At 41.3% G+C, this 60,468-nt stretch overlaps 1 protein-coding gene across 3 annotated transcripts; it reads right to left on the reverse strand.

Moving 5' to 3' along the window:
* Positions 1–15,375: 15,375 nt before the first annotated feature.
* On the reverse strand, positions 15,376–47,114 carry LOC119725931 (tenascin-N-like). Of its 3 annotated transcripts, none has more exons than XM_038197547.1 (7): positions 46,875–47,114; positions 45,022–45,288; positions 43,389–43,664; positions 23,127–23,351; positions 19,636–19,923; positions 17,661–17,909; positions 15,376–17,060 (listed from the first exon to the last, which is right to left on the reverse strand). In XM_038197547.1, the coding sequence occupies exons 1-7, from the start codon at positions 46,987–46,989 to the stop codon at positions 16,777–16,779; spliced, it is 1,704 nt and encodes a 567-aa protein (XP_038053475.1). In that variant the 5' UTR covers positions 46,990–47,114; the 3' UTR covers positions 15,376–16,776. The 3 variants fall into 3 exon arrangements, with proteins under 3 accessions (XP_038053475.1, XP_038053474.1, XP_038053476.1); XM_038197546.1 differs by having other exon boundaries at positions 23,085–23,351; XM_038197548.1 differs by lacking the exon at positions 23,127–23,351.
* Between the last annotated feature and the right edge of the window lie 13,354 nt (positions 47,115–60,468).

Consider the following 60,468-nt stretch of genomic DNA (forward strand, 5'->3'; position numbering starts at 1 on the left):
CCTTGGGTTCAAGGTCTTTGTAATAGTGTTCAAACATTTTGTTGGACATTCACAAGCTTTCTCCATAATATAATCACTGAGCAGCCGACCATCGGGTCCTGATTCGAGATCAGTCCGCCTTCCCTCTCATCAAAAGTTGTGCTAAATTAATAACACGAGTCAGCACGAGCCCCATGACTTTGTTTCTCGGAGACGGCCGGCAAAATCTTTAATTTCCGCTCCATCATTCCTGGGTCCCCCTAAAAAACCCCACGATCTTTTATCAATCCTGCACCACAAATTAATTACCCCTGTCCCATATTTTCTCCTATGCCTCTCCTTCCTGCAACGCTTGGTGCAAACACAGCATCGCGACATCTCCACGCTGTGTCCTGTCGACACTGGTCTACAGTAGACATCATCCTGTTGCTTGGTTGTTACATGCCGTGACTAATTTCGGCATTAAATGGAATGAAATTTGTAAAGCACACAACAAGAGTTCACCAGTTGGTTTTTACGCAAAGCGGTAGAACGCGTGCATAAGCTCAACATGCGGGTTGGGGGATGAGGCCTCCCGAGTGCATATAAATGTCAACGGCTGTAACCATTTACATCGTAGTTTCTATTTTCTATTCCGCATCCATGCTACAAACGAACATGTCTACCCGCAATGTCCAATTTACAACGCGTTATTTTTAGCAACATAATTTGCATATTCATGGTAACTCTATGAATAATTCAGGATGGATGGTAGAGATTTTGCATGACCTAAAGCGATTCAACACTTGAGAACCATGCTCAGAGGACGTGGAATTTATATTGGTGAGGTACGAACGTGTTTCGCACCGTTGGACTGGACTGAGCTTCTACATGTTAAACTATAGTTCATAAATGTCTCCTAAAAAACTTACATGTGTATAAATTAATGTAACGTATATCGATTGCAATACGACAGGAATCAAAACCACAATCTTGTCATTCTTTCCAGAAATTGCCATATGTTTCGCCCAAAGCAGAACTGCTCATACCAACTGCCTATACATATCTGCAGCTTTAGAACAGCAGATTACAAACAGTTGCCATGTACTCTCTGAAAACACTCTAGTTCAATTTGACAAGAAATCAGTTCAACTTGCACCCAGCTGCTTACATGTAATCTAACTAGGTGTATTTACAATGCACATAATAAATATATTTGGAATGAAAAACTACCCAGTAAAGGCCTAGTACTCAAACCACAATATATTGAGATTTAACGTTTTACTTAGTTACTTTACATGTTAACTAGTTCAACACGAGACATTTTTAGAAACGGGAAATCTGGTGCCATACATTAACAAACTTGGTTCGTTTTTGGGTAATAATAATTTGCACTCCAAGCCATAGTTGCAATCTATTGATAGCTGTTTGTGTAATGATATGGAGTGCGCCATGAATGTTTCACTTGCCTTAAACCAGCGCTTATACGTATTAGGTATTCAGTTATTATTACTGTTTTCAAACTAATCTTGATTTTTTGTTTATCACAACTGAAATGGTGATTCGACATTTCAAAAGCAATCCTTACTTTTTCTGTTTTAAATTCCCTTTAGAAATGCTTCTTATTGCTGTCAGTTACGAGACAAGAGTACCTTTAATCCGACTTTCAAAGGCTCAGCCCGACAGAGGTGCTGAAAGCAACGTTTTGGCTGAAGTGTTTTGCTTTCCTTTCTATCCATGTTCCCGTGCGTTCGGCGGCTGGGGGCAAGCGAAGTGAAAGCTCCCTTTTCGAGTGCGCCTATTTGCGGCGGCTCATTTGTCATCCCAGCTACATTTTTGCCGGCTGACTTCTGGGATATTATGGCCTAAATACGCCAGTTGTGATGGCTTTTCCATTAAGTATTCTGATTTATATAAACTTCTTTGTCCATTCGTCTTTTTTCAGTCTGACCGGTTTTTTTTTTTTTTTTTTTAGAGTGCTGCGAGAAGGTATCATAAAAAAACTATGTAGGAAAGGTAATCGAAAACGATTGGGTATGTACCCTTTACGCTATGATATTGAACTCCGTCAGTAAGTTTGCATAGTAAAGGATAGCTTATCACATTCCCAAAATACCTGAAAGGTATCGTTGCACTCCCTGGATATAGGCTTGTTTCAAAAAGAAAAGCTACAAACCTTGGACATGTTGGGTTGAGTCAGTTACGGGATTAGCTATATAATGCACCGTCTGGACTGTGTTGAAAGGGAGGGATTCCGATGCATTCTAAATCATTTTGCAAAGTATCTTTGTTATAATTGACTTATTGATTAACAACATTATGTTTTACATTAATTTTGGCTTTTGGGCTTACATTTTGAATGAAATTATGGCTCTCAATTACGTGTTAATCCTCACCGCATCACTTTCGATTAGGCGGGTGCATTGTCTGCAGGTTTTTAGACCAACAAAATTGTCGCTTAGTAAAGCTGATGGTGCACACTATGCATTGTTGGTACAATAGAGAGGGTGAACTGACAAGTCTCCGATTCTTGATCAGATTCCAATTCGCTCAGCAACCTTCTGCAAATGAAACCTTGCTTTTTGTCATACTGCACAAACAACGTACCCAGATTTATCGAACAGTTTCTTTAATTGTTTTTTTTTAATTAACGAATAAACCTGGTTCGTTGATAACCGATGGAATAAGCTACTAGGAATTCAGAGCACCTGGTTGCACGCTAGGAAGTTGACCTTATCAAAATGCACACGGTACATTGCGCATCAGGTGCAGTATTCCGCGTGCATGACAATTACAGGTTCATGCATAATCACCCCGTGGCTTCGCTCGTAAACCAACACGCTAAACAATATCAAGATACCAAACGCCATACCATTAACTCAACTTGTTTTTAAACTGACATGATAGTGTAAGCTAGTTTGTGCAGGAATAAGAAATAAATATTTACAAACATTTTCCAAAATTATTTGTGGTAAAACCATCAACACAAAAATCCAATCGAAATGTAAACAAGCAGATTCTAAATGTAGGATTATATCAGGTTCCCCCCAGTTATTAGGCGGATTTGCCTCGCATTATTATAGGACAGACGGCCTACTCTTGTATTTTTTATATTAAGCCAGGGAGGAAGTGAATCAATCGACTCCGCATATAGAATCAATCCTCGACGTTCAATTGCCTGCCAATTACCAAGTCATTCCTGGGCCCAGCCATTGTTGGCAGGTGGCGAACAAGATCCAAGGCGTTAAAGTACCGATTTGCATGCAGGGAAAGAACGCGTACGTCCAACGCACAATGTAAATGAGATGCAATCGGTGAAATAGTTTAGTCAACGACACCCAAGTCGCGTTTGGGTCTCTTGAACTAGATCACGATGCAAACAAAAGCGAAAACAAAAGTCAAAGAATTTAATTAAACAAAAAAGATTAAATGCGTGTTATACAATAACGGTTGAAGGTACAACGTAAAACGCCCTATTCAAAGGATTCATCTCTGCATGTCACCGTTATCCAAATTTTGTTATAAAACTCCGTTAAGGAATATACGGCGCAAGTGCAATTTAAGGTGTTAATTCAATTTGGTTAGTTTCAGGCGATGTAATTAAAATCCTTAAACAAAACCCAATTGTACCTGCACTGTTCAGAATGGACACATTATATTTGGCATTGTGGTTAGACGGCCTACAACATGCGGTGACCCACTTCGAATCCTGCTAACGGTAAGATATCGATTGGGCTTGCGGTCTTTAGCTGCGTCTGTTTCCCCAACTTTAGATTGCGACTCTAAATAGTTTCCTGTAATGAAACTGAATTGACAGAATACATTAAAATTTGTAAAATTTGAAAACCCCTCTTGAACTTTGCTCACAGCTGCCATCAGACCAATGAACCTACAATAACAGCTTGATGATCCCTTTGTTTCAGGAAGAAATCATATAAAACTTAACAAATAAATTACGGACGGAGTGTTTTATGTATGCTGACAGTGCTTTATGTATGCTGACTATAGCAATAAAAGGAAGTACTCAACAGAGATATCCTACCTTCTCTAAACCACTACTGTACGGGTTTACATAAACAGAAAAACTACAATTGCTTCGACTTTCATCCGGGTCGACCCTAAACAAAAGCGAAACAAAAATATTTGCATACATTTGCCATGATTATGTAAATCCTGTTATCAACAAGTGCAAAGTCACGAACTGCATTATTTCCGTTCTTGATAACCATCTCGCAGGCGGTGTGGTTATTACATACATGTAGATTGTGATATGGGACCGCGTATTGGATGCATGCCGTAGAATCTAGCTAATTATCTCCAGTTGGTTGACTAGCTACAATGCTATTTTTATTTAATTAATTATTCCCACCCGGGCTGGACTCTGAAATAGCTGACCGAAGCAGATTTTAGTGGTTAGTTGGCAGTTTTGTTATTATTATCATGGGTAACGGGACTTTATGTGTTACCTGATATTTTGGAGATTGGACAAAAAAATAATGAAAACCATTTTTCCTAGTGATAGTTCGTTTGACGAGCAAAGACATCGATTAGTACATTTCTTTATAATGCCGTCATTTGTCTGACGACATAATGATATCTTGTTCGCTTTAATGCACATCAATAAAATAATGCTCTTCGTTTGATCAGTGAGATTTAAGGCTATGATTGGTTGCAGTTTTAAAAGTTATGATGCTTAATATGATACACTGTATGTATCAAATGCTCAAAGAATTAATAGTCGGTATTGATGCACTGGGATATTGGCGAAAAAGATGTGTTGAGTTAACAAAAAAACCATGCAACATGCGCTAACGCCTATAATCACCAAATGTTTCCAGCAAAGGGCATATGCAGAAAACTGCCTCTATTTTAATGGAAATTTACACAAGTTGTTCTAAAATTATGATTGATATGTGTGACAAATTTGAAATTCGTACGATTGATAATACATACGGGAGAACATTGGATTTTTCTATCACGCGTGGAAGAACATTGGATCCTTTCAATACAATTTTCTAATAAAATGAACTTTGTGACAGAGCGCTCATATGCCCTTCTGCCACTGACACCCGTTTCCAAGAACATTTGTACGAAAGGTTTTAAGCGTGGTAATATTACTGGAAGAAACTTTTCTTACACTGTGAAACCCATAGTGTCCAATTTATAAACGCTTCCTTGTAACAGTTTAAGGGACGGGAGTTTATTTTCTGAAATTTTAGACCGATTCAAAATATATTATAAACGTTCTGTTTACATTGTGAGCTCGTGTATATAGTGCTGTTAAAAAAAACAACTAAACACCTTGTTTAACTTGTAAACACACGAGGTATTTATTGCTTTTGAACACCAACATTCACGAAGTGTTTACAAATGTCAACGGGTTGCTTGTATATTTTTTTCTGAAAGTCAGACTTCAAATCCAAGCAACTTTGAAATTAAAAACATTTTTGAGGCTTTGTTTGTGGTTAACGCAATTACTGATTACTGATGGTTAAACTTTTAATCTGGGTATTTTAAGAACATTAACATTCTTCCCCTTAAACATGTTAAAATGTTTTCAAACTGTGTCAAGAAAGTGCGTATAAATTGGTTTACAGTGTAATGCCATTGACACTAAAAATACATCAGACCCAAGACTCTTACGACGCAGACAATTCTATGTTATGCGATAAAGAGTGCTTAAACTATATGCACCTCACCAACATCCACAGTACTCAACTCGATTGGCACGATTACTTTGTTTGTTTGTTTGTTTGTGTTTACTTTCAACTTTACCAAAACGTGGTAGACTTGTCAATCAATACATTTAAGCAACAATATAAATTAACAGACAGGGCACAACGCAATGATGTAAGCCTTCTTAGCCTTGTCTAGTTACCATCATGTCAGGAATGGTGTTATCTTTAGAGAATTTGATTCCAATTTTGTAGTAACTGGAATGAGATAAACACCAATCTACTGACTGCTCACTTCAAGCATCCGAATGGTCTGCAAGACTGCAAGATGACTCCCAAAGCACAGGGTACTTACCTCCGTGTCGATGTCGATGGTCTTTAGCTCGTAGCCCCTCAAGATAGTGTCGCTGTCACGCACATGTTGGAGAGCCAGTTCCACAGCAGGCAAGACTCCACGGCCGATATCGCCTTCTTGCACGCCCTTGGACAAGGGGAACAAGCCCGTCACGTGTATGTACTCCACGTCCTCCCTTCTGGTCTCCTCATCATTGCATTGGACCGCCACACACAGGCAGAGCAACAGAAGGAACTTCAGTAGTTTGTGGACCTCCATTCTTTGACGAGGGCCAATCCACATTTACAATGTATCGGCGACTGGATTTGTTTAGTCACCTTACATCAAAACTAAGCAGAAGTATTACTACACAGTGTACATCCAAGACGTGCGATCTGTTTCCGATGTTGCAGCTGTGATCTAGTGGTAAGCAGCTTCTGTGATAGTTCCAGAGTTATCAACGTTACTACGCCAGGCAAGTGCGCGTGTCACCGCCCAACAAAATTGACTTCGCGTAACTACGACTAGCTATTAAATATTAATGCAAACGTTCCCTACACCTGCTATGTTATGCTAATTGTGCCGGTTCATCACGTGGAGTTTGACAACATTTCGTTTAATGATAGTTCTGTTTCCAGGTCTGAAACTTTCGTAACACAGTTACAGTTAGATGGCTTCAATCCAAAACGTCACAGTCTGGACGTCGACAGACTCTTAGCTCTCCCGTTTTGACCCACGTAGTCTTAGTGTTTTTGCTCAACACATGCGCTGTATCTCTGGTTATGTATTTTTCCCTCGCTAACTCGTTGACCTGACGTGCCCCTCAGCTAAATCACAGGGAAATGTTTGTCTTCGTCGTGGAAAGCGCTGCTGAAATTCCGCTGTTGACGCGAAAATAGCGACAAGAGTGCCCACTGCTGATAGTCAGTAATGCAGCCTGGCTGATGATGGCTATGTAGGAATGGCAGCCCAACTGTTCTCGTACGCGTATAATAACAGAACCTGACCGCTGCACGGCTTCACGCACACGGCTTGTACCACCAGTTGTTGTATTGCACGACTGAACTTTGGTATAAGTGCTCTCTGTAAATAAACTCGCTGGCAGTTTGTTTCACAATTCCGTGCCCAATGATAAAAATCAAACAAAGTCTACTTTGCTATTCAAAATACCACTTGTGTTCGGTATTATGTATTTTTCGATGTCCGCCCGCGCAGGCTGCTGCTAAGCAAATAAGCGCTGCCGTCATTTAACTGGAGATGCTTTTGTTAGCTCGATGGGCTTCATATTTTATTTGTCGAATCGATTCCCAGGTTGGTAATAAACTACTCCAGCATCGATGAATTCCAATTGATTCAGGAAATGACCCTGGGCTTTTCGGAGGGCTGGAATCAGCGGAACCTGGCGCACTCGTTCACGACGAAATATAGCAAGTTTTCTGCTCGCAAAATAGTTGCAGTCTCATAAAATATATAGGAATTAATCAGCACAAAGGTGCTACAGAGATGTCAATCAACTCTAACGAATGCTCTGACTAGCATTTCCAGGCAGAAGGTAAAATATTCGGGGAAAATTATTAAGGTACTTGCCGAGACAAGTATTCAAATCATGGATGAGAAACGAGAATTTCTGACTTCTAAAAAAGGCCGCCCTTTGCTGTGTAGCATCCACGAGACTGTTCTGACATCAAGTGTGCTTTAGCTACGGCAACCAAGTCGTGTGTTTCGGCTATTCAGCGCATGCGCACACACACAGAAACTCCTCAGCCAATCCTGCCAAGCCATGACATCACGGCTAAAGCCTCGTAGCTGACCGCAAAACATGGTACAGTCAAACCATCCACACCCCCTCACTGCGTAAACACCGCGTGAGCGTCCAGTGGAACAGCGCCCGCCGCGAGAATTCTTCTTATTTAATTCACGTCAGTTAAGATGACAGTCGACATCGATTTAGTCGGCGGAGCGTAGTGAAGCGTGCAGTTTTAGCGGCGGCCCAGGGCAACACAGTCCGGCCGCGTAGTGTTGCCGTAATCAACAGCAGCAAGGCCGACGGTCCATCGATAACAGGAGCTGACCTGCGACTGTTACCGTACCTTCAAGATCAGCAAACAGCGCCGCCAGTTGACAGAAATGGACTTCGCAAATCTATACGTTGTCAAGAAAGAAGTTTTGAACATTTGAACATTTGAACATTCGAACCTTTTAAATTCATGTTGGTAAAGATAAATTTACTCAGACAACAATAATGTCATAATAGTTGAGTACATTATACAATTATTTTATGAAATTTCTTGATTAATCTGCTAGCTATACCGACATGTAGGGATAAAGGTAAAGCAAAAGCTTTTAAACTTCTCCCTATTTAACAGGCAAAGCACAACATCAAACCTAACAAGCACAAGTACACGTACATTTACTCTGATTCCAGATCAGATTCAAGACATAAACAGTAACATTCTACAGAAATGTGTGTGTCCCTAGAGAGACAATACCCCATCCTGCGTTAGAGACTACAATCCACGTAATGGAGATCCTTAAATACAGTTCTATTCTTAAAAAACAGAGTCTTTTGATCTAGACTGCATTTATAGCAGCAGAGGCATCCTTCGGACTAAAGCGGGAACATCATGGCACAGCTGAGAGAATGCATCTGGTCTTTAATGGCCGGGGATAGCAATGATTGGTCGTGATTCAGAATTCCTCCTGCGGGCAATAAGGATGTCTTAGGGCACTTGAAACAAAGGCAAATAGCTTTTTATAGTTCATATCTGACAGCTAGGCGAAATAAATTCACCCCATTGCGCCCCTTACAGGACGGAAACCTTGTTTGAAGTTGACTTTTACAGCGCTTCAGAATATCAATTATCCATTTTATGAGCACACCGTGACATGCAACAAGATATGTACGTCAAATCGAAAGCACTATAAAATGGCAAGTTGAAATATAGCGGTAATTCTGCATCTTTCCTTTTTAAAATGTTACCTCGTAGCGAGGTACATTTAAATGTTTTACAATAACTAAAGAAAGATTGGAACCGTAGAGTATTAACCGTACAAGTGATTATGAAGTAAATCATGAGAAATAGTAGCCAGCGTGTCCTTACATGAACAGTTTGCTTCAAAATATAGTGCCTGCATTATGCTTTCACATTCCGGGAAATCCATGGAATCGGCTAATTAATTTTTGGTCTAAGCCTATTTTTGTCGACGAAAACATTCACTCTCGGGGACAATTTTTTTCAAATAAATTGTCCTGCCGACAGGCGTGGTTGTAGGGGGGGGGGGGGGGGGGGCTATAGCCCCACCAAGTTTTGTCAAGCCCCCCCCAAAAAAATCCATACACAAAATAGCAGTCGCGAATGTTAGTAGGTGACGTCACATGCGAACGGTCTCCCCCCCCCCCAAATTTTTCCTGAGAAGGGGACATTTCTTCACTATTAGGTAATATAGTGTACCTGACTGTAGGATTTCATGATTTCATCAGCGCTCCCCATTTTGTCTACTAAAGTACCAATGCCAATGTTAAATAATGCTTCTCATTGGCCCAAAATGTGTACACAGAACTGATGATTCACTCTCTATCTTCAACCTGTCATGAATCTTAACAGCAAAGAAAAAAAAAATAAACATAATTAATCCATTTGTAGATAAAGTGTTGGGAAAAAATGGGGGGGGGGGGGTGTGCCCCCCATGTTTCCCAGTACCGCCACTGTCAACATGTCCATATTTATTGTATTATTAAACCTCTAGGTGCAATTAAATGTGACGATAAAAGCGGCAGCCAAAAAGTAATCTCTCTCAATTTGCACATCAACTTTGGAAATTCAAATTATTATTTAGATGCTTTTACTATAAGTGACGTAACGTACGGCAACATAAGGCACACTTTCCAGTCAAAGCCCTGCATTCATCAAAGATACATCGCACAATTTATTAACAGGCAACAACAAGTACTCGCAAGTCTTTTCTTTAGTCCCCCCCCCCGAAAGATATCGTACCCGGTAAGGAGCCAGAGTAAACACGTTCTAGCCCCGTTCTTTTAATCAGCCCCTTCTCAATGCAGATATGGTTTCAATGATTCATCGGCCCAATCTACCGTCTGTCTTTGGAGACCGCCACCCGTTCCTCGTGCATCATCAATTTTACAGCACGCGATGTGCTACTACCGACCACCTCCTGCCGAGGTCTACCGAGTGCCGACAATGTATTCGAGGCTTGGTGTTCCAACATACCATCCCCAGTTGAACATAAAACATTCATCAAGACGTAAATCTTTCTCAGCGGCCTCCATTCAACATCAAGTATAGGGTCTGGAAAATGTTATGAAATATTAAGACAAAGTTGGCTATGAAATCCTCTTTTCTATAACCCGAACACAAATGAATGCAATACTGTGTAGTTGTAATTTGACTTGATCCGAAAAACATGAGATTTGACTGAGATTTCGATTTTGATTTCGGAAAGCAGCAATTAAGCTCTCGATACAGTACCTTATGATTGGTAAAGTTAAAGGTCGAAGTAAGCAAAATGTGCATGAGTTTATGTAAAATTTAGAAATAATTGTAACGCTGCCGTTATTTAAAACAAAAATGTGTATAATAAGATGTTACGCTAACATAGGCCTATGTTTTTGTATAATGTATATTACATAATGAATTTAGTTATGTTTAAGTACTTTATATTTTATGGATCACACCATTCCCCTCGGAGTACCATCTGTTGTTCAACGGAGCCCGATCCGTATTCAACGTCTGCTATAGGTGAGCATGCAAATGCCGATCTGAGTCGACTTTAGAAATTGTGACGTCATTACGATCAGAACTGTGGACTTGGCTGTTGATTTGACTGCCTAGTTTTTTTGTGATACAACAACGGGTCACCAAAAACCCGATAGAAGGCGTCCGCTGAATGGTCAGAATCTGGAGACCAAGACGCAGTATTGTTTTGCACATTTATCGCCGTATCTGCGCTTGTGTACAAGCGACTCTTCCACGGACTAGGTATCGTTTGCGTTAGAAGTGAAGCTGCCGAGTTTGAAATATTTTTAAACATTACGAGGGAAATATATTACAGTTTATTTGCTGGACTATATCCATTAAAAGAAAACTCATTTTGTTTTGTTTAGGACTCTACTCCTATTCTTTGAGAGCAGGTCACAAATTACAAGAGACAATTTGTTTTTCAATTTGCTTTTTTTTGGCTGTAAAAACCACAATCACCGCATCTGACCAGCGGGCTGCACGACAGGCGCGTGCCGGCACGCGTTGATACGAGCCGGCGGGGCCATGTCAATGTCCGCAGGTTGAAGTACGACCGCGGCTGACCTGTAGCGCCCAGTTGGGTGCAAAGAATCCCGCAGCCTAAGACCGTGGAATAGTCTTGTGTTCTTGAATTACAGTTCACAGCCGGACAATAATTACTCAAGAAATTCGAAATATTTGAGATAAGGGAATCTGCTTTGCGGCATTTACCGGAAGGGAACCATGAGTGTCTGTATGGAAGTCATTTTTCATGTTTCTAATAATTTGGACAACGGCGAATTAGCTTTAACAATCTTATTTTTTTTAATATATATTTTTCTCTTGCTAGTACATTTTTTTCCACATGAGTTCGTTCCGGCTTCAGCTGATTTTATTCTTTATTTATTTCAATTCTATTTAGTGATCGTCCTTCATTTCATCCATTTTATTCGTCATTTAACTCGATTAACATTCTATCAGATAATGTCAACTCAAATAGATTCAAGATTTTAAAACATTTTCCCGTCAATTAGACAAAAGCATGGTAAATAGAAAAATGCTACTGATCCGTACCTAGCTTCACGGAAACATTAGTACAAGTGCTAAATGAAAACAAATGAATATAGAGCACATTTTCTTTCAACTTAAGTTATTTTTAGGCATGTTATTTTCATTCAATTTGTAAAGTACTTATATTTTTGTAATTAAAGGTCATTGATTACAGTTGTGTATGAAGGCTGGAAAAAAGACGGACACTTCGTGATCCAAAACTGGAGTACAGCGCCCTCATTCGGTCAATACCAAAATGATATCGGAATAATAGATAACCAATCGCAACTATAAAAACGGTATGTATATATTGCGCCCTCTACAAACGCTATGCACTCTTTGAAAATTGGTCCGAAAAATGTGACAACGCCCTTCCAACTCAGTGGGAAAAGGTTAGAATTTTTAATAGAATAGTGAATTATGATTTCTTCCTGACAAATTATCCTGCAATGAGTTCGAGATTAATCCCTTTCATCCGTTGTTTTGGCACTTGAAGGTAGATTTGCAAACACAAGGTAGCGCCCTCTGTTGACTTCATCGTAAAGATGTAAATACATAGTACTCAGGGTCTGAGCCACATACTCGCAACCATAGAGCTTTTTAAAGCCCCAGTGGTCGGGGGGGGGGGGGGGGGGGGGTTAGCCAAAAATAAATGGAATGTTTCTGTAAATGAAATATCTTCAAGTTGCCTTACAGTGCAAGAGAAAGCGTAATGGTTTAAAACATGTCCCCAAGGTCTACTGTTGGTGTATCAGTGCAAAGACTGATAGCAAACCTGTTTCTTCGTGAAAAGAAAAGCCTTGGATAGGCCAAAAAAAAAAAGTCTCCGGTTTCTGGTATGGAGCTTGCCCCAAAAGTGGTGCGGCGACGCGGCTTTTTTTTTTTTTTTACCTGTTTTTTTTTTGGGGGGGGGGGCTTCAAATGTCGGCTGATGATTGCAAATGGTGCCCGACTAAACTTAGTGCAAATATATGGGAGTCCAGAGAGGCCACATAAAGCTTATTCTAGATCATAACCCCATCTAAAAACACGTTAAAATTGTGCAGCAGCAGGATTCCAGTCAAACCAGTGAGTTTGGCGGTTTTGAGACATCATCTTGTATTGAAAAAAAAAAACCTTTTTCATTTTGCCGACGCGCATGGCTACGGCGACGCGCGCGCATACCAGAAACCGGAGACTTTTTTTTTGGGCCATAGGCTTCTTTTCGGATCGAGTGATTAGCGACCGGAAATGTATCGGTAGCCAGGCATATGTATAGAAGCTTGATGCTTGCTTGATGTGTAGACTCCTAAAAAGCACATTGCTTGTCCAATAGGAGAAGTCGAGGTGACCCAACATTTTTGCAGATACAAGTGCAAGTAAAAACATCCTCACTTCTTAGAGTTGCTGGTGGGTGGTGATGGGACGCATGTCTCTCACCGCCGGAAGGGCCACTGCCTGAAAAGCTGCAACTGATGGTGATATTACTGCTTCCAGCGGGAGCCTGTTCCATATTGGTATGGTGCGGACGAAGATTGAGAATTATTATGAGAGTGTATTAATGCCTGGACTGGTTGGTAGTGAAGATGATGTTGAAATCTGCCTAATGATTAGTGAAGTTGGATACAAGATGGAAAACTGACATTGACGAAATTGTAGTGAATTTTGTAGAACATGGTGCACTGGTGTAGATGTCTTCTGATAGCTAGCTGATCCAGCTTGAGTTGTTGTAGTAGTGGAGAGATGCTAGTTGTCCGGTCATAGACCCCACAGATGTAACGGACTGCCTGGCGTTGGGCTGATTCCAGTGAATAGATGTGTTTAGCTGTGTGAGGACTCCATGCAGCTGTCGCGTACACCAGTCGGTTCCACGACAGGTCGCTGGTGATGGTCACACCTAGGTACTTGTGGCTGGATGTCCTGTCTATGACTTGCTGATATTTCATTGGCTTCACTTTGACAGTACAGCGTGCTACAATCTATAATTTCATCAGCTTCCGCCTGTGGGCAGTACGTGATAAAAGGACACGCTCACGCAATATGATCGTGAATCCAATTACAACATGTCATGATAACCAATTATTTGAATGCAAATGACTAGCGGCTTATCGCGTGATCAATCGCTTCGAGCACGCCATGTAATAATATTTTAACAAGACGAGGAAAGCATATTAAAGCTGATCCTGGAGCGCTCACAATTCCATTCAGTAATTTCAGAATGGCCTTTCACTGGAGATTTTTTGTAATGCAAGTTGTTTACAAAATTGATAGATGGCTGAAAATATGTTATTGATATTACACCTATTACATGGCCAAGGTGAGGCATAAGCAAGTCCAGATCACATGTGAAAGTCAGTCAATCGGGGGAATCGGTCGGTCGGTCAGTCGATCTGTTGGTCTGTCGGTCGAGTCAGTCAGTCTGTAGGCTAGCCCCTTTTGGACCAGCAAATACGACAAACCATCACCACGCACGTTTACATGCATGGTAGCCTATTAAAGCCAGAGTCCATCATTTGCAGCTATCCAAAAAGTAACTGGTGTAATTATTGTTGAAAAACATACTTGGTTGAAAGATAGTAAGGGGACTAAACTCCCTATGAAATTATTCTTTCTGGCAAGCTGTACTTTTGAAGAAATCCACCAAAGAAGGCCTTTCCAACGGTGCGTCTTAAGAAGCACCGTTGGAAATTTCCGTTTAATAGTAGTTCGTTTTTTTAATTCGGCGAAGTGCGCGCATGCGTTGACACGACGCACACGCGCGCGTCGTTGCATTGGGCGTTTTCGAATCCCTGTTCTTGACAACACGCGTGTAACACGAGAACGTGTTCTCGAGCTGGTTGTTACGAACGCGCGAGTGCGTGTCGCATCGATATCCGGTTCGTTAGTGTGACGTCACCTCCAGCACTCTCTACACGATTGGAACCGGAAGTTAACGCAACTCGAGCGTTTGTAGCCAATGTGCGCTAGTCACCAATGGTGGGCGCGCGTGTATGACGTTTTTACTAACGAACCGGATAAAGCAATGCAAAATGGCCGACAATCGTCTGAATTTGTACTTAGGCCTATTCCAAATGAACGAGGACGACTGTTGCAAAACTGGACATGCGGGGATGAAATTGCAGACCTGCACTATAATGGTATTCTTATTCCAATCATAAGGGTATTAGCCAAAAAACAAAAAAACAAAAACAAATTACGAATCTGCACAGTCCGCCATTTTGTTCAAGCTGCACCTCGCCGAACCCTCCATCAACTGGGGAGTGAAAAAATCGATCCGCGAACGCCCTCTCGGGTCTGTTCGTCACGTTCGAGACCGCTGTTCTCGTGTCGGGTTAACCCGAGTGTTGTCAAGAACAGGGATTCGAAAACGCCCTATAATTCGTCGGATCGGTGCGCGACATCGCGTAGCTGCAATCGGCTCAGTGAGAACGTGTCACGGACGCTGAATTCAGGCCCGTTTTAAAACATGATTCGGCAACTTTTGATTTGAAATCGAGATCCTAGAATGTTGTTTTTCTCGAAATATACAGCTGAAGCTCAGCTGAAACTTCATCAGGTTAGTTGTTCAGCACCCTTCTTTAGATTTTGAGCACTTTTGTTGCTTCAAACGAACAAAATACACAAATAACAAATGATGGACTATATCTTTAAGAACGTCTGCCACAAATTCAGAAAGTGGACTTACTACCTTTATTTGATCAAAGCCTCACATTTGAAAATAAGTGATTATAACAACGAGTCATTGAAGTATCAAAAGACCTAACTTTAGCTAAGGAATAAACAACCTTTTTTAAAAAGTAAAGAAAATCAAATTACAAAATACGTGCTTAGGAACAGGGAAAAGATTATTGGATTCCGCGAAATAACGACATAACGCAACGTGTACCTTAACACCAGGAACCATTGTTGAATATCGGTCTGTTTTAAACATTCCTCTCTTTATCGTGTTCATTCATTTGGCAAACACCTGGATATTTGAATTTTTGCTCACACATTTTGTTGCTGATTAATCATTTGAACTTTATCAGTTATAACATTCAACGAGAAACCCGAATACAAACAGTTCAGTTTGAGTATTAAACGCAAATGCATCCCATCTCAGCTTCAGTTTAAGAAAAGTACTTTTTTTTAGTGACACATTTTTTTGGGTGCTCTGCGAGATTAGTTGTCCCACAAGATCACTAACAAATCAATGATACTCGTAACATGGGCGTACATCCAAAGAAAGGGGAAGGATAACCCACCCCACACTTTTTGACGGGGGATGGGGCATTTTGTATCATCCCTCCCTTATTTTCAGGGTGGCGAGAAACAAAACAAAAATGACGATTTGGATATTGTCTAGTAACTTGCCTAGAGCTCAAATATATAAGATAGCTTTGAAAAACTGACAACAAAGAGTACAAATCGTTTCATGTGCCTAAGCGCACACATTTGCATAAGATGCACATTTGCACCATGAACCGTGCCCCTCATGTAATGTGGTGTCGAGCCTCCCGCCCCCACCCCGACCCCTGCCAGGAAACTTTGAGGATTTTGGTCAATCCCCTCACCACCCCAACTTACCGACGCAGATTTACTTACTGACTGGTAAACCTGCGTCATTGTCCTAATACATAACTATTGACTTTCTGCAATGACTAACTATCTTAAAATAACATCACATTTGTTTAGCCACAATCACAATCGTTTTAGTAGAATGGGCTTCCTAAAATACCACGATTTGAGAGCAAGATCAAAGTCATTGCGGTCAAAGGAAATAGGAATAAAGCATATTCTAAACATAATAACGCACTTTTTTTATAATTTTCATTTGAAGTCCGACAAGCAAGTTTTTGCTATTCTTTACTAAGGACGATTGTTGCACTTCTTGGAAAATTCCTTTAAAAAACAAAAATTGTTTGAATTTCTCTAAGTTAGGTTACCTCAGCTGAGTACTAGACGCGACACATCGTAATCCCAAACTGGCGTCATATACAGCGCCCTCTTACGGTCAATAACATACAGCAACCCTTTTGGGATATAAACAAAAAATGAGTGCAAACTAAAAATCGAGGATGCTCTGACAAGGACCTGCCGGATCAGGTTGGCTTACTCGGCCTGCACTTATCGTAGACAGACAGATATTCGTGCCAGAGTATCCCACAGGAAGATCGAGGCGTGTGCGGCCTACGGGAAGATCCTTCACGGTCATCGTCCCGTCTATCTCAACGAAACCAATCCGGTAACCATTGTAGATGTTGCTGGGTATGTGGGGTGGAGGTCCCCACGCGATGAGAGTGTACGATCCACAAGACCGAATCTTGACATCGGTTGGCGGCAAGGGTCCTGTGGAAGAGAGAAAGAAATAAGCCCATTCGGAAATGGCCAGAGATTCCATGGGAAACTAAACACTGGGATGTCAGTTCCTTATGGTATTTCCTTTAATAATTATAAGTTCACTTTAAAACCTCCTTAAATGGCAGACGTTTGAGACGTTCATTGACAGCAAACACACCGATCCTATTCTATTGCTGCTTCACGTTTAGGGTAATGTGCTCATTTCCAAATGACGCTAACAATTTAAAAGGACTGGTGTGTTTGCTGTTACCAAGCGTCTCAAACGTCTGCCATTGACATCGATACCTAGATTGCAACTGAAAGTTTAAAGCGCTGATGACGTACTTCAAGCGTCAACATTTGGAGTTCGCACTCATTCAAAATATTTTCTAAATCTATGCTACCCAAGTGCGTGAGTTGTAAAATTACATGTATATGGCTCGCTCTTTGAGTAAAATTTAGTGCCTCTTCTTCCAACAGAAGATGAGCCACTGTGCGCCTCCGCAAAATGGATTTCTAGGACCCATACCGCGCCGCTGTATACATGCAGGCTCCTACTTTCATCAAGTCCTAAATTCCAATTTGCACCGTCATACAGAGCCAACTTACTTGTGGTGGCATTGATCGAATCACTAAGCATGTCCAAGTCATTGAGATGGATATTCAGCATAATATTGTATGGCTGACCAGCAACCAGTTCTTGGAAGGTGTATGTGGTCGCCTGGCTGGGCAACACGATTTGTCGAGTGTTGCCATTGCCTAAGTTGGTGATATGGAGGGAATAGGTCGCACCGTCATAAGCTTCCCACATCACTTGGATCATATCAGTCCCAACAGCAGCGACGGAAACTGATATTTCTGTGCAGTGAGGATGAAACAAAAGGAAATGTCATTCCTGGTGGCTGCATCTTACCGATCGTTCAGTCTGCTGCCAAATAAGCAACCGCACCTCGAATGACTTTTTTGAGGTATAGCTTTTCCTCAACTTATAGTGTTTATATACGGTATTGGTGAGAAAAAAAATCAAACCTAAATAGCGCCACGTCCTTCGTAAAGAAGTTCTAAATGTAGCGCTTCTGTAGATATACGATGTAAAAGCCCAATCAATAAACTTTCTTGTAGTACAAGAATCAGTCGAATCACTCATGTTCGTTTCGAGTTATGGAATATTGAACACAAACACAATTAACAAATTTTGTACACGGATCACGTTTTAAGGTAGGCTATATTTTAGTAAAATGAGAAAAATATATTTTTATTAAATAAAGCTTATAAATTGGGCTTTCACATCCTAGATATGGAATGCGCTACATTCATATGCAGAACTTCCTGGTTTGGAGGACTATTTTCGAGGGGAAATAAAATCTGAGAATCTGACTTACAAGTCTAAAGTGCTTGGACATGGCGAATATTTTATGTGGAATGAAAAAAATCGCGTCAAGCCATCCTGCCGCTTTGCGAATGTTTAGGCTCCCTCAATTAGCCTGTTTGAGACATGGTCGACATAATAGGAGGGTGCTATTTGGTTTGAGTAAATACAAAAGACTTTACCCAAATCAATCAGAGCCCTGCTATTGTGTCTGCCATACCTCAAATAGGCTAATGACAATCCTAGAATTGTCACTAAAGATCATACGGCATTACGTAACTTGTTGGTCTTGGCTCCCAGAAGTGCATTAAGATACGCACTGTTATTAATAGCCAGCGACGCAAACAACCATAGTAGTATCAAGAACTCGACAAAACTAGACCGACTGGCTTGAATTATTAAGAGAAGTATTCAGAGCAATAATTAACAGCCTTTGCTCCATAGTGTTAAGGCTTAGAATTTTGAAATTGCCGTTGGCTGAATAAGAGCGAACCAAGCAGAAGCCATTCACAAGATGTTGTCTCAGATAAACAAGTATTTGTAGATAAGTTCCAAAAAGTTACTTCCATTACATTTTGTATCTACCATAACTATGGACTGGAGAGGCCACCGCAATCGCAAATGAGTTAAACCACCATCGTATAGGGGCAGGCACGTTTACCACCCGCAAATCCATGATATAATGTATTATATACACCACTTAAGTGCAAACTTCAATAAGTTCAATGTCTTTTCCAAATTTGGAAAAATAGCGGCGTCAATACTCAGAAAAAGAACCTTGAAATTCGGTTGTTTTTGAGTACAAACAAAGATATTATCAGTTTAACCTACTAGAAATAGATATTTCTAGGGTTGCCTATGATTCCAAGTTTGAAAAATAGTATTCAATGCCTGTAAAGTTTAACCGATTTGTTGAGCTCGATTTTTCATTCAAAGGTACATTGCTCTTACAGTGCTTCAAAACAGCTATTGAGAAACACATCTTTTTCCTGAATTTAAAGAGAAATGACAGTGTACATTTCATCTTTGACGTTATTTCGCCAATATTAACTTGATGATTTAGAGCTTTATCACCTACATAGTTCCTAGATACTACGTGAAATCCAACGGGGGGGGGGGGGGGGGGGCGGTTGTGCTTCGTTGGGCTTCCCACAATCCTTGGGCCAAGGAAAACTTCCAGCGTTTTCCCATTTAAGCACGGTTTTCATGACCTACCCATGGGTTGGCCGTCAGTGCTGATCGGATCTGCCAGCGCACCCAACGCGACTCTCTGGCCGTCGATCACTGCGTCCACACCGACTTCATAGATCTTTGCCTTCGGGAGCATTAAGATGTACGGATCGCCAGACGACGCTACATCGACAGGGACAAGCCTCGTGTATGATCCATCTTTGCTGATGACGCTAATCAGGTATCCCTCAGCGGCTCCAAAGAGGCTGGTGTCCCAGGACACAGTCACTGTTCGGTCAGTCACTCCGTGACTCACAACGTTCCGTGGAAGCACTTTTCAGGTAGATTTGAAGAACAGAAAAATAAACCCGTTAATTCATAACATGGAGTTTGCATCTGGTTGATGTAAATCAATTTAAGGATTTGCCCTTCACCGACGTATATACACTCTATACTCAGGGCGATACATCCAGAGTGAAAGTTGGAAAAAATCACTCTGGTGGGACTCGACCCCACGACCTCCTGCTTTCTAGTGCAGATGTCTTACCACCTGGCCAACGACCTTTCGGGGTCGAATGGTTATTTGTACATAAACAAAAATCAATGTTAAAACATTTTCGATTAATGGCTTGTTCCCCCACGTGAGGGAACCCCCCCCCCTAAAAAAACACACACCAAACCCCCCCCCCAAAAAAAAACCCCAAAAAACCCCCAAACCCCCCCCCCCCCAAAAAAAAAACCCCTACACCCCAACAAACAAACCAACAGATCCGGATCGGAGTTAGCGTGATACTTACTCAGGGTGTAAATGACCCAATAATTATATATTTGTCCGTTTTGACCTTTGAAAATGTATTTAATGAGTGGTAGGACTAATGTCATTTTGGATGTGAGAAAAGTCACCAAAAAGTCGTGTTTTGTCATTCAGCACCTCTATTTCCTATTAGTGTGACGATGATCATGCTAATAACATGTACTGTCTTCGTCGTGTCTAGCGCCTTTTAAGGCGTGCATTCTTAACATTTAATCTTAAATCAGACATCTCCATTAGAAAAAGAGATATGATTATTATTATTTTATCTCAAGTAGAATAGAGGTATATCTATTATGAGAGTAAACACTGATATTTCAATTGCTAATAGAGATACCTATATTCATAATAGGGTCATTCCATGTCAGACCAACGCACTTTTTTACCTCATGTCTTCCGATTTTGACAAAAATTGCTGTGCTTGTAGGTCCTAATGAGCAATGAATACACACCAATTTTTAGCCCGATCCGACCTATTATCTGGTCAGGGCAGAAGCCACAAAAATTGGCATTTTTAGAGTAAAATACCACCCTTTTGGTATAAATGTCAAAACTATGGCAATTTTCATCGAATATATGTGAATTTGTTATTAAAATAATGAGGATTGCATGCTCAAAGCACTTCTTTTGTCAAAATTAAATTTTGTGAAAAGTAGGTCACATGACCTTTAATATGCTATCGTGACCTTTGACCCATTTTTGGTAATAATGTATCATTCCGAATATCAACGAAATGAAAATAACTTGCTAGAGCATGTCTTTCTCTATCAGAATCTACTAAAAATCAGTTGGGGTCTTCAAAATTTACAACTTTATGACTATTTTTGTACAGTTGGTACGTTACAAATGAGTCAATTTATAGACTTTACATAAGAAATACACCAACACAACTTACTATTCTGTTTCTAAAGTTACTAAAATATATCTTGGTTTGTGAATTTCTCATTCTGAGGGCTGATGAGGTCTAACCAGACTCATAGTGTAAATTATCAGCAGTGGCGCACCCAGGATTTGGCTTTTGGTGGGGGGGGGGGGGGGGGGGGGGGGTCATAAATGGTTTTTTGTTCAAATTTCTGTAAAAGATTGGACCAACAAAAGCTAGCCTAAAATCAAACAAACAAATTGACAATGTTGGGGGTGGGTTCAAGCCCCCCCCCCCCCTCCTGGGTGCCACTGATAATTAGATGTAGTTATCCCACGAACTCGCTTGGAGTATGAAATAATGCAATGCTGCTGTGACCCATATGCCACTCGATGCACTACATCATTCCGTGTTCCACGAGCGCAAGTGGGATTTATAACCAATTTATCTTCAAGCAAACTTGATATCAAATGCGTACACGCGGTGAAGATGTACATGTACGTGCATACATGTAGTGTATTGGTCCGTTCTGCAGGAAATAACACAACATATGTACACGTACATTTTTAATATCTGAGGTGCAATATAGCTGTGCAATATTATATAAAATCACACAGTTGTTGCTATAGAAAGACTAATCAGGATCTAGGATTCAAGTTTGCTTGAAGATAATACTTAATATTACAATCAAAGTTACCTTTACTCATTCATCACTGTGCTTCTTGAACTTTAATGACTCTCACAGACTTGGCATTTTGTTCCTTTGAGATGAATTTTACCTGGACGTGAGTCCGCTGTACTGGGTGAAGGCCTGGTTACTGTTAGTGGTTAGCACACTTCTGAGACCAGATATTCTGATTAGACAGTTTCTTTGGAATCAGAAGGTAGAATTTTGTTTTTCCTGGCTTTGTACTTTATACATAAAAATCTAGATTACTTTGAGTAACTTAAGAAACAGAATAGTAAGTTGTGTTGGTGTATTTCTTATGTAAAGTCTATAAATTGACTCATTTGTAACCTACCAACTGTACAAAAGTAGTCATAAAGTTGTAAATTTTGAAGACCCCAACTGATTTTTATTATTACAAAAATTGGGTCAAAGGTCACGATTGCATATTAAAGGTCATGTGACCTACTTTTCACAAAATTTAATTTTGACAAAAGAAGTGCTTTGAGCATGCAATCCTCATTATTTTAATAATAAATTCACATATATTCGATGAAAATTGCCATAGTTTTGACATATTTATACCAAAAGAATGGTATTTTACTCTAAAAATGCCATTTTTTTGTGGCTTCTGCTCTGACCACATGGTAGGTCGGATCGGGCCAAAAATTGGTGTGTATTCATTGCTCATTAGGACCTACAAGCACAGCAATTTTTATTAAAATCGGAAGACATGAGGTAAAAAAGTGCGTTGGTCTGACATGGAATGACCCACTATAGATATCCCTCCCTGTATTAGAGATATCTCTATTATTAATTGAGATATCTCTATTTTATCGATTAATAGAGATATCTCTATTATTAATATCTCTCTTAAAAGAATTAAATGTTAACTGTGTACGTCCAAAACAGAGATATCTCCATTCTTAATTCATCTGCAGATATCTCTTTTCTGAATTAAATATCAAGAATACACGCCATACCTGATTGCAATGGCCAAACACAAAGTCAAGAACACGTTCATGATTGAGGTCGAGGATGACCAAACCGTCCCCGCATGTAAGTTCCAAACCGAACACTACACGTAGAGGCGTTTTCTAGACTAATGTCGTCCGGATTACGTTTTACGAGTAGTGTAGATCAATTGAACTTACTCGTGGTTACCTCGACAGATCCGGCAAACGTGTTGACCTCACCTACCACTTCGTCGAAGGTAGCCTGGTACTCCAAACCCGCAGTCAAGCCAAGAAGAGTTAAAGACGTAGTACTTGCTCCAAACGGACCAAACCTAACGGTTTTGCCCGTGCTATCAAGCAAAGTGATCCGGTAGCCCCCGAGAGAGGATGCTGTGCTCGGTGTCCATGTTAGGTGTATACCGTGTTTGGTAATCGCGCCCACTCTGGGGATGAGGGATGGTGCAGCTAAACAATCAGAAAAATGTGATGAAGGCTTTTAGCAGGCGTTACGCAGCTCAGAATTACAGAGGTTTATTTGGAAATTGGTATTAAGAAAAAGCGGAATCTTCTCCGAGTGATCCCCATTTGATAGTTCCCAGGTTTGCAGCATTACCAGTGTAGCTAACATCGTGAATTTAGGTTTGATTCATGCCTAATTGGCAAAATATGTCTTATATCTAGCACCTTTTGTGAAACAAAAACACACTGACAAAGTCGGAGCCGCCATCACAGGACCAGATAGAGCGGCTGGGTTAGCACAGGAATTCAATTCAATTCATCTCAACATTTATTTTTATAATTGCAAACATTCAGGTATTAACTATATAGAAAGTCAATATATGTTTGAAAAAAATACAAGATTCATAATTATGTAAGAGACAAATGAAAAAAAGGGGCAATAATGGAGTCATATTCAAAAGACAAACGTCTTGTATAGAAATGCCTTTTTTAGACCAAAAATTTACAAACAGAACTTAAAACAGATCGTTCAGAAAAGACAGAAGGCGGAATAGGTGTATAGGTGGATGACTGGATGTATTGAAAACCTAGAAAATGAAATACTTGAAACTCTCCAAAGAGAAAGAGGATGGAAAAAAAAAATAGATTGATAAAAGAGAAGGGGTGATGCGTGTAGTTTGATCAACCAGGGGACGGAAACCGTAGGAATAAATGGTATTCACAAAATCATCCGTGGGCTGATGGTCAGAACAACTAAAAATATTATGATTAAAATCTCCCATTAAATAACATAGATTCTTCTTTTGCAATGGTATTAAAACATGAGTCAAAATGCTGCTGAAAGTTATCAAGGTATTAGGAGCCCTGTAGACATCTTCTACAATCAGATTAGAAGATTCGCGCTCAACTTCACTGAACACGGACTCACAACCACCGAAAGAAGTCATGAGATCATGGCGAATACGATACTTTAGAGAATTATCAACAAACAATGCCACCCCTCCTCCAAGCTTTTGCGAACGAGAGGAATGGACCAACTGGTAATTGGTCACGGTTACGTATAGAGGAGGGCTATCTCTGAACCAGGTTTCGCTGAAACCGTAAATGGAGAAGGCAATGCGATAAGGTGGACGGGTAATCCTGTATATCGTAAAAATGTCTCCAGAGGCTCCTGGAATTCATATAAAAAATAGAAAAGCATCCATGGGCAGGAATGTCATGAGCATTAAAACCTTCACTTTCTAAATTATAACAAACAACATTATTTTCAGAGAGATCATTAACTGTATATTCGGAAAACATCTCAGAACAAGCAAAATTTTGTCATAAAACAAAGGCAAAACACAGACAAAACAAAGTAAAGTAAAATAACATTTACTAGACAATTATGTAAAAGCGAAAGGAAAAACGGGGAAAAATAGAGTCAATGGGAGACTTACAAAAAATGTAAATGAAATACTGAACTAAAATGAAGCAAAGCCAAATAAATAACAGTAAGCATGAATGACTATCGGGCTAAGCACAACACACGTAATTGGAGAGGGATCCCATGAACAAACTAATAACAATCACTGAACCAATCACAATGAGATTAAGAGGCAAACTGATTAAGCAACCCTTAAAAGCAGCAGCGAAACAAAAGTAAGTAACGCAAATTAAAGTGAACAAATGAACACGATTAAAATGCAGTTTATAGGATGAAAGCCATGCAGCTAAGGTAGTTCATACAACGCAAATTATGAGGAAGTCAATAAGCAGAGGATGCAACACAAGGTTGATTCAGCAATCCAGCAGATGGAAACATGCATTGATGACGTACGTTCTTGGATGACTCAAAACTGGCTTAAATTCAACGATGAAAAGACCGAATTTATCATCATAGGTTCAAAGCAGCAATCGTGCAAAGTTCATGTTCCATCTATAAGGGTTGGTGATTCAACCATCATGCCATCAAATCAAGTCAGAAATCTTGGTATTATCTTTGATTCATCTCTATCCATGGAACCTCACCTTACATCAATCTCTAGATCAGTCTGCATGTCGATCCGTAACATCGGACACATACGAAAATATCTTGACAAACACACAACTGAAATACTTGTTCACGCTTTCATCACATCCAAAATTGACATGGGCAATTCACTATTGTATGGCATTAACCTAAATCAACTAAACCGTTTGCAGCGACTACAAAACATCAGTGCCAGACTAATCTCTCTCACTAGTAAACATTCTCACATCACTCCTGTACTAGCAGATCTCCACTGGCTTCCAGTATCATACAGAATTAAATACAAACTTGGCCTATTCGTGTTCAAAATCCTCCACAGCAATGCGCCGGAGTATCTCATCGACCTCATCCACCCGTACTCAACAGCACGCACCGGACTCCGCTCCAGTGAGCTCATGATGCTTCACGAGCCCAGGACCTCCACTCTGTGGGGTGACAGATCCTTTGCGGCAGCGTCAACCCGAGTGTGGAACCAACTCCCTCTGGCTATCAAATCATCTCCATCCATCACAACATTTAAGACAAACATAAAATCTCACCTGTACAAACAAGCTTACTCTCACAACACACAATCTTAACTTGACTTTCTCCTCGAGCGCCATGAGCGCCTATTTTTGGCGGATACCGGCGCTTTACAAATGTTCTTTTATTATTATTATTATCTGGATGAACGCTGGAGGCCTGACTGGTTATGATTAAGCTTGGTGGTATAGGTCGGCAAGTGCACCATCTGTGCCCCTCCTCTTACCAGCCACGAACCTATACTTTTTTTTCATTCTTGTATGCTGCAGAGACTTGCGCGGACCACTTCCTCTTCTCCTGCAGGTCGGCTCTTGTGAGATCATCGGTACAGAAGATGGGAGCAAATAAGACCTGTCGCTGCTGTTGAAGAATCTTGATCTTATCCCGGTAGCAGTTGAGCTTGATGAGAAGGTGTTGAGGTTTGCCGTCCGTCTTAGGGCCGTCACGGTGGGCACGTTGGAGCTGCACGTCCAGCATCTTGAATTTCTCCTTTAAGATGTTTTGGGTGAGAGACAGGCAACCTTCATTTTTCTGCTGAGGAAGGCCTATAATCCGTAGATTATTCCTTCGTGACAACCGTTCAAGGAACGGCAACCCGGAGGTCGTAGCTTCAGCACCACTCCAGTCAATTTCTTTGTTCAACATAACTAAATCTACATAATGCATCTAGACAGGTTATACCCCGCAAGATTTGAGACCAAAAAATTTTGCACTATCTGCGTGTAGCTACACTACACCCTACACCAATAAAGCACCCTCACAAGGCAGCAGGGATGAAGCTAGATTGATCATGGACAACCTGCTTATCATGACGTGACAAAACTTTAATATGGAAGCATGCGCATCGGTCATGTAATTCCAGAACACATAGTTGGCATATCCAATCGTGTACCCTCTCTTACGGTCACATGCACACAAAAAGATCTACACTGTCTGCACAGTGCTAAAGAGATCTACAGCATCTACACAGTGCTAAAGAGGTCTACAGCATCTACACAGTGGTTAAGAGATCTACAGCATCTACACAGTGCTAAAGAGGTCTACAGCATCTACACAGTGGTTAAGAGATCTACAGCATCTACACAGTGCTAAAGAGGTCTACAGCATCTACACAGTGGTTAAGAGATCTACAGTATCTACACAGTGCTAAAGAGGTCTACAGCATCTACACAGTGGTTAAGAGGTCTACAGCATCTACACAGTGGTTAAGAGATCTACAGGATCTACACAGTGCTAAAGAGGTCTACAGCATCTACACAGTGGTTAAGAAGTCTACAGCATCTACACAGTGGTTAAGAGATCTACAGGATCTACACAGTGCTAAAGAGGTCTACAGCATCTACACAGTGGTTAAGAAGTCTAGCTACAGCATCTACACAGTGCTGAAGAGATCTACAGCATCTACACAGTGCTAAAGAGGTCTACAGCATCTACACAGTGCTAAAGAGGTCTACAGCATCTACACAGTGGTTAAGAGATCTACAGCATCTACACAGTGCTAAAGAGGTCTACAGCATCTACACAGTGGTTAAGAGATCTACAGTATCTACACAGTGGTTAAGAGGTCTACAGCATCTACACAGTGGTTAAGAGGTCTACAGCATCTACACAGTGGTTAAGAGATCTACAGCATCTACACAGTGCTAAAGAGGTCTACAGCATCTACACAGTGGTTAAGAAGTCTACAGCATCTACACAGTGGTTAAAGGGAATATACAACATTTGCAAACATCGAAAAATAAAACTATCAAGTTTTTGGGAAATACCTTAACAGGATGTTGGTAAATGACAGTCTAAAGCATCCTGTAAAATTATGGCACCTGGTATACTGTCATTTTCAAGAAAAGTGGTATTTTTGTATCAATTTCCAACGCTGATCGGCCGATCAGCGTTGGAAACAACTGGCTTTTTTTCAAATACTGGCCCCAATTGACCATTGCACTTGTTTGCAATCGATTACAAACCTATGAACGGATACGAGCCAGCTAGACTGGTTCCCTGACCTTACAATTCCCCAATGTATGTAAACTGCTCTGTTTCTTCTTATATGGAGTCAGGGAACCAGACTACAGGAAAATGATCGTTTTTCTTGGTTTTTATAGCATTTTCGAACCCAAAACCTCAAAAAAGTCAGTGTAACTATATTTGCTTTATATTTCCAACCCCCCAATTCCATCCATTTCTGAAAATTACAGCAAAAGCAAATGATGTATATTCCCTTTAAGAGATCTACAGCATCTACACAGTGCTAAAGAGGTCTACAGCATCTACACAGTGCTAAAGAGGTCTACACTATCTACACAGTGGTTAAGAAGTCTACAGCATCTACACAGTGCTAAAGAGGTCTACACTATCTACACAGTGGTTAAGAAGTCTACAGCATCTACACAGTGGTTAAGAAGTCTACAGCATCTACACAGTGGTTAAGAAGTTTACAGCATCTACACAGTGCTGAAGAGATCTACAACATCTTCACAGTGGTTAAGAGGTCTACACTATCTACACAGTGGTTAAGAGGTCTACAGCATCTACACAGTGGTTAAGAGGTCTACAACATCTACACAGTGGTTAAGAGATCTACAGCATCTACACAGTGGTTAAGAGATCTACAGCATCTACACAGTGGTTAAGAAGTCTACAACATCTTCACAGTGGTTAAGAGGTCTACACTATCTACACAGTGGTTAAGAGGTCTACAGCATCTACACAGTGGTTAAGAGGTCTACAACATCTACACAGTGGTTAAGAGATCTACAGCATCTACACAGTGGTTAAGAGATCTACAGCATCTACACAGTGGTTAAGAAGTTTACAGCATCTACACAGTGCTGAAGAGATCTACAGCATCTACACAGTGGTTAAGAGGTCTACAGCATCTACACAGTGGTTAAGAGGTCTACAGCATCTACACAGTGGTTAAGAAGTCTACAACATCTTCACAGTGGTTAAGAGGTCTACACTATCTACACAGTGGTTAAGAGGTCTACAGCATCTACACAGTGGTTAAGAGGTCTACAACATCTACACAGTGGTTAAGAGATCTACAGCATCTACACAGTGGTTAAGAGATCTACAGCATCTACACAATGCTAAAGAGTTCTACAGCATATGGTATCCGGCCAACTCGGACCCACTACCAATTCAGACCACTACCAATTCGGACCCACGGCCAACTCGGAACCACTACCAACTCGGAACCACTACCATCTCGGACCCAAGCATGACCCAACAATGATTCAATCATTAGTTTCAGGGATTATAGGTCATCTTACAGTGTTGGATGTATTCTGTACTATATTCGGCTTTAATGTGTTTTCTTTTGCTGTCGCTGAGCGGTACTTTATGATGTGTACGGAAGTTGTTGCTAAACGCTTATCGTTTTGAACGTCATGAAACTCAACGTGCTTAGCTTTCCGAAACCGTGACTTAACCATGGCGGGAATATCTGTATATGAAGCTAAACCAAGAGATGTGTACATGTACATGTAAAGCAGGTAAGGCCCAAAGATTAGGCCTACCATATATCATTTTGGACAGGTTGGTATATGTTTTAAGGACCGTCCCGCCAAAGTTGAAATTAATTAGTTGATTACTTGTCATGGGCTGTTTTTGATGTGTGATGATTCATTGGAAAGCTCATTACTAAAAATTATCAACTTAATTTGAAAATGTTTGTTCAAGGTGCTACACCCAACAAAACATGTATACATGTACACCAACTTTAAATCCCTTTAAAGCCTGGTTCCTTACAAAATGGTAACCTTAGGCCTGTTGAAGCAAACATTATGTAACTGTAATCGATTAAGAGCACAAAATCCTATTTTTCGTTGTGACTGTTGGTCCGCCATGTTGGGGTATTTAATTTTGACTAGGCGTTTGTAATTAAGTTCGATGTTTGAAGACACTGTCGCGCTTATGCCATGCTAACGTAACACTAAATCAGTTTTATTCGACACGGCATAAGCACATTTGAAAGAGGCCTTACCAAATTGTTTATATTTTTGATCTGTGATGAACGGTAACCTGCTCGCATCCAATTACAGATGTGCACAGTGTAGACCTACATATATCTTTTATATACGATCACTACGACGAACGGTAACCTACACATTTGTTGTTATTTTAGGATGTGAAACAAATGGTAACCGAACGGTATTTTTTATGTACTACGAGGCAGTGAACGTGTTTCAGTGAGGTCAGAGGATGTTTTTCATTTGAAATTACTATTTAGGCAAAAAAGTAATTGATTATTTTTTTTTAAGTTCACATGCTTACTTTGATTTTTGTTCTTTTAACTTATTTGTTTAACTTTTTATACTTTTTTGATTACATTTTTTATATAGATTCATATGGAACCTTCGTTTTTTTTAAAAAGTGTATGCAATGGTGTTGATGTACGTATCTTTTAAATCAAACATTTTTAAAAATTTTTTTCATATTTTGTTGGCACTTGGAAATGGCACGTTTCGTTTATTCAAACTGTAAGGTAGTTTTATAGTTATTTATATTATTTTTTACCCATCTAGGCTGTTAATTTCATATTCAAAATATGCTGCGAAGTGGGTGTTGCGAAGTTGCTTATCGTTTAGATCAGTGAATGGTTTATATCTTATATTTTATTTATTGACTTTAGTTTTATCCAGTATTATATACAAATGAATAATGTTTTGTTTGAAAGTGTTTATATTTCAATGTTCATGCTTTCCGATTTTATTTTTCTAAGAAGATCTGTGCTGGATGCGTTAATTTCGTTACGTATAAAGTTTGGATTAAAAATGAAATAACATGAGAAAAATGGCATGAACGATATCACTTTAACATGTGTTAATTTTAAAAAAAAATTAATAAATAATAAAATACACTTTTAGTAAAAGTTTTACTAGAGTTATCGCATTACAATTAAAATGAAAAATTATACTAAACAACATCACTGTAACACATGTAACTTGAACTGAATGGGGAATGTTTGAAAACGTGCATAATGAGTCCGAGTTGGTTGTGGGTCCGATTTGATGGTCCGAATTGGCATGGGTCCGAGTTGGCTTGGGTCCGATACGTGCACAGTGCTAAAGAGATGTTGAAGACCCCTTTAGCATTTATGTAGATAGTGCAGTGTAGACCTCTTTATCACTGTGTAGATAGTGTAGACCTCTAAACCACTGTGTAGATGCTGTATACCTCTTAATTACTGTGTAGATGGTGTAGATCTCTTAACCACTGTGTAGATGCTGCAGACCTCTTAACCACTGTGTAGATGCTGTAGACTTCTTAACCACTGTGTAGATGCTGTAGACCTCTTAACCACTGTGTAGATGCTGTAGACCTCTTAACCACTGTGTAGATGCTGTAGACCTCTTTAGCACTGTGTAGATGCTGTAGACCTCTTAACCACTGTGTAGATGATGTAGACCTCCTTAGCACTGTGTCGATGCTGTATACATCAAAGCTCTGGCACTGTGGCGGAAACTAGTTCCAATTAATATTATATTGAGGGATGTTTCGCATGCTCAGTAGTGTGTAGCGTGTAGTGTATCTACACGACGTGCGGTCTGTGAAAAGTGTGTAGCGTGTAGTGTATCTACATGACGTACGGTCTGTGAACCTGGTCTCAAATGCTGCATCATATGAGACAGGTTTCCCTCTGAACTTTTTGGGGGCTAAAATACCACCTGCCTTCTACTGCTGAGTTCTTCAATACAAGATACATGAAAAACGACTATCCTAATCCAGAATAAGAAGAAGCAATTTGGAAAAGAAGAGAAAATTCTCTTTGTATAACATAGATGTATATCTTTGCAATTTTTTTTATGTGTGATTCTTAAGCCTTTTTAACCCAGAAATTTAATTAGGTTTTTTTTTTAACGTTGTGATTTCATATCACCAGCGGGATATTTCATAGCACGCAGGCACGACATCCGTATGACCACTAAACGTTCAGTCTCTGTCGCAACAGAAAATAATAGCACTTAGGCTACGTTTTGGCCGCTGACTAAAACTTTGGATTCCCCGACATCAAAAGCTGGATACGCTACTGACTATATTTTAAAGGGGCACTACGTCCTGAAATCCCTGAAATTTTATGTTTTGGATTGTTTACTTATCCCATTTCATACATCTCGTTAAAAACCAACCTAATGTCTTATCGTTTTTGAGAAAAGACGAAAAAATCCCGGTTGTTTACATCGGACACAGTAGAGTACGCATACATTTTTCCTGTCGTTTAGTCAATGTACGATACACGCGTTGTGCACGTCACATAAAGTAGACACAGCAAGAACTCACAAATGTGGTTTCTTGGCATGATAAAAAAAAAATGCTTTGCGACGATCGGAACCAAAATATACATGTAGGGGGTTGATGCCCCGCCCCTCCGGGCTTTCCTGCTTTATACACAAAATATGGTTTCTTACACAACCGCAAAAGACGAAAACCTTGCGGTAAAATCACAACTAGCACCCAAACAGACGACTTTTGGGGGTCGCAAAAGTGGACCCAGCAAGTCATTCTCGCACGCATAATACAGAAATAACACAAAAGCGCCCAGTTTTTTTTTAAAGATAGTTGTGTGGATGTTTGTATCCTACTTTTAAATGTTCTTTCCGATTAACATCATTTATTTCAAAGCGAGTTTTCTTTTCCAATTGGGCTGCTCCAGGACGTAGTGTTCCTTTTATCTGCTGGAAGGATGTGAACAATGAACCGCCGTCGAAAATTAAGTGACTGTTGACAAAAACAGTGGCGCTTAAAATATCATCACAATCCTGTGTACAAGTACAAGTATTCGATAGATGCGGGACAGCCCACGCAGATCTTGCCGAACAAATCACAGCTGAGAGCAAGTCACTAAACATTATTTGAAAAGGTAGGAAGCACGGCCAAAAAAATTCTTGACAAGGTAAGTAAGAAAAGTGATATGACATCCGGCTTGTCGTTGAAGGCGTGAAGCTTTTGAAAGACTGTTGGCTGTAGGATGGTGAGATCCACGATTGTGGCGCAGCGTTCCACAGTTTGGATGTTGAGTGAGATACAGTGTGGCATATTGGTGACAGATCTCGTAGAACGAGTTTGCATGTGAGATTTGGGTGCACGTGATAGATTTCAGTTCCTGTGAACAGTTATAAAAGTAGTAACGGTAAAATACCGAGAGGAAGGAGCACAGCGTCAGTGGGCCAGAGGCTGGAGTGAGTTGGTGGGGCTGTCATTGTTGACAAGTTTTAATGACCTTTGACTACATTCTGTTCCAGACACAGATGCTGGATTTGAAGACATTTGACTTGGTTCTATTTTTGTAACCCATGTTCTATTTTGGACCCTTCTTAGCAAACTTATTTTACAATCAACTTACTTGGTGTTGCGGTTGTAGTTAACAACACTGTTTCAAGTTCAACACTGTATATTCCTGGCTTATTTATTACCAAATATGACTGTGGCGATTGCAGAGTTCACGTAAAAACTCTGTCCTCGGGTCCTGGGGTGGAAGGATGATCGAATTATACTGAGTCAAAATACGAGTCAAAAATTTAGGACACAGACATGTGTCATCAATAAGGACCATGAATCTGTGGTAGCAATGAAGAGCGCCCTCATGAGTTGTGAATAGCGCCACCATGTGGTAAGCTAGGAATAACTCACCAGCAGTTACATGGCTCCCCTAATTTGACCTTTCAAATTACTTAACAACATTAACAATTTTAACATTAAACTTGACTAAAGGCGCAAAACTGGAAATAGTAACTACTATACTACTGAGAACGTGAACACTACGTGGCTCCTTTAAGTACAGTTCATGTATCGGCTCAAGTTCAGGCATTTGGCTCCTCGTCGGGGCGTCCCTGGTCCAACAGTAGTACAACCTTATGGATAGGCCTCTCGAAGACAGATCGACCAGTTTGGATATGACCTTCATGATGTGACCGTCTGAGCTTGGGTACGTCTCAACCACGCGAGCAAGTTGCCACTGGCATCGGGGAGTGGGGTCGTCGACCATCATGACAATGTTGCCTACCTCCAGATTCTGCTGAGCCTTCTGCCACTTCTTCCGCTCTTGTAGGGTCGACAAATACTCAGTCTTCCAACGTGACCAGAACTGGTTGGCAAGGTACTGGACTCTGCGCCATCGGCGTCGGCAATAAAGATCTTGTTGGATGAAGACTCCTGGCGGAGGGAGAACTACCTTGCTTCTCAGCGTTAGCAGTTGGCTTGGCGTGATGGGCTCTTCTGAATCTGGGGCCACCATGTCAACGTAGGTGAGAGGTCGGCTGTTCACAATTGCTTCAGCCTCGGTCATGAGGGTCCTCAAGAGCTCATCATCCAGTTGTTGCCCATGTTTCTGCAGCAATGTTGAGAGCGCCTGTCTGATTGAACGGATGAGCCTTTCCCATGTGCCTCCCATGTGACTTGTTGCCCATGTTTCTGCAGCAATGTTGAGAGCGCCTGTCTGATTGAACGGATGAGCCTTTCCCATGTGCCTCCCATGTGACTGGCTGTGGGAACGTTCATATTGAATGTCACCCAATCACAACTGTCCTTTAGCAGCTCTTGAGAAATCTTCGGTTGATCCATCTCGGCTAGGGCAGCGTCCAGTTCATTCTTTCCACCGATGAAGTTTGTGCCTCTATCGGAGCGGAGTTGTCTCACTGGACCCCTTCTACATGTGAATCTGCGGTAGGCATTCAAGAATGAGTCGGTGTTCAGCGAATTAGCTGTCTCGATATGGACTGCGCGGGATGCCATACAGGTGAAGATGACCCCCCATCTTTTTAGCTCCTTTCGTCCTTCTTTAATCATGAAGGGACCAAAGTAGTCTACAGCGCTATAGGTGAAGGGTGCGGATGGATCCAATCTGTCCTTGGGTAGTTCTGCCATCTTCTGCCCACAGGGAGCACGTCTGAGTTTGCGACAGGTCACGCACTTCCAAATATCGCTGGTAACAGCTGATCTTGCCCCCAGAATCCAAAAGCCAGCTTGGCGAATGCTATTCAGTGTCATGCCACGGCCTGAGTGACAACTCTGAACATGGTAGTGTTCAATCACCAGGTCAGTCACGTGGCCATGACGTGGAAGCAAGATGGGATGCTTGATCTCTTTAGGTGCTTTGGCTTGCTTGATGCGTCCACCGACTCTCAACAGCTTCGTTTCATCTATGACTGGGTCAAGCATATACAGAGGACTGCTCTTGTTCAGGGGGTTTCCTGGGCCTTGCTGCTCGCCATTAGGAAGACCATCGGGTTTGCTGAGGGCTCGAATTTCCTTTGGAAATGCTTCCTCTTGAGTTAGCCTCAGTATCAGTCGTTCTGCATGCTGGAGTTCGTCTACAGTGAGGGGGGTGTTGGCATCAGGTGCAGTAGTAGCTGTTTTGAAGCAGCGATCTCTAAGCTTCTTCATGTAGCGTTGGCACATTGCTACTGCACGTTTCAGGCGAAACCAGTTTGAGTAGGACTGGAATCTTTCAAGCATGCTCGGGTAGTTGGAGGCCTCGGTTTGGACATTGAATGCAGATGCCTTCTTCACCTCTGGGTCATTTGAACTTGGCTCCACGTACTCAGTGTCAGGTGGAGGGGTTTCTCTTTCTTGCAGGAAACCTGGACCACTCCACCAGAGCTTGCTCTTGATGAGTGACTCGGCAGAAAGACCTCGGGAAGCTGCATCTGCTGGGTTAGTTTTAGTGTCAACATGTCGCCAATCTTCAGGTGTGGTGTGATCTCTGATCTTCTGCACGCGGTTGGCGACGAATATGTGGAACCTCTTGCTGTCATTGGCAATATACCCGAGTACGACTCTGCTATCAGTGTAGTAGAACTGAGTCACATCGCTATACTCTAGTTCCTTCATGAGGAAAGTACTGACTTTCACCGAGATGACGGCTGCTGTAAGTTCCAGTCGAGGGATGGTAACTGGCTTCGAAGGAGTTACTCTGGACTTTCCCATGACCAGAGTTGTACATACACTTCCTTTGTCGTCTATCAGTCGCAAGTAGCTACACTGACCATAGCCTTCGGTACTGGCATCGGAGAAGTGATGCAGTTCTGCTGACTTGATGACATCAAACTTCTCAGGCTTGTAGCATCGTGGGATATTCAGTGATGCCAAATGCAGGATGTTGTTCCTCCATTTCTCCCACTCTGATCGGATTTCCTCTGAGATTGGGTCGTCCCATGCATACCCATCACGACACAAGGTTTGGAGAATGCGTTTTCCAACAAGCAAGACTGGTGCTACCAGACCAAGTGGATCAAATATGGAGCTGACGCTCGATATGATGCCGCGACGAGTGGGTGGTTTGTCGTTGAAGTGGACTCTGAACTGGAAAGCATCGGATTCAACACACCACTGTACACCTAGAGTACGCTCGATGGGAAGTCCTTCTGAGAACACGTCAACGTTCTGAACATCCTTGGCTCGTTCACTGAGAGGTATGGAATTCACAACCACCTTGTCATTGGAGATGAACTTATGAAGGTGGAATCCGCTCTTCTGACACAGCCGTCTGCTGTCTTCTATCAACTTCAGGGCTTCATCGGAAGTTGGGACTGACTTTAGTCCATCATCGACGTAGAAGTCCTTCCGTATGAAGTCGGCTGCCGCCGTCCCACAACTATCTTCGTATGCATCAGCAGCACACTTCAGTGCAAAATTTGCACAAGCTGGGGAAGAGGTAGCGCCGAACAAGTGAACCGTCATTCGATATTCATTTGGGGACTGGTTCATTTCACCTCCTGGCCACCACAAGAATCTCAGGTAGTTGTGATCTTCCACGTTGACGCCAACTTGATGAAACATGCCTTCGATGTCACAGGTGAAGGCGACGTGGTCCTTCCGAAATCGGCAAAGAATCCCAACAAGATTGTTGGTCATATCGGGTCCCTGCAGTAGGTGTCGATTCAACACTTCACCCTCGTATTCAGCCTGGCAGGCGAAGACGACTCTGATCTTGTTTGGTTTCTTGGGATGGTATACCCCGTGATGAGGTATGTACCACACGGCCTTGTTGTCCAGGTCAAGTTCCTCGTCCGGAACCTTCTCTGCGTAGCCCTTTTCGATGATGTTTTCCATGAAGGTCTTGTAATCATCTCAATATTTTTGGTTGCTCAACATCTTCATTTTTTGCTTGTTGAGCCGCTTCAGAGCTACTGGCTTGTTGTTGGGGAGCTGGACATCTGTTTTGAGTGGGAGGGGCATCTCAAAGTGGCCATCATCACGTCTGTGGATACCATCCTTCATCTTCTGCATGAACTTTCGGTCATCGTGGGAAACCATTTCTTCGGTGTCTTTCCCGATGAAGTCCATCTCGAACATTTTTGTGACTTGGAGGGGGCTGACTTCTTTCACCTGGGTGCGAAAGGCGAAGTGGCCTTGTTGCTCCTTTGATGCATTCGAAATTCTGCAAACATTGTTGCCACCGTTGTCATGACGCATCATTCCTATCACTCCCCATCCAAGGGCTGTTCTGACTGCATACATGTATGGGGCATCTTCCTCTCCATGGACGACATCTCTCGGCTTGATTGCGCGAGTTGCATTGCAGCCAATCAAAAGTCCGATCTCGGTTTCACTCAGGTAGGGAGGTAGCAGGTTGGCGACTCGTTTCAAGTGAGGCCACTCCTTCACGGTGTCCAACTTCGGAATCTGCTCACGGTTTGCATTGATAGATTCTCTGGAGTAGGCGCCTGGTAATTGTATCTCGGTGTCCTCGGACAATCCCTTGACAGTTAGGCCATGCACCTTTCTGGATGATATAGTGCCCTTCGCTAATATTGTAGACAGACTCAGCTGGACTGCCTCTCCATCGATTCCGAGCCTTTCTAGTGTCCAATCTGAGACGAAGCAAGAATCGGAATGTTCATCTAATAGGGCGTATACTATCACCTTCGCAGAGGGTTCTTTGATGTGATGAACGACGACGGGAACGATGAGAGTGTGTGAGCAATTTTCTCCGACGTCAAGTGTCTGCACTCGATGTGTGGTAGATTGAACAACAACCATTTCTTTGTCATTGGTGTCATCTTTGGTCTGCACATCTGGAGTGGACTTGGAGAAGTCGTGCAGCAAAGTAGGGTGGGAGCGCCCACAGACTGCACACTGCTTCTTGTGGCGACACTCGCGACTTCTGTGACCCCATTTGAGGCATCCAAAGCAAAGGCCGCTCTTCTTGATGAGGTCATGCCTTTCACTAAGGCTCATGGCTGCAAAACTGCTACAGGAATCGAGTTGATGTTGGCTCTTGCAGAGGGGACATGTTGATGCCTTGTTTGCATTGGGTGAAGGGGGGGTGTTGCCCTTTAGGGGGCTAGTCTTCTTCTTCGTTGTGAGCTCATCTGCCTTTGAGGCAAATGTCGTGGCTGTTCCCGACTTGGTAGGTTTGACAAATTTTGTCAATTCCCTCTTCTCGTCCATCGGTTTTTGGTGAAAGGGGCTACAGGCAATGCGAGCCTCCTTTGCGATGAATTTGCACAGCTTGGCAAAGGGCGGGTAGTCACCTTCCTCTGCATCCTTCTGGCCATACATGCACTGGTCGACAAAACGAAGCCAACGACCCTGCACCTGCCTCGGTAGCTTCTCTATAATTTTCTTGTGCTCGGCTGGGTCGTCAAGAACCTTTAACTGGCTCAGAGTTGACATGGCTGTTTCGCACTGGAAAAGGAAATCTGAGAGATTACGCAGTCCTTTTCCATCGTCTTGCTTCACGGTCGGCCATTTGCTTATTTTCTCACGATAGGTGCTTGCAGCTAGCATCTTGTTAGGAGTTTCTTCAGTCAGGAGTTTCTTCGCTTTCTGGTATGCGTTCTCACTGTTCAAGGCGAGAAGTCCTTTGATACACTCTCGGGCCTCACCAGACGTGTATCTGCCTAAATAGTATAGGCGGTCGATTGGTGATGTGTAGCGCTGCTCTACCAGGACGGAAAAGGAATTCATCCACACGGGGAAGTCGAATACACTGCCTTTGAAGATTTCTGGTTCTTTCTTAGGCAATTTCTCCTCCCGGTGTGTGAGCACATCTGCCAGTGCTGTGATGGCACTTGCCACATCGTTGCGGGGTACATCACTGGTCTGTGGGGGGAGAACTACGTCAGATGAATCCGACATTCCAGTAGGTGGAGTAGACATAGGGGGTGGGGTTTTAGGGAAATTGTCACCATCATTCTGTGTGTCTCGAAAGGTATTCAAAGTCCCATGTTCTAGTTTGCGAGCACGATGTTGTGGACTATCGTTTGGTGCGTTCTCAGTTTCTGCCTCGGTAAATGGCCCATCAATTATTGGGGGGAGGTCATTTACATCATTCAACTGCTGAGGGGACTCACCATCAAACTTGTCCAAAACTTCAAGTCTTGCGCTGCTCACATTAATCTCTGTCTGGAGTCTCAGCTGATTCGCTCGTCTTTGAAGTTCCAGTCGTGACATCTCTATCTGCTGCATGAGTCGTTGATTTTCCATTTCTAATGTTCGTCTTGATATCTCCAACTCATGTGCTTCATTGATAGCTGCAGACCGAGCAGTAAGCTCTGCTCTCTTCTGCTCCTCTGTTATACGAAGCAGCTCTGTGTTCGAGTGTCTTGAGCTGGCTCTCGAACTGCGACTGCCATGGCTGAGAACTGAAGCCGAATCACCAAGCTGTATATCATCCGTGTCTGACATCTTATCCCAAGAAGAGTTTTTACTGTTGCGGTTGTAGTTAACAACACTGTTTCAAGTTCAACACTGTATATTCCTGGCTTATTTATTACCAAATATGACTGTGGCGATTGCAGAGTTCACGTAAAAACTCTGTCCTCGGGTCCTGGGGTGGAAGGATGATCGAATTATACTGAGTCAAAATACGAGTCAAAAATTTAGGACACAGACATGTGTCATCAATAAGGACCATGAATCTGTGGTAGCAATGAAGAGCGCCCTCATGAGTTGTGAAGAGCGCCACCATGTGGTAAGCTAGGAATAACTCACCAGCAGTTACACTTGGGTTGATAATTGTTGTGAACCCGCCCGAGGGCGTGATGTCTCCCGGGACACTGATCAGCTGGTTGGGCCCGATGGAGGAGAAGATTTGTACAGTGTGCTGCTGGTTCTCGTTGAAGGCCGGCAAGGTGTAGGTTTGCACCCCGAAGCCCAGTATGACCTCCTGCAGATTGGTGCTGCCGTACGGACCGTAGCGGATTATGTAGTTATCTACACCCCCATTAGTGGGCGGGAACCAGTTCAGAGTGACTGTCTTCTCCGGGTTCTGCTCCATGAGCGTCAGGCTGGGCGGCTCGGGAACTGTTAGCGATGAAATATCCAAATAAATGTCCTACTTTTTCATAATTATGGCATTGGCTCACCAGACTATTAAATCAGTTTTATGAAGCAGTCTAAACTGTAGTAAAGTGTAGTAAAGCGTATTGTCCAGAACACAAGCACCATGATTACCATCAAGGTTCAAACTCACATACATTTATCAATTCAAATTAGTCACACATCATAAGCATGGAAGCGGGTGCTCTAATAAATAATTGAGAGTTGATCTGAAGCATTTTTTTTGTAAAGTGTCAACTTAGCAAAATATTGCTATAATTGTTTTAGTTGACGGTACAATTCGTCAGCAACACCACGAAGTAACGCCCTCACACATGCCAGTAAAAACTAGCAATCGGAGAAAACGGCATCTTAAGTTGAACGCCTTCTAAAACAACACTTTGCGTCAAAACGGCAGGTTTCTGGTTGTTGACATTTGATGAATTGAATTAATTAATTAAATCTGCTGTTTTTCCTCCCGTTTGTGTATAAAACCAGCAAGAAATAAAAGAAAAAAAAGGTGAGTGTTAGTTCGTGAAACCGAAAAAGCTGGAAACCTGTAAATTTTCATTTTCAGCTGGTACACAGATAATTTGTAACGCTTTTTGGTTGGACGTGTTTACTTCATGGTCTAACTTTACTCGGGTCCACGTGCCCACAAGCAAAGTGGAGGTACTTAAGAGTTCTCTTTGGTTCAATGATAATATTAAGGTTGGTGGGAAGTGTATTTTTTTATAAACATTGGGAATGTAAAGGAGTTAGATTTGTTTGTGATCTTATTGACGAGAATGGTAATCGTCTTTCTCTCCACGATTTTAAGAATACTTACAACGTACACACCAACTTTTTAGAGTATGGTGGGGTGTTGAGCGCTATTAAGTCATCGTTCAGGGATATTATGTCGGAACACTCTCATATAAAATCTCTTTTTGTTCCGTTCAACCTTGAGGTACTTTTAAAGGACCAAAAAGGATCGCAAAGAATATACAACGTTTTAGTTTCTTCTAAACATTTGAAAAGGGGTATGACGCAAATGGTATGAGGGGTATGACGCAAATGGTATGAGGGGTATGACGCAAATCAAGGTAGAGACTTGCCGCGCTGCGGGGGGCACCGGCATTGCGTGCGTGCAGTACATGCATTGAGACAAACGTTTCTCTGGTCTATTGTTCGGAATCGAGGAGAAATAACACCAATTTTTGGCCATGCCGACAAATTGTGTGGCTGCTGTGTGTAGCAAAACTACCAAAGATGGAGTAAGCCTTCATTTGTTTCCGGTTGATCCGAAATATCGGAGCATCTGGAGAGCGAAAGTGAAGGTTAATACCAGAGCAGTTCGCGGCCCTCTGCAGCGACCACGTTGAGCCGTCGTGCTTTGATGCTGGTCTGTACAGCAACTTTGGCATGCCCTTAAAACACATCGAGTCAGTGTCTGAATCATTAGAACTCTGATTCGAATCGGATGAATCAGTACAATGTTCATCGGATTCACTAAGGAAAGAGGAGGAAGAGTCTTCGGAACTTTCACGGTTATGACGGTCGTCCATCTTTCATTCAACAACGGTGGCACGTCCACATGCAGGTACATGTACCGGTACTACGTACGTGTGCAGATAATGCCACGTACGCGGCGGCTGCACAGAGCACAGTGATTTTTTGCTTAATTTTCCTTTTTAAGTTAACTCTTTTTTTTCTTCTTATTTTTCCCCTCCTGTACGAAAAATACTGACAGATCCAGCCTGGTTAGCAGGTATTTGTATACTATTCTGTAATCTAGTGTGCCCCCATAAAAGTATGGTACTAGGCCCCCCTACTCCTATTGATTTTTGGAGGCCAAGTTTCCGGAGAAAAAAACACACTGTCTACATTTTTTTGCTCCACCTGCAGAACAAATCCTTGATCAGCCCCTGCACAGTTTGGCTTGTAATTCATGTGTGACTATAGCTTGTGATTTGGCTTTCGACTGACTCGTGATTGACTCCAATTTGTGGTTAATCTTGCGACTGACTCGTGATTGACTGACTTACTGAATGACGTATGACTTGACTTGTGACGGACTTGATTGAAACAATAAAAAAGTTATACGTTTGCACAGTTATGACACTTTAACAAATGCAAAATAAAAGATGTTTCTAAACTTCATTTAACACTGTATTCTTATTGTGTTTGACTATATCGAAACTGAATTTGGGCAATCAGGAGAGGGCAGGAGTCTAAAAGGAAACACAATGGCATTTGCCAAGTTTTAGAAATAAATTCCTCAGTCACTAATGTTCTGATCTTTATGATGGTCAGCTTTTAATCAGCTTATATTTTATGGTTATTTCATTTCCTATTTTGTTTGACTCACAAAACAGAACCAGGACTTATACGTGGGGCAGGGGGACACTTGTCCCACCAAGATTTTCATCGGCCAACAAAAGTGCCCCTATCGCGGTTATTAATGTGCCCCCTCGAGATGAAAACAGAACTGCCCCTCAAACGCAAACAAAGTCATGAAAGCATTATGATCGTGCTACCAATAGAGTTGTCTATTGTCTTTTAATGGACAACTGCCCCTCGAGAACCCAAGTGCCCCTCGTGCATTAACAAGATTGTGCACCTTCTCGAGATGGAAAACTACCCCTCTAAAGAACAAATACCCCTCTCGCAATCATAAAATTGTGCTCCTCTCGAGATGGAAAATTGGCCATCACAAGCTATAGACCTCAACTCGTGATAACTTCTCGAGATGTAACACTGCCGCTCTAAAGCAAGATTTTGATAGTGCCCCGCTCGCAGCATTAAAATTGTGTCCCTCTTATGAAAATCTGGCCTTTAAAATTAATAGAGCTCCTCCCCTCTCTACATGTGGTCAAATTCATGGGCGGACCCAGAGAGGTTACTCTCTCGGCGGAGGGTGTGCATGTGCGGAGTGCCGAAGGCCCAAGGGCGGATCCGGGGGGAGGGGCCAGCCCCCCCCCCAAAAAAAACCCCAAAACAAAACAAAAAACAAAACAAACCAAAAAAATAATAATGACCTTTAGAGAAACTTATTCATTTTATTCTATTGAAATTTCACAACGAACCCGAATTACATTGTATTTCATTTTATTTGTTGACTGAAGAATCAATACAACCATAGAGTGCTCAGGCAGCTTCGGGCGCTTCATTGGTGAGTGATTGGTAGTGCGGGGTCGGCACCACAGTGACTAAAAGGACTCATGTTCCCATCACTGATAATAAAGATAAAAACACAAGCCTACTTGTATTTGCTGGGTCAGTCAAGGCGCCCAGTTGAAGCCGCGCTCCCGCAAAAACTGCATCCACCCCAACTTCGTACGCGAGCCCGGATGGCAGCCCCGTTATCGTATACGGTGCCGCGGCGCTGGCAACGTCTACGAGGATCAGGCTTGTGTACGATCCGTCCTGGCTGATAACGTTGACAAGGTATCCCTCCGCAGTGTCAGTGAGGGCAGTGTTCCATGAAACCGTTATGGTGTGCGCGGAGGCACCGTTTAACTCCACATTCTGTGGTGTTTCTGAAAAAAAGTGAAAAGTTTTTGTTTGAATAAAATGTCAGTACAGGCCTCACAAAATAATATTGACTAATTTGGCGACAGCCATTTTCAGCGGTGGCACCAGGCCTGCGCAAGTTGCCATCATATAATGATAGCAAGTTACCAAAAGTGATAGTTACCAAAATGTATGTGGCGTGCGCGTGAGCATGAACCACTGCAAACAAAAATGGCTTCTAATTTCGGTCAGATAATTACATTATGCATCATTATGTCTAACACTTAAATCGTTATTTTTCTATATCGATTCACAATCAAATGACATTTTTGCAACTGCTAATTTTTGTGGGAGAAGGTTTGGTTCCAGATAAAGGACATCTTCGTCCTCAAAAAGTTGTTTTGATGAATGTAGCCAAAATTGTAAACCAACAGTTGACACGGTTATTAGGAACAAATAGTGGCATTACAAATTCAACTGTTTGGATTTTCGTATAGGTTACAATTCACTACCGCCCGAGTGGCCACTGAGTTTTTTAAGTGCAAAATCTGGTTCGCAACTGCTTTGTTTATGGTGGAATTTTGATTTCAGATTAAAATCGCCTTCATCCTCAAAAGTTTTTTTGATGAAATAGCCAAAATTGTAACCCAACAGTTGGCACAATGATCAAGAGCCAACGTTCATGACCACGAAACAAACTTTGCTGTTACGAGCACACCTTTCGTCGCTCCAAATTGTATGTATAATTTGTCTGAACTTTGGCTTCCAAAATTACAAGAGACTCCTCTAAGAAATAATCTTTTGTGAACAACATTGTCTTTGCAATCCTTGTTACTGTAATTGTACAAATGACCAAGTAAGAAAACAAATATAATAAAATAAATGTGGCTTGCTTATTGACCAATAACTTTATAATTTCACATAAATTGCATCCACCAATGATCATATACAAATACACATGTATTGATAAATACTCTTTAAATATAATGAACTAAACATCCACGAAAAAGAAACAAAAAATCCCCGTTCTCATTTCCGAATGAGACTCAATTGATTCATCATGTAAACAAAAATAAAATCTGACAGTAAAAATAATGTTTTATCTCGATTCAAATTAACTATCATTTGAATGTGAATGCCTGTGTGTAATATCTAGGGCCCACTCGGTTAGATAGCCCCAAATCATTCAGCATTGAATGGACATCTTAAAAACAATGGGTTCATTTTGTAAAACATGCATAGCTTCAGAACCTTAAGGATCAATTTCAGTAATCATTGGTTTTCATTCATTGGAGGTGTATCACATTTAATTGCTTTTTAAGGGTCAAACAAATCATGAATGATGGTCACTCTCTTTTTGGCGCACACTGTATGGGTACTTACTTGTGATACCATTAGCCACGCCAGCATACTTGCTCTCGCCATTTACAATTTCATCCAGGACCAGTTCGTAGCTCGTGCCTTCGGTAAGACCCACCAGAGTGAAAGAGCTGTCTGTGGGCGGGATGTCGTTGACGAGTACCGCATTGCCGGCGTTGTCCAAGACGGTTATTCGGTAGCTCTGTAATCCCTGGGTTGTGCTGGGAGACCAGGCAAGGTGCATGCCGTGGTCGGTGATCGCCTCGAGTTCTGGATTGAGCCCAGTTGCAGCTGCAAATAGAGAAGGGATACAAAACAAAAATATCACGCAGCTTTAAAAAATGATAGAAAGTAAACTATTGGGATTTCTTTGTTATTTTCCTACACTGGTTCATTGTAACTGCAAAGGAAAGTGCTCCGTAGACAAGGGCGGATCCAGAACACAATTTTTTGGGGGCCAAAAAAAAATTTGTCCCCCAAAAAAGTAGGTGAAAAAAATTACGGTGTGGGGTTCGGGGCCCGCTTAAGGGCTCCGAAAAAAATTTGGATTCTAGATGCTCTGTGGTGCGATCTGAGGCACTTTCTGACCACTTTAACCATGTTTTTTTAGGAAAAGATGGCGGTTTACTCATTGCCTGCCTTTATTGTGATGTCACATTAAAAAAAAAAAAATGGTTTCGTTTTTGGGGGGGCCATGGCCCCCTTTGGCCCCCCCCCCGGATCCGCCCTTGTCCGTAGAATGTGTGACTTCCCAGCATTTATTCTGTGTGAATACACAAACGTTGAGCATATTTCATCTTCAGCGATTTTTGCTGGGACTGCTGGTAAGACCAATACAATGTGGCACTGGAGCCCAATAATCGCCAGTGTGGGACTTGATCCTAATTGTTTGAAATAACTTAAAATATTTGTCCACAATATAAGTACAGATCATTTTGAAGACATTCCTTTCCTGAGTCATATTCAGCGTGTGTGGCTACAAATGTATTTTCATATTAAAGCTATAGTCCATCATTTGCAGCCATCCGAAAAGTAACTGGCGTAATTATTGTTGAAAAACAAACTTGGTCGAAAGATAGTAAGGGAACTTAACTCCCTGTGAAATTATTCTTTCTGGGAAGCTGTCATTTTGAAGTAATCAACAAAAGAAGGCATTTCCAACGGTGATTCTTAAGAAGCACCGTAGGAAAATTTAAATTAATAGTTCGTTTTGTTATTCAGCGCAGCGCGCACAAGGTTTGGAACGACGCACACGCGCGCGCGGTTGTTATAATTCGTCGGATCAGTGCGCTACGTCGCGTATAGCTGCAATTCAAAACAATTCAAAACATGATTCAGTAACTTTCGATTTGAAATTGAGATCTTAGAATGCTGTTTTTCTCGGAATATACAGCTGAAGCTTAGCTGAAACTTCATCAGGTTAGTTGCTCAGTATCCTTCATTAGATTTTGAACTCTTTTGTTGCTTCAAACGAACAAAATGCACAAATTACAAATGATGGACTATAGCTTTAAAAGTGACTCGTGATTGCACTAGGACTTGGCAGTTGTGACGCGTGATTTGCACGAGGACTTGGCTTTTGTGACTCGTGACTCGGACTAGGACATGGCTGTTGTGACGCGTGATTTGCACTAGGACTTGGTTTTTGTGACGCGTGACTCGAACTTGAACTGGACCTGTCTGACTCAGGACTCGGACCAGGCCCTTGAGAGGGAGGTAAGTTGGACTCGGACTTGGACTCGATGTTTGGTGACTGGTATACAAGTCTGGAAAGCATCCTACGTCCCCGCTTAATGTTAGGGACTGGATAAATAATTATCAGGTACAAAATCAAAAAGCCATTGTTAAATCAAGCCTAGGAGGCATCCAGCACTGACCTGGTAACACAAGACTGAGATCGGAGGTGTCGCTCTTAACCTCAATGTTTCCCGTGTTCACAACATTCTTCAATGTGTAACCATAAGTCACCCCATTCTCCAGGTTGTCCAACATGACCCCTGTGGTTCCCGGCGCATACGTGGAGACCCTGGTTGACCCCCTTGAGGTGTGATGATTATCTCATAGTAGCCCACGGGGGCTGGGGCTGCGTCCCAGGTCAGGGTTACCGTGGTTGTGCTCGTCCTGTGCAGGATGCCGTTCGATGGCGGGTACGGCACTAAAAAAAAGAGAGGGAAAATGGGAGAAAGTGGACCAAATAAATAATACTATCGCAAATTATTCAATTAGGAGAAACTTTAGAGTCAATGTTATACCTCTGGGAGATCGATTGCTTGTTGTCCAATTTGTAAAGGTACCGGGTTATATTCGATTATATTAATAATTGCAGTTGACCACGTTCTGCATACTCGTAGTATTGAAAACAAGAATGATGAGCTTTTGGAGTTCTTGTAGATTTCGTAGACTTGGCTGACTCCAAATGACCCGGATGTTGTTGCTTATTTAGTTCCATCAATCTATCTCACTCACCAGTGTAAGTATCCTCAAAAATATTCACTGCCACTGGCAGGCCATCCACTAGTATGGCGTCCAGTCTCACCCTGTACTCTTCGGCCACGTTTAGCCCTGGGAAGGTGTGTGTCGCACCAGCCACTGCGTCAACTATGGCTTGATCTATGGTAGTACCTGCAGGCTGCTGTAGGGTGATCACATATTGCCCGACGTTGTCAGCAGGATTGGGTGCGTCGGCCCAGCTTATGGTAATAGATTCGTGCGTCGGTACAGCAAGCACGGCATGGGGCAACTCTAGCAGAACGAATATGATTATGGCACTTAAGGAATGTAGAGAATATCAAATTGAAATCGTAGACCTTTTGCATATACATTTTAACTATACCATTCATTAGTCTATTAACTATACCATTCATTAGTCTATTAACCTAAGTTGTGACCGTCTATACAAAGTTTTACAGTTGGACCGGTCCAACTATCGTTGTCCGGACTCAGCATAGATCAACTTTGGGCGCAACTTATAGTATAATATTTCGACTTACTTCACTCAAAGGTAGTTTGTTTATTTGGAACCAGACTCTAGTGCACGGCTGCACAGCTGGTTACCAATAGCCAGAACCGGTCACTACATCATGACCAGCAGAAAAGTCAGGATCAAGAAGAGATGACGTTTTGATCAATTTGTTTTGTTTTGCACTAGAATGCAATTAGGTAAATGCAAGGACAAAGGTTCATGACAAAGTAATATACAGGGTGTCTAAAATAAAAACCGAACCCTAAAAGGCGTCCTCAGCTTCTAAACAAATAAAACGCAAATATTTATACATATTTATAGAGTATAATCCATTAGCTTTTCAAAAACGAATAAGTTATGGCCAATTAAGTACCACTTTTTCATTATGTCCACGGCGACTGATATTTTGACTGCCGCATTAAGATTACGGACCGAAACTTGCATTGTGAAAATTGTTACCTAAAGTAGAGGGCAGAGACAGAGCAGCAAAGTAAACATCTAAGAAGTGAACCAAACAGTTCTTTTCAGAATTACTTTCAGGTAATTGACCATTGCTGCCCCCCCCAAAAAAACCCATAAAATGAACAAAATATAAAAAGAAAGATTAAAATATCGAAATAGCGAAATTACTCTCACCCCAGATATCTTACATTCCTAACAAATGACAACTGAATCCATGGACAGATTAAAAAATTGCCACTTATATTAACTTGGCCATAACTTAATAAATATTTACCCGATTTGAAAGATACTTTCGTTATTTGAAATGCATACAAGTATTAATTCATTGTTTTTAAGGTAGTGAAAAAGAGGACGATTTGATGGTTCTTTTTGGACACCCTGTAGGACGTTAATATATGCAGCTTTAAGATATCATGACGTATCATGACCCATGATGACGTCATCATGATGCCACCCCATATTTTGTCTGCAACACGTCCTCGACTATGAGTTCATACCAAGTTCCAAAAAGAGTGACTAACTGTCATTTAGATGTAAAATCGTAACATTTACACCTTTAAGATGACGTTACATGACCACTGATGACGTCATAATGACATCACTTTTCTAATGCCAACTTGACCGTGGCGTCTTTGTGCCTAAATGAAAGTCAATTTGGACAAGTAGAGGAAAATGTAAACATATTTAAAAATTAAGTAACAAATCAGGTGATGACGTCAACATGAGGTATTCCATTTAACGCCTGGCTATTGAAAGTGATACGTTGTTTTAATAGCTTAAAATGTATGTTTAATAACAAACTATTTTTGTTTGTTTAAATAACTGGATAACTGGTTGACATCATCATGACGCCTATCAATTTAATCAGTAACGCGTGTTTACTTAGGTTCATGGAACTTTAAATCGGACTTTATTTCTAAAGATACTTGGGTTTATAAAATATAATAAGATATTAAACATATATATTCTATTATTAATAAAACAAATGATAAATGTATATAATGCGGTGTTTTTGTGAAGGCAAATTATTGTGGTTTAAAGTTTTATACAGATAAGCCTAGTTTAATGTTATTATAAGTTACTTTCAGCGTCAATCTGGTTATAAAAGTCATCTCATCGACAATGATAAAAAGGGTTCTTTTATGGTTGGGGCTTGGCCCCCCCCCCCCCCCCCCCCCCCCCCCGTGAATCTGCTTTTTAGGGATACCCTTTTTTTGCATAGAAACTGTTCGTGCATCGCTTTTTATGTTTTTATGTCAAACGTTAACCTAATGATAATTGAGGTGCGCAATTGTTAGCCTTGAAATAGAACTAGCAATCATAGTAAAACACTGAAAACAGCATAAACACATTTCGACGCTTTCAGCCATGTAACAAGCCTAGCCGGCACTCTTATGTGAAAAAAAAGCAGAAGCCGAAAATCTTTGCGTTAGGCTCAAAAGTTATACCCTCAAATTATCGTATACTCAAATTATCATATAGCTCAGTGTGCCATGAAACTGAGTGACTGAAGACATTATGACACTGCATCTTGGGGCTTCGGATTCTGAGTATTTCAGATAAAATTAGGCTCAAAAGTGGCGCTATTTAGCTATGTTGTGGCTGCGTTTTATGGGTAAGCCAAAAAACAGGAACTTGGCTTTACGATTGTGTATTCTTTTTCCAGCAGCGAACAACCCTCCAGGCGCAATTATAGAATATACATGTCTTTGTATTTATGCAATCAATTCAGGATATGAGTTAATCTAACTTGGCATATTTTTTTTTCTTCTGGACAGACTGTTTCGTACCGTAAGGCACTTCTCAGCAGAATTACATAGATTATAACACCACACCCAAAGATTCTGTGTCCTGATTGGCCGAAAGCGAGTCACATGGTACTTTGTATTTTTTCTATCTTTCAGCGCGAGGCCAAAAGTACTATACCAATAGCAACCGAAGTACTATACCGTAGCAACCAAAGTACCCATACGCACTGTGTGCAAAATGCATAGGCTTGTGTGTGTTGTGTGTTAAGCGTTTTGTTTCCAAGCGCCAGCTTTAAGTGGTTGTTAGAAAAAGTGCAATTTAATTTTCGTATTCAAATAGAAGTAAACAATTATTATAAGATTTGAGGCCTTCCATAGTGGAGTATCGGTATCGTTTCGGTTTGCGGTAACACCATGTGGTAATAACTACTACTTAGAAGATATTTAGTTCTGAAAAGAACTTGTCCTGCTTGTTATCAACTTTCACTAAGTAGTTTTTGTTCTGATAAGAACAGTCCTGCTTTAATTTCTAAAAGAACTTGTCTTTGGTCTCAACGTTTCGATTAGCCTGCTCTAGTCATCGTCAGGAGACTGACGGTGACGTAAACTTCTAAAATTGGCTACTGCCATTTTTTGATGGATTTTTTTGGGGAGGGGGGGGCGCTAGACAATTTTTAAGGGGGGCCTAATGCCCCTAAGGCCCCCCCGTAGAACCGCGACCGCAACCCTCGCACTTGGCCCGGTGGTTTAAATCCTTAGGTGCGAAAGGTACCGAGTTCCGTCACCCGGTTGGCACTTAAGATTTGCTTTTTTGCTATTTTTACTGGTTTCGGTCACACAATTTTTCTTTGTCGGATTTGTGTCTCCGGAGGATTTTCTTCTTTTTTGTTGAGACTCATACGACATAACAAAATCTTGAAATTTGAATAGAATCAATTGATGACTCTGTGATGGGATGCCTCCATTGATCATGTATAGCTTGACTATTTACCAACACAGTCGTAGCCGATGCAGATTGTTGTACTTCAGATATAAGACTGTGAAAAATTCGCTTTAAGATGGCTAACCCTTGAATTTGATGAAGTCATATGCAAAAAAAAAATGTTTAAAATTACCTGATGACGTTATCATGACGTCACCTCAATTTTCATCCATTATCCCTGTCTACCTACATACCAAGTTCCAACCGAATCGGACTGACGTACAATATTATGTAAAATCTTAATATATACCCAATGTACTGATGTAAATGCAATGTAATTATCTAGAGGTTTTTAATTAAATTTTATCGGCGATCCCGACTTTAGTTACAAACATAAGAGAATAGTAGAAATAAAAAGAAACACTATTGAAGGAATCAAACTTACGAATGTTAATATCAACTGCAGGTAAAGCCATAAGTGCGGCAGCAGCACTTCTGACTGTCCCCTTCACCGTATGGAAGGAATAGGCTACGACGTTGTCCTGGACCAAGTACCTCAAGGATGTCTCGGTTTTCGCGATCTCGTCGCTCCCAACTTCACTTCCACTGGCATTGTAGTAGACAGAAAGGTAGGCGTCAAAGTCCCCATCTATAGCCTGCCACTTGAACTCAACCACCAATGTTCCCAGGAACTGTATTGTGACCCCAGTCGGGGTGGGCGGAACTGATTGCGCTTATGGAAGAAAAAAAACATGTGTGTACTGTTAGCATCTCACATGTACTCATAAACGGCCGCCATTTACAATTATTCTTATACATAGGCGTAGCCAGCGAGGGAAAGGGGGTATTTTCCCTCCCCCAATATTTTGTAATGCCCTTTTCCATTCAAATGCCCTTTTTCACCAGCGGCAACCCCAAATATATTTGTAAAGAGTGCCCTCTTTTGTGCCATCGGCCGTTGCTTTTGTCTTTATTTTTTGAATTGCGCGCGAGTATCGCCCTGAAAAGCACCATATACACATGAATCGTCCATTTAGTGCAGAATCGTCGTTTTTGAACAGCGCCCCCATCGACCAATGATACAGTTCCCCCTCCCTGTGCAAGTGCCCTTTTCAAGAAATGTGTAACCCCCAATAAAAAAATGACCTTGATACGCCGCTGCTATAAATGAAAACCTATGAGCAAATAAAAACAAAAATAGACGCACTATATCTCTTATCCCATAAAACACCGCCAACAAAAATAAGCGGCTACTAGTCAAACTCCCCACAATCCCATCATTAGGTCGAAATGTTAACAGTCAAAAGGACAACTAAAAAGAAAGTGCAATATGCACAAAGTATAAAAACAGACTTTCCTTCCTCCTTTAAGTGAGGGGGGGGGGGGGGGGGGGGGGGGGGGGGGGGGGGGGGGGGGGGGGCTGGTACCATATTTTCAATAGGGCGCGCTGTTCAAATTCGACGATTATTAACACTAGATTACATAATGGTGTACAAATACCCCCTATCTAAGCTGCCTCCGTCCGTATTTTAAACAGGCGAACATTATATCAGTATCATTTTTTTTGTGTCAGAGCGGGGGGGGGGGGGGTTCGCATTATTGTTTATGAATTTCTATGGGAAATTAATGTTTTGGACAGAGCTGGGTTGACCCCCCAAATCCACCCCCTGGATCCGCGCCTCATGACTTTTCACCTCTTTTCCCCTTTTCTCCCTTATATTTTTGGTTGCGGCCCCCTGCTACCCTTGCGACGCCCATGTTACTAAAGGCCTGTGTCTATATGTTGGAAATTGAAGGCCTTTGAATCTAGTATTTTTTCCTGGATATTTTTTTCTACAGCCAACATTTCTTCAACCATGCGTTCGCACGTACCAAACTTCTAAAAAGATACAACAGCGCAGCCAGAATTGGGGGGGGGGGTGTTACCTCTCAATATTTTGATAAGACTGCCTTTTCTATTCAAGTGCCCTTCTTCCATTAGCCTTTATCATATCCCTAAATATTTGTTGAGATGCCCTTTTTTAAAACAGGTGCTCCACCTTTTTAATTTTGTTTTAAAAGAAGTGCCTTTTGTGTTGAAACAAGCGTTTTTCTACCAGCGGCCTTTTAAGAGTGCCCTTTATGAAATGTTGCGCGTTCGTCGGCAATTGTGTCGCCCTGAAAAGCGCCATCTTTAGTCCGAAAGTGTCACAATCGTTCGGTTTGAACAGCATGTCTGGAGGAAACAAACCTGTCTACATTGCGGCACTACGAAAGCCCGTTAGTGCCACCGCTATTTTATTTTCGAGAGCAGTTATTTGTTTTCCCGAAAGCGTTTTTATTCGAGAGCAGTTATTATTTTTTTTTATTTCCGAGGGCAAATTATTTAGCAAATGCAGATAACAAATATAAGTAACATCCGCAGATTCAAAAGTTTTTACACCAGTGTTCTTCCGGATGTTGTTACCTACATGACATTATACATTTGCTCATGCATATTGATATTTGCAACTATAACCCAGAGGTGTCATGAATTTAAATTTAAGTTATAGACTAGTGTCAAAAGATACAAGTTGTTTGACTTGGTTTAAAGTGATAAAAAACTACCACACCCACCTTTTAAAGATATCCATAAAAAGAAACTGGTATGAGTACTTTTTAGTTTTTAACTGAATTATATTTATAATTCACAACTGGATGCGAAATATGTCCAAGAAATCACCAGTGAAATGACAATCCTCTTTAAGTTCTTCAAACAAGTTCATCCAATACTGGGACCAAAGGTTCCCCAGAATGCCCCACCAGGACTCAACTTAATGCGCTGGTTTATCTGACTGATTACTTTGAGAAAGCTCCTATCCTCTGCAAATGCATCTTGAGAGTTCTTCTCAAGAACCGTTGCATCTGTCGAACAAAACTGTTTCCCGTTTCAGCGTCGCCCCGAAGTAGTCCAGGACAACCTACATGTACTTTCTCCCTTAAATTTTCCATGAAATACCCCGCAATAACGCAGGGGGCACTATTCGTCGTAGAGGCTTCAAGCCAGATGACCTGTCTTGAATACCCGTCGATACATCCGTTGATACAAACCCTGTGATGCTTTAGCTTGTCAAGAGTCCAGGTGCCACACAAGGTTTGGGCCTCTTCCATGGGCGTAGCGAGGGGGGGGGGGGGACAAGGGGGGGGGGGGCGGCACAGGAAGAAAAAAGAAAAGAAAAAAAAAGAAAAGAAAAAGAGGCGCGAAGACAAAGTGGTGTAAATTTAATGAGATGGGGGGGGGGGGGGGGGGGTGGGGGCAAAATGTCCCTGCCCCCCTCTAAAACTGATAAATCTAGAATGTGTTGAGAAATACAAGCATTTTTTGGCAAAATTTTGTTTTGCCCCCCTCTAGAAAAAATCCTGGCGATGCCCATGGCCTCTTCCGTTGTATATCCTTCTCTTTAGCCGCTGCCACGTTCTTTGCTCGACTCTCTCTGGGTAGTCTAGCCTAATCCCTAAAACTGCTCTCAAAAATTAAAACATCTGTCCTTGAAATAAAAATATTCTTTTGAAAATAAAAATAACTGATCTCGAAAATAAAAATAACTGCTCTCCAAAAAAAAAAAAAGCGTTAAAAGCGATAGTTACTAAAAATAGACTGAGCGTCCTATTACCTTTCCGCTATCAGGCCTACAATCGTTGTTGTACTTGTGTACATAAAATAAGGCAAGGCCCGCGACAACAGCTTTGTTATGTTAATAACTCTCGAAAAAAAATGCTCTTGAAAGTAATAAAATAACTGCTCTTGAAAATAGAAATAACTGCTCTCGAAAATATAACCGGCTGCTAATGAAAATAAATGCTCTCAAAAAAATAACTGCTCTCGAAAAAAAAAATAAAAAAAATAACTGCTATCAAAAATAAAAATAAGTGTTTTCGAAAAATATTATAGCGATGGCACTAACGGGCTTTCGTACAGCACGGATGTGCGACTACCCTTTTCACAAACTTTTTACCCCCCCCCCATACACACGACCGTGCTAGGCCTCTGCATACTGAGCATATTAAGATTGTTACGTTGTAAAGCAAAGGTAGAGAAAGACACTTCTTAGATAAATACCAAGCCGAGGTTCAGTGATTGGTAATATCCACACACAATACGGAGTTACCCTTTCGTTCTTGTAAATAGGCTGGCAAGGTTGATCAACTCCAGTTGAATGAGTAGGAATTTGTTTTGCCTTGAGTTGTTTAGTAACACAACACGCGATTTATTGTCAAAGTTGAGTCTGTAGGTACAAAGAGTGACCTCTTTGAAAGCGTGTTGCTATTTGGACTTTGGAAACTAAATTACCTGATTTAAAGTCAATTGTCAGTCAGCTACTTTGAAAATATTGCGCTTTTCATGAACAAAGTAAGGCGTAGGGCGGTCATTTTGTGTATGGGCAGGTTATGGAAAAGTTCATCTCCGCGCATGCGTTTACAAACGGATTCAAATTACAGATGTCAACAAGTAATTTTCAAAGTCAAAGTCTGAGGGCAATGGTGTGCTATCGCATATTTTTTTTATAAACCTGTCGTGCAATCAGTCACTTTATGTGGGAAGCTGACTGAGTCTGAAGATTATACATAATTATTTGAATCAATTCTAAAAAAATCAATAATTGACATCTCAATAGGCCTAATGGGAATTTAGTAATGATGTGAATTCTCTAGCCGACATTTCGTTGCTTCCATGCTACTTTGCTGCGCTTGTATTTTCCCCGCATGAAAAACAGCCTGATTCTTAATGGGTGACAACAGATCACAAGTAGACAATGGGAAGTGTGTATCTGATGCTTTCTGTGCAGCGTTGGAAGAGGTGCGTCGTACTATGGATGTAGAACTATACAATAAAAACGGGTTTGCAATCGGGGGAGATTTGTGATTAACTGCGTATTAATTACTTGAAATCTGATTATGCAAATAAAAATAGGCTATGCGCTGACTTACGGAGTTACCAATCTTGGCTGTCATTGTAATAAGGAGCCGGATGGGAATTTTCCCGTTTTGTTTCTCCCAAAAGGGTTTTTTTCCACGGGTTATTCGCCCCTCCCGTAATCAGCGAATGTATAGAAACACACATAAATATTTTACTGATGTCACAAGAAATGTCCAAATTCTGGGGGTAATTTTAAATCACCTTAGCAATGTCGTTTCAAACTGTATATGATTCTTTGTAATGTAAAATATTTATAATTATTATTATTAAACAGCATTTAAGTAGGCCTATAGAGCTCAATCTTTTATTAAAATTGAAATGATATTCATTGAGAATTACTTATATGTGCTACTAATAAGTATAGGCTTATTTGTTTCTGAAATGGACTACGAAGGAGAAACACTCAAGATATCATGTGGTTACGTAAAGACCGCTTCGTACAAAATTTCGCTCTAAGAATTTGTAAACTTTGTCGCATATCAATAATCTGGATAATTTCGCCATGCCAATTTTACGCCGTATGACGTCTGGATCGTTTCTCGTTTGAACTCGTGGGAGGTAAGAACCGGCTTTAATTGTAAAAACGGAATGACTGTACAAGTGAAATCCCACTAATTCAAAAATGTAAAGATCCAAATGTTTCATCTATATAAATTATGCTTTTAGACATATCTAAAGGTCGACGTTAAGACATTTCAAAGGGTATATACATTTATTTCACAGATGTTTTACATTGTCGTCAGTTATATTAAAAATCTACATGAGAAAGTCACGGAACATATTTGATTTTACCAAGAACGAAATTATGTCAAAATGTCTACCGCAATTAAAAAAAGTTGGATTGCCTAATAATTCGACCATTGCATGATTTTTGTCAAAGCCCTTTTGTACCTTTTCCCTACGAAGTGAACATTTCTTAATCTTTGGATTCTAAACGGGTCATCGTCCAAAATAAAATCAATGTCAAACGTTGCACGGTTTATTGACACCAAAGTATATAATATCTAGACACAAAGGTAAATTCAACAGTAGAAAGCGACAACAACACAAATCACATATTTTCTTTACAATTTTATAGTAGCAATACAAAAAAGACCAATGAAGGACTTTTATAGTTTTAACAGAAATATATGGCCCACAAATTATTTGTTTGGAAAAGCTCAGTATGAAACAGAATACTTCTAACTATAAATAAAACATGTTTTTACTTGCAATGTTTACAATTACTCCACCCGATTCGCCTACTGCCAACCACCATCGCACGTAATATATAGTTGGTAATACAGTTGCAATAAAGTGAAATTTGTCTACAAACACTTAAGTTCTTCGACTTACCATTACACTTGCACATGCACATCACAGCCACAATTAACGCGCACACTGTAAACGTTGCTCCTTTTTTGGCCATTTTTCAAAATTTTGCTATACAACTATTATATGCTTATCGTTGCAGTTACAAGCCTAGAACAATGTCAACCGTCTCGGAAGTTAATCGCAGATATACAGAAGTTTCGTAAAAAAGATGTTTGTGCAAGTAAAGGCATAAACCTATTTGTACAAGCCACGATAAAACCAATACAACCGAACCAAAATTGTATCAATGTGAGTACGTCTGGAATTGTATACAATAGGAAAGGCGCAGGCTAGGTGCGCCTGTCTGGAAATGTAGCAATTTGGGAATGCGCACTCTTTGTGATCTCCAGCGCTCAGCGTGGGAACGTGCGCTGGCTAGCCCACAATTGTCACGTGACAAGCGGGTGAACAACCGCTAGTAAACAATCGGCCACTTGTTCCAAGAAGTTTCTCCCTGTTCGTACGCTCACCCAACCCGCCCTCCCCAAGGTTGGAGGTTGACGGGAATACAAGTAGTTAACTTACAATAGCCAAGTGCACGTGAGGGTTATTGGATATCAGTTGGTTTTGGCTTGACACGTAATTTTACTTAGTATAAATAATGGTTGGTTGGTTTGGGCTTGACACATTTTCCGAATGGGTCCCAGTTAGTGGAACATTGGTTGGTTGGTTTGGGCTTGATACACGTACATGAATGCATTTCCACACTATACTAGGACCAAACGGAAAGAATAATGGTTGGTTGGTTTGGGGCTTGACTCATCATTTCCCCGTATGGGGGCTAGTAGTTGGTTGAATATTGGTTGGTTGGTTCGGGCTTGATAGTCAACTACATGCTATATTAGGACCAAGAGGGAAGAATAAAGGTTGGTTGGTTTGGGCTTGACACATCATTTCCCCGAATGCGGTCCTTAGTTGGCTGAATATTGGTTGGTTGGTTTGGGCTTGATACATAACTACATTCTATCTTAGGACCAAGAGGGAATATTGTTTGGTTGGTTTGGGCTTGACACATCATTTCCCCGAATGCGGTCCGTATTGTTGGCTGAATATTGGTTGGTTGGTTTGGGCTTGATACATAACTACATTCTATCCTAGGACCAGTAGGGAAGAATATTTATTGGTTGGCTTGGGCTTGACACATCATCTCCCCGAATGGGTCCTACTCAGTTGAATATTGGTTGTTTGGTTTGGGCTTGATACATCAATACCCTTCCAAACTAGGACTAAAAAAGGAGAAAAATTGGCTGGTTGGCTTGGGCTTAACATAATTGCCCTGACGAGGTCCTATATATTGGAACATTGGTTAGTTGTAGACATGTACTTTTGTTTCTACAACCACCCAGATAATTTAAGTTGAGTAATAGGATTATGTTAAGTAAACCCTTGCACACGTAGCGGGGTTGTTTTTTCCTCTGTGCCAGGGCTTGGTCAGGTGGTCACGAAAGTTGACCAGTTACCTTCGCCAGGCCTTGTCACGGGGTGCCCCGGGACGCCGGGGGAGGCATCGAGACCCCGGGGACCACGGGGCTCTCGGCTTCGGCGGAGTAACCATCCGCCGAATGGGGCGGCTGACCCAACCTCTCTCAGTCCCGGGAATAACCAGGGTAATACTCGGGGGAACTAGTTTTGCATGGGTTCATATATAATAAGCCCCCTAGTTGGGGGAAAAGACCTGTTTGTTGCTTGAATTTACAAGTTTGCAGTTTACTCCTTTTGAGTTCGAGACCAGTTATATATATATGTGTTTAGAACAAGCTACTTGCTTGACAAGCATTATAATGAGAGATATGCTATCTAATTTGTGATCATGATTTAGGATGTAAGTTGCTAATGATTACGAACAAATTGATTGCATGGACATGATCATGATTTAGGATGTACATGTAAGTTGATAATGATTATGGACAAATTAATTGGATGTACAATTAAGGCGTCCGACAGGGAGAAATAAAGAGCTTGGAGGCAAGGGCAAAGAATTCTTGGATCGTGTGTCTTTGTACAATACTCAAGCTGTGACTGACTGTCCCTTTAAAGTGCATCAGCTTTTTACGTTGCACGGTTTATTGACACCAAAGTATATAATATCTAGACACAAAGGTAAATTCAACAGTAGAAAGCGACAACAACACAAATCACATAATTTCTTTACAATTTTATAGTAGCAATACAAAAAAGACCAATGAAGGACTTTTATAGTTTTAACAGAAATATATGGCCCACAAATTATTTGTTTGGAAAAGCTCAGTATGAAACAGAATACTTCTAACTATAAATAAAACATGTTTTTACTTGCAATGTTTACAATTACTCCACCCGATTCGCCTACTGCCAACCACCATCGCACGTAATATATAGTTGGTAATACAGTTGCAATAAAGTGAAATTTGTCTACAAACACTTAAGTTCTTCGACTTACCATTACACTTGCACATGCACATCACAGCCACAATTAACGCGCACACTGTAAACGTTGCTCCTTTTTTGGCCATTTTTCAAAATTTTGCTATACAACTATTATATGCTTATCGTTGCAGTTACAAGCCTAGAACAATGTCAACCGTCTCGGAAGTTAATCGCAGATATACAGAAGTTTCGTAAAAAAGATGTTTGTGCAAGTAAAGGCATAAACCTATTTGTACAAGCCACGATAAAACCAATACAACCGAACCAAAATTGTATCAATGTGAGTACGTCTGGAATTGTATACAATAGGAAAGGCGCAGGCTAGGTGCGCCTGTCTGGAAATGTAGCAATTTGGGAATGCGCACTCTTTGTGATCTCCAGCGCTCAGCGTGGGAACGTGCGCTGGCTAGCCCACAATTGTCACGTGACAAGCGGGTGAACAACCGCTAGTAAACAATCGGCCACTTGTTCCAAGAAGTTTCTCCCTGTTCGTACGCTCACCCAACCCGCCCTCCCCAAGGTTGGAGGTTGACGGGAATACAAGTAGTTAACTTACAATAGCCAAGTGCACGTGAGGGTTATTGGATATCAGTTGGTTTTGGCTTGACACGTAATTTTACTTAGTATAAATAATGGTTGGTTGGTTTGGGCTTGACACATTTTCCGAATGGGTCCCAGTTAG

This window comes from Patiria miniata, unplaced genomic scaffold (assembly GCF_015706575.1).
Source record: "Patiria miniata isolate m_02_andy unplaced genomic scaffold, ASM1570657v1 HiC_scaffold_19, whole genome shotgun sequence".
In the NCBI taxonomy this organism is placed as follows: domain Eukaryota; kingdom Metazoa; phylum Echinodermata; class Asteroidea; order Valvatida; family Asterinidae; genus Patiria; species Patiria miniata.

What these genes read in the sequence shown, in the direction of transcription:
- LOC119725931 (XM_038197546.1), bottom strand. Translation starts at nt 46,989, where the DNA reads ATGTTGGACAACCTGGAGAATGGGGTGACTTATGGTTACACATTGAAG. An exon ending in TCTCAGTCTTGTGTTACCAG is followed by an intron (nt 45,289 to 46,874) that starts GTCAGTGCTGGA and finishes CTCTATTTGCAG; the next exon opens with CTGCAACTGGGCTCAATCCA. An exon ending in TTCGATCAATGCCACCACAA is followed by an intron (nt 17,061 to 17,660) that starts GTAAGTTGGCTC and finishes TCTCTTCCACAG; the next exon opens with GACCCTTGCCGCCAACCGAT.